This window comes from Pinus tabuliformis, chromosome 2_1, assembly GCF_031772625.1.
Source record: "Pinus tabuliformis cultivar Carrire ecotype Pingquan chromosome 2_1, CPIR1, whole genome shotgun sequence".
Lineage (NCBI taxonomy): Eukaryota > Viridiplantae > Streptophyta > Pinopsida > Pinales > Pinaceae > Pinus > Pinus tabuliformis.
The window spans coordinates 84183219-84255307 of NC_142299.1; the positions used below are offsets into that span (position 1 = coordinate 84183219).

The 72089-nt window shown below is 42.4% G+C and overlaps 1 protein-coding gene across 1 annotated transcript; it reads right to left on the minus strand.

Moving 5' to 3' along the window:
* Positions 1–8892: 8892 nt before the first annotated feature.
* LOC149198886 (uncharacterized) lies at positions 8893–44348 on the minus strand. Its single transcript, XM_089400396.1, has 2 exons — positions 43485–44348; positions 8893–8973 (listed from the first exon to the last, which is right to left on the minus strand). The coding sequence occupies exons 1-2, from the start codon at positions 44346–44348 to the stop codon at positions 8893–8895; spliced, it is 945 nt and encodes a 314-aa protein (XP_089256522.1).
* Positions 44349–72089: the final 27741 nt, after the last annotated feature.

Below are 72089 nucleotides of genomic sequence, written 5' to 3' on the forward strand. Positions count from 1 at the left end.
TCTATTCAATTGTATTGGAAAAACAAATTACATAAATTACAACATTCCCAAAGGAGATGTGGGCCATAGAGTTAACTAGCCGCACAAAGCCTTGGGCATCGAGCCAAAGGCTCAAAATCTAGGCCAAGGGCCCAAAAACATAACTACGAGACCTTCAAAATACAATCAATCATCAAGACCGTTCGATCCGCCTTCAGAGATTTGACGGACGAGGCTCCATATCGGAACGAAAACATGCAAACTCTTTAATTCTTGAATCGGACCTGATGAGGAAATAGAGACCGCAATAAAAGGATTTCGGGTCCACCTGGGGGGATAACCCTCGAGCATGTAGTCCGCCCGAAATCCACCAATCCCAACCTTGAAGCGAAACAAGCACGTAAGATAACACCCCACCTAGACTTGAAGTCGAATAGAGCCATAGTTTAAGTTAAGTTCGGGTCCAACAGGCATGGTAACCTCCTTGCAAGTTGCCATGCGAAATCCCTAGGATTGCTGCAAATCTGCCTAACTGCTAGCACGTTAACCCATCACCCGACAAAGCTAATTCTTCTTTAGAGAATTTAGTTTTCATGAAAAGACTCGACTTTTAAAGAATTTAGTTTTCTTTAGAGAATTTAGTTTTCATGAAAAGACTCATCTTTTAAATTGACCATCGCATAATAACTATGGGAGGAATTAGTTTTACTTTAAATTGTAGTTGCTTGTAGAAATAGAATTTGATTTCATTTATGAATATCTTTTGTATATTTTATCAACAGTTCATATTTATTTTTGAGCCAGTTACTTTATGTTTCGATATCTTTTATTTTTCTGTACATTATCTATTATAGTTTGACTTATGTATTATAGTACTAATTTTCTGATTCTATAATAAAATGTTTGTATTATATTTATAGCTTTAATTCTAATTTATAATTAAATATATAATTTAGAATTACATATCATATCATAGTTTATTTAAGGTGAAAATTACAACCCTTTTCCTTCAATATTCATATCAAGTTTAGGCTATTTGATTTTCACCATTTCCTTTTATAGTTAAACTCATCATTAGGTTGTAGTTTTATTTTAACCATAATTTTTTTTTTTGCTGAAGCAAGAGTCGTACCTTCTATTTCATTAAAACATAAAATATGTTACATAAAATACAAAGTCCACAAGGAATTGTGGGCCAAGGAAAATCTAATCCCTAAAAACCCCCATCCTTACAAACATAACCTCAAAACCCTCAAAAAACCGAAAATGAAAAGGCCGCGCAATCAGTGGATTGTGCGAAAATCCTTGATTCCCACCACAAAAAAGAACAACTAGACTTGCTTCTCTAATCACAACCATTCATTTTCCTTGCCTGATCCAACAGTAGAGGAAGATATCGCAGTACAAAGACACTTGGCACTTAACACCCAGGACCCACCAACATGCATGATCGATCCTGACCATAGATTTGCCTTGCAAAATCCGACGGCTGAGGATCATATCGCACGGGTCTAAAGCCCCGAACATTAGTGCACGATGAAGGCAATTTTCAGTCCTTCCTCTGTGCCATGTGTAGGTTGATGAGTGGAATCGCTGCCAATTCAGAAATACCGCTTCCTACTTGAGAGGCCTGCGATAAACCAAATACCACCAAGGGAGCGGTTTTGCTTCCAGAGAGAGAAAATCAGGGGTATTACGGCCACTAAGAAAGCTAGGATTCCATCCCCAATTACTATCTCTACTACGCCTATACATGAATCCGTGAGATTTGCTACTCCTTCCCTCTAGTCAACCATCCACTAAACTGAGACAGCCGCACAGCATCCACCAGTAGTCTCCGAGTTTGTGTTTACCAGGGTTGCTGAGGCCGATAGTGGCCTGCATCCCACCCAAAACCAAACTGTGAAAAAAATAGCCAATCATAAAGAAACCAAATCATCTAGAACTCGCCTCCATGGCTCTTTATCGAAACACCTCCCTGTATTCATTTGCTTAGTCGTGAAAATATACCTTTAATCTATTCTGAGGCATCTCTTGCCAACCCATCGAGACCCTACTTTCGGTACAGATCACTCCTTTATTGGCTAGAATATCCGCCAGTTTATTGGCCGTTCTTCGTACATGGGTAAAACTTACTGTGCAAAGGCCTTGGAGGTGACTTTGAATTCTTTGGAAAACCTGGATCAGCCTCCAGTGTTTTGAGACTTTTTCCGGCACCGTGCCACAGCTAATTCTCTTGACCGAGTTAATGATTAACTCTGAATCAGCTTCGACAATCACATTTTGGCAGTTATCCTGCTTTAGAAAATCTAAACATTTCTCCAGAGCCATTAATTCCACCATGTTATTAGTGGCTTTTCCTAAACGACAGTGGAAGATGAAAATAATTTTTCCATCTTCATCCCCTAATGCCCCTCCAAAGCTAGTTGTTTTCAGGTTTCCTTTTGAAGCCCCATCAATGTTGTATCCCAGAAAACCCTAAGGTGGAGGATTCCAGAAATCCTTCTCAATATCCATTCTAATTACCTTCCTATCCAGGCCTTGAGGAATAAGCCCCTACATACCCAACAGATTGAGAATCTGCATTTCAGCTTCTGAGGGTGGGTTCTTAGGGGGGTTTCGCACAGTAGTGCTTACCGTCTGCTTAAGTTATTTTAAGATCTGCTCAAACAGGTGTTGGGAGGGATTCTTTTCATTTTTTAAGATTCTCTTGTTCCTTTCTTTCTAGACATTCCATATAATGAAGCTTGGCGTAAGAGCCCAAGCTGAGCCCAAAAAGTCATGATTAGAAAAGTTTATTCTCTAATTGTTTAGGGTATTGATAATACTTCCTTTGTCCCTGTCGGACAGTTGGAAAATTATGGCGAATGTATCCCACAACCTGGAGGTGAAAATGCAACTATTGAGAAGATGTTCCATTGTCTCCTCTTGGGCTTCACAGAGCTGGCATCTAGAAGGCCTCAAAACACCCCTCTTCCTAATGTTATCCCAGGTCAAAATTTTCTTATGATAAACTAGCCACATGAAGAGTTTAATCTTCATCCAATCTTGATGCCTCCATAGGTGCTACCACATCCTATCCGGAACATAGGAATCTAGCTCAAGGAGAATGTGTTTTGCCTCCTTAAGATTAAAGGTGCCCTCATTATTGTTGCCCCATCTAAGCTGGTCCTGCCCCCCTATAACTAAAATCTTCCTTTGTTCAAACATTTTCCTAAGTGCCTCTACTTTTGCTTTCAAGGGGTTGTCATCCCTATAATCAAAGTTCCTCCAGGTTCTCCATTTTCCTACATTATTAGTATGGTCCCAAAAATCTTTTACTTTAGACAACCCTTGGGTGTCTGTCTCATTCTTGAGGTCCAAAAGATCCTCTTTTAACAATATAGGTTCTTGTTGCCATTTATCCTCCCAAGATAAATCTATATCTCCCTCTCTGACTTCCCAGAAGCTGTTTTTTTGTACTAAGTCTCTATTCTCCCAGGCCTTATTCCATATGTATGAGCCCTTTGTCCTTCCAGACATCCTTATGTGATCATTATTTTTCCAAGAGCTGGCATACTTTTCTTTCCAGATACTAGCCCACTGCGCCCTTGGATATTTCACCCAACGCCACCATAGTTTAGCCCCTAAAACGTTGCTAAGAATCTCTGGATAATCAAATCCAAGACCCCCATTGTTTTTGGGTTTACAGATTTTTTCCCAAGATACTAAGGCCCATTTCTTTTTTTCCTCCCCCTTACCCCAAAGAAAGTCTCTTTGGATGGTTTTGAATTGATGCAATACTCCTTTTGGTGTTGGGAGTGCTGAAAGCATGAAAACTGGGATTGATTGAAGAATGGCCTTTGTTAGCACCAATCTAGCAGCCAAGTTTAAAGATCTGATAGTCCATTTCCTAATTTTATCCTGCATCTTATTAATCACTAGCTCCCATATGCTCTTGTGCAGAGGTTTAGCAGTGAGAGGAACTCCCAAATATTTAGAAGGGACAACATCCATTTGAAAGCCCGGAATTCTAGAGATATTCCTCTGAATAGCAATATTGGTGTTAAAGAAAAAAAAATTAGATTTGAAGAGATTAACTTCCATACCTATAGCCATGGCGAAGTCAAATAGGATTTGTTTATATGCTAGAGCTTCTCTGACCGTGGGGATTCCCTACAGCATGGTATCATCAACAAATTGTTGATGCGTCAAGGCCTGTCCATTCTCAGATAATTGTAGGCCATTAATCTTACCAACTTCTTTAGCATGCTTGATAGACCGACCAAGTCCTTCCATCATGAGGATGAAGAGAAAGGGAGACAGTGGGTCTCCTTTCCTGAGGCCTCTTGAAGGAATAAAAGTCTTGGAAGGAGAACCATTAACCAATATTGAAAAGTTGGAGGAAGTTACCAAGGCCATGACCCATCTGACCAAGTTATGGTCAAACCCAAAGGCAATAAGAACTTTCTTGATGTAGGTCCAATTCAACTTATCATAAGCTTTGGCCAAATCCAATTGCATGATCATTACAACCTTCCTATTGCTAGTCAAAGAGTGCACCACCTCATGTGCTTGAATGATGTTATTGAGAATTTGTCTTCCTTCCACATACCCAGATTGCTCCATAGAGACTAGTGTAGGAAGAAGAGTCTTGAGTCTATTGGCCACAACCTTGGATATAATCTTGTAAACCACATTGCATAAAGCTATGGGTCTAAACCTGTTAGGAGTTTGAGCATTGTCCTATTTAGGGATTAGGGAGATGAAGGAGGTTTTGAGCACCTTCAAAATAGTTCTATTCATCCTGGAATCTTCAACAACATTCAGAATGTCCTGTTTAACAATATTCCAACAAGCTTTAAAGAAATCCACATTGAAACCATCAGGGCCTGGCGCTTTGCCATTCTGCATTTCTTTGAGGACCTCACTAACCTCCTCTTTAGTCACTAGCCTACTAAGGTTGAAATTATCCTCTCTAGACACTAGTCTAGGTATATGTCTTGTTAGGTCCCTGACAAAATTCTCTCTATCTGAAATGGTTTCCTTTGCTATACCATGAAAATGTTGAACTAACACAGCCTCTATATCTTTAGGGTAGTTCATTAGATTTCCTTCCTCGTTCTTGATCGATGAGATACTATTGTGAGCTCTATTCGCCATGGTGGATCTATGGAAAAATCTAGTGTTTCGCTCTCCTTCTTTTAGCCATTGAACTCTAGATTTTTGTCTCCAAAATATTTCTTCCTGTTTACACAAATTCTCCCAATCTTGATGATGTTTTTCTACTTGATCACTTCTGACTTTGTCAAATCCATTTGTGATAAGGGCTTGATTGAGTTCCTGCATTTTATCTTCAATAGATTTTTTTGCTACGAAAATATTGCCAAATTCATTCTTGTTCCATTCTTTGAGCCTGGGCTTGATGTGCTTGAGTCTTTTGTGTAGAAGGAACATTCTAGTACCCTGAATCTGCAAATATTCTGACCACCAATTTTCAATTTTACTGATGAAATCTGGGTGGGTGAGCCAGATATTCTCAAATCTGAAAGGTCTATTTCTGGGGGTACCAATACCCTGAACCTCCAGTTGAACCAGCCAGTGATCTGAGCCTCCAAAGGGTAGCACTCTAGATATCATTTCCCTATCAATGAGCATAATGTCGTCTGAGATGATGAATCTGTCTAACTTTGAGGTTACATGAGACTCTCCTCCTCTTTTATTGTTCCAAGTAAAAATACCATTGCTCGTATCAGTGTCAAATAGCTTCATATTATCTATAAAAGTTTGAAATGCTAAAGAGTCTTTTCTTAGAGTTCTGGTTCCCCCTTTTTTTCTGAAAGTGATATGATCATGTTGAAGTACCCCCCCATAATCCAAGGTATTCCTGCATGTCTATCTCTGAGATCCATAAGAGAATTTAGAAACCTGAGTTTATCATCCATTATTTGAGGGCCATAAACATTCGTGGCCAGATAGGTATCCTTATCACCCACAGGCTGAATAACCACTGATAAATAATTCCTAGATGCCTCAGCATCTATTATGCCAATCTTTTGGGGGTTCCAAAGAGTGAGTATGCCTCCTGCTGTATTCTATGCTTTGACTTCTAGAAACTCAAATCGATTGAGCCATTTTCTATGTACTTTTTTTATCTTTTGAATGGAACATTCAGTTTCCTAGATAAATATCATATCCGAAGCTGCTTCTTTCATTCTATTGCTAAGTAGTCTTTGTTTTCTTTTACTTCCTAGACCCCTGATATTCCAAGATATAAACTTCATTATTAAAGATTTGTAAAGGAGTAGCTAGTTACATCTTTCATCTTACCTGAGTCTATCATTAGCTTTCCACATTCCATAAATAGCTCATTCTACTTTTTCCTGCCTATTCTTTTACCTGGGTTTCTAGGTGCTAATCCTGGTGTGGTTTTCATAGTTTTCACACCATCATTACCCTGCCTTTCAATGTTATTTTTCCTCTCCAACCCATTAGCCTGAGTTTTCCATATGAACAGCTGTTGTAATTTATTGAACTCTTCTTGGGGTAACGAATCTACCCCTCCCATGGTTCCCTGTTTCAAGAACCCTTCCAGATCTAGGTGTTCTCTATCAAGAATCTCCTGTAGCTCGTGGTCCTCCATTTCCATCTCACTCTAGGTCATATCCTGGTCCATCTCCAGTTCTACTTCACTCATCATAATCTCTTTCTGTTTATTACTCGCCTGTATTTGTTCATGGTCTTCTTCTTTCTCTTTCTCCCATGGATTTCCTCCCATTTCTTGATCTGCTTTTAATATCACTTCATCTTCTTCAAGTACTTGGAACCTGTTCTGACTGGCCTTTTTCCCTTCATTTTAATGTTTCTTTGGCCCGTTTTTTCCCCCTTTTCCCCTATGTGCCACTTTATGAAAGTTTTCAGTGTCTTTCATTGTATTAGCTTTACTTTTGTCCTCTATTTTACTGAGAGGGCAATCTCTAAATAGGTGCCCATGCTCATGGAATTTTCAGCATCTGAATGGAATATGCTAATAATCTACGGTTTTCACCCATTCTTCATCAATAACTTCTAATATTACCTCATCCAGAAGAGCTCTAGAGAGATCCATCTCCACACATATTCTTGCAAAGGAAGTATATTTTCCACCTCTGGTGGCCTCAGAAGCTTTGACAAAATGTCCTAATTTATTTCCAATGGCAGCTAATGATTCAGTTTGTTAATAATCAAGAGGTAGAGAGTAGAGTCTTACCCAGACCAGGACCGAAGTAAAAGTCTCACACTCCGGGACAAAATTCATAATCCATGGCCGCATATAGAGGCCTGTTGCTGCATAGAAGTAGGGCCCTCCTTCAAACACTCTGTCTTTATCTTCAATATTTGTGAAGACCACATTAAAGAATCCCATTGACCCAAGGTGTAGGTCTATATTTCCTTTTGGTTTCTAGTGGTATTTAATCCATGTCTGCAAAGCTTTTTCAGTGGGCCATAATCCCATGAATTTACAAATGATTGCATATGTCAGCATGTGGTCCCTGTGCGCCTGCAGAGCAGGATCATTTAATACTACTCTGGGTGTGATCTCAACTTTGGTTTTACATGGTCCCTTTTGAACTTTGTCTTTTGTTCCCTGTTCCTTGTCTTCTTCCTCCTTATCTTTTGTACTGTTATTCTCCCTAGTTTTGGTGAAGTCTGGCTCCTCTTCAATGTTCCTTTTCCTTTCTTCTAAAGGACCTCTGTCATTCTCTATTGATTTCTTCCCTCTGCTGGCCACAACCTACTTCTAGGAGGGAGTGGAGCTCCCTTCTTTGTGTCCTTCCATGGAGATCAATCTCTGTAAAAATCTAGGAAACCCTAGCCCGAAATCATCTAGCCTTCGAGTATTGAAATTGTTTGGTCATAGTTCTTTAGAATTTTAAACATAAGTTATTATAGATTAGTTTTATATTAGTATAAGATAACTATAGTTTAGATTAGGATTATTTTTCCTCGGATTCACTTTTTTATAAAAAGAAAGGATCCAAGGCCAATGGAGCCTATAAACCCGTCAAGGGTGGCCACACCAAATAGCTTGGGCTATTGTAGAGCCTTGGTCTAAGCTATTCCTCCCTTGTTAACTAAGGCACACAATTCTCACGTCAATAGGTTTCCCAAGGCAAGATGGGTGATGCTAGGAGAGGATGTCATCGAGAGGAAGATGACACCTAAGAGGCTATGGTGCCCTATTCTCCGATCGGTGGCAGTTGTGGCAGCCATGGCGCCACCCATTTTGGAGACAGGGCAAGGGGTGATAGGAGGGACTCCAGTAGATTCTATTGGGAGGGATGAGCCTCAGGCTTAGATGTTTACTTGATGTACTAGGGGAAGCACCTATTATGAGTATGCTCCCCTCATTTTTGGTATATGATTCATCCTTTTGGCAATTTCTAGTTGATGTACATAAAACTATATTTGTTTTATGATATATATAAGATATACCATTTTTTTTGGCTCTTATGATGTGTCTTTATGTATGATGTGTGTATACATGTGATGTATTTTCATTTTATTGATGTGATGGTTCATTTTTATGTGCTTTATATGTCTTGATGATGACTTGTATGTAATACTTCCCAATTTAGGATTTGATTAGTGATGTGGTCAACAACATGATTTTGACTTCTTGGTATATGTGAAAATGTGATATGATCAAAACACATGCTAAATTTCGTGCATGTAGGTATTTCCAAAAAAGGAAAGGGTCACGAATGTTGAAGGTTATGTTCAACTGCGATACGACAAGATGGGAATCAAGGAAGACATGCAGATGATTGATCCTTACCGGGAAGAATTATCCAAAAGGCCTATGACGACATCATATTCTACTTGATTGTTAGTGGATAACCCAATACAGATTATATTCTGATGGAGAATCACATAATCAAGAGATTATATCACCTAGGCTACCGTGGCAATATTTTGTGACCATCGAGAAGCACCGTAAGAAAATCTCTGGTGGTAAGCTATCAAATGATCCATCTGCAACACAAGATAAGAGTATAGTTTAGATTAAATTGATGATGTGGTGATCATAACAATAAATCAGGGTACATATCTACAACATAAGGCTAAACATATGGTTATGAATAGAATTTTTTGAGATAGAGCTCATTGACGGGGTCTTTGAGACAAGTCCTATCAGTCTTTACTAACATTTAGGTGACTTTCAAAAGGAAATGTTTAACATTGTATGGTACTTTCCACAAGGTTTCAAATTTTCTAGGTCCCAAAACTCCCTTGGCGATGTCATACCGAAGTACTAGATCCCTCTCGTTAAATGAGAAAGGGGTGACATGGTGATTATAAGGGGGATTTGGTACGATTTTTATGGGCTTTGTTGTACTAGAGGGATTCTTGTCGACTTTCATCAACATGTTCCAATTGGACGATCCTTTGATCTAATGGTGAAATGTCTAGGAAAAAATTGATGGCCATGTATATGGTAGGGATTACACACTCGATAGGGAATATGCTTTCGACTATTAAACTAGGTGAAAAGGAGTGAATCATGTGGATGCCTTAAATGAGGTACGGTAAGCCCACAAGGCTGGGAAAAGCATGTGATGCCAATTTTCTTTGTGCTTGTTCACATATCCTGTAAAATTGTCTTAGAGACCTTTTTTATATTTTATACATTTTTATCACTCCAAAAATGTTCACCTAGCCTTTTCTTACTAGGTTGTGTTAGCACTCTGTAAATTCCCTAGGCTGAAGAAGGAATTATAGAGGTAACCACAATCCACTTCTAGGTCAGAATCTAGCCCTTTTGACCTGGAGAGGGCTCTCTCACTTAGGTTATACAACAAATATGGTTTTATGCTAGGTAATAAGCTCAAAAAGGTTTGATTTTTAAAAAAAAAATTGATGGGAAAAGTGGCAGATCCATTGGGCATGGAGTCATCACAAATATAAATTTGTCGAGTGAGATGATGTAAAAGAGAGGGTTCCTTCACAGGGGTAAGCTAGACAACTTTGGTGGTGGGTTTATATCAAATTTTTGAAGGAGGTGAATTTAGAAAAGGTGAAAAACTAACACATTAGAGCATCAAATCATGGAGGAATTCTAAAGTGTTGCTTTAGCTGAAAACATTGATAACTTAGAAAACTAAAACAGAGCATTCATTAAAGATGAATTTTGAATTAATCATTTGGTTTTCCAAGCAAGAATATGTACATAAAAAAGATGTAGACACATAAATAACTTACAAGGCTAAAAGAGCACAAAACCACCAAATTTCTAACTCATGAATCCCTACAATTTTCTCCTCTGTATTTCATTCATTCACTGGAAACAACCTTCAAACATACATTGCACAAAGTATTATCCTCTAATCCTAAACAAAAACCTGCTTACAATTATTTTTGATATATTTATACATCATCAAAGATTCGATCTCCTATCCTAGGTGGTCGAATTCATTGACCAAAACCAACTTTCAACTAAATACATTAAAAAAATAGTGCATATACTGAAAAATAGGAACAATTTTCCTAATAACCAATACAAGGCTTAAACATCATTAATTTTAATTATTGTCCAATAATCATTATACACACCCCCTAAGATAATTTTTCCACTTATTTACATAATCTAAACCACTACTAGAGATCAAAAATTCGAAATTTGAACTGAGAAGAGTTGACTGTCCAGATTCGTAATGTATTAGGCAGACTCACAGTGCATTGAGGTGGCTTCCATTCTTTGTATGGTTGTGGCCCCTATCTATCAAAAATAAGAAAATGGGTATGCTCCAAATATCTCTATGATGGTGTTGGTCCTCCTGAACCATATTCAAAATTCCTGTAGACACCCCTTTGACCTGTACTCCATTTTTGCAGCGCGCTGATCTGTTTTTGCAGCACCTCCATGTTGGCATTATGATTCAAGTGTTGTCCTTGATGGCAACTCACTCAGAGGATGGTACAAGTGCTCAGAGGTTGGTACAAGTGATGGCATCTTAATCAGAAGACAGATCTCAGTACAGCATGCCAAGGAAGCTCATACACGCCGTTTCGTTAAGCCCAAGTCGCGTGTACACGCTAGTTCGATTCATAAAAAGCGCGTGTATGTGGAAAGGTTCCTTTGGTCCATGGTGGTTAGTCCTTGGAAGTTGTGCCTATGATTTCGGACCATTGTGTCTCGACGGGCGTGTCGATCCCTAGTTTTGAAGTTGATGGTATTGTGTTACTATGGTTTTGGCTCTTGGTATTGAGCTAGGCCTAAGACTATATAAGGAGAAGAAGATCATTAGGCAATATCATCTTTTCGACAAGGGCTTGAATATCTAAGAGTGAAAGAGATCTGATTTGCAGGTGCTGGGTTGCTTGATCTAAGCCAAGGAGAGATCACATTGGTTGATGGAAGACTAGATCTAAGGATTGATCGGGATCTAATGGTTTGAAATGCACTATCATGATATGGTTGATTATGCTTATTTCTAGATCTGCATATTGTCGCAATGCTATGTTCTGGGTCTAACTAATGTCTGGTACAGCTGCAAATTGAGAAAGTTTATTTTTAGATCTGTACGCAGGTTGGCTTCGGTAAAAGAGCGTGTATACGCGGGTTTGGCTCCTTGAAGTAGCGTATATCTTTTGAAGCTTGTTTTTGGGTTTACAGTGGGGTCTGACAGTTATTGCAGAGTTCTGTAGTCTGCTCTGTGTTCTGATAACTGGTGATTGACAGGGTTCAGTGGTTCAGTGATTCAGAGTTTGGTTGTTTTATGCTTCAATGATCTGTTGTGGAAATTGAATGAATTGTGGTCTTCAGATTGTAATGTTGTGCTTCAGGATTATTCAAGTCTGAAAATGTATGAAAGGTGATACCTGAAGAAAAGAAGATTGTAGGTCAGCACCTACGTACTAGTATCCTGGCTAGTACAAGAACAAAGGGGGTTGGAGCTCCCTTCCAAGGAAGTTTGGAGAACGAGAGAAGGTTGTAGCCTTCTGCAGGTTGTAGCCTGCGTACTGGTATAAGGCTGCACCAGTACAAAAGATTGTAAACTGAAGTTTCTTAAAGAAAGATAGAGATAACTTGCAGCAGGTGGTTTTCACCCACATTGGGTTTCCACCTTATATCTTGGTGTTCATGTGTGTGACTTTTGATACGTTCTGTTATACTGCATCTGCTTACTGTTAATGTGCTGAATAATGTCCTGATGAACTTAACTGAAGAATAAGCTAACTAAGTTATGAGTTTTCTGCTTATACGCTGTTTTATTTAGTCACAGTAGCGTGTACACGCTGTTTTACTTAACTGAAGTAGCGTATATGTTTCTGAGCATTGAAAAGGTTTGATTGATCTGATAATACTGATTCACCCCCCCTCTCAGTATTATTTCCAACAATTGGTATCAGAGCGGGTCCTTCAGGGAAGCTTGATCGCTTGAAGGTAGATCATTCATCATGAGCAACTACGAGAAAGAAGCATCAATCAGGCCACCGGTTTTTGATGGAACAAATTTCAATTATTGGAAGGTAAGAGTTACTGCATATCTTCAATCTCTTGGTACAGAAGTTTGGAACATTGTAGAAACAGGCTATGCTTTTCCTTCAGTTACTCCTACAGATCCAGCTGAGAAAAAGACATATGAAACAAATGCAAAAGCAGTCAGTACTCTATTAGGAAGTATATCCCAAACAGAATTCATGAAGGTCATGCACTTCAAATCAGCAAAAGAGATATGGGACAAAATGATCACTAGCTATGAAGGAGATGAACAGGTAAAGGAAGCTAAACTTCAAACTCTCAGGATTCAATATGAGACTCTCAAGATGTATAATGATGAAAGTGTGGCAAATTATTTTCTTCGGGTAGACGAGATTGTTAATTGTATGAAAAATTTGGGTGAAGAAATAAAAGAGACTATAGTAGTTTCAAAGATTCTAAGATCATTATCCCCCAAGTTTGAATCTAAAGTATCTGCAATAGAAGAAAAGGAAAATCTCAAAGTTCTCACTATGTCTCAGTTACATGGAATTCTAACTGCTTATGAAATGAGAAAGGGAGGTCCATCAGACAGAAGGGAAGCTGCTTTTAAGGCATCAAGAAAAGAAGATTACTATGAGGCAAGCCATGTTCCAGAAGAAGAGGAAGAAGAATCAAATTTTGTTAGAAATCTTCAAAGGGGTGCTGGAAGGTTCAGAGGTAAGCTACCTTTCAAATGCTTTGCTTGTGGAAGAGTAGGTCATTATGCTGCAAAATGTCCTAATAAAGATAAAGGAAAAGAACCTGCTAGATGGAATAAGAAACAAAGTGCAAATAAGAAAAGCTACTACACCCATGAAGATAGTGATGGCTTATCAAACAGTGATGAAGATGAACAAGGTAATAAATATAAGCTATTAATGGCATTTGAAGATGATGATTATGAGGATGCTGTAGATGTGGATAATCTCTATAATGAAATTACTAGACTCAAGAGATGCATAGAAGAAAAGAGTGTGATCATTGATACTTTGCAATTTCAAATTGATGAAAAGGAAAAACATCTTGAAAAACTAGAAGGTGAAATTGTTGGTCTCAGAAAAGAAATTGAGAAAACAAAAGCTATTAATCTTAAGTTTGTCAAAGGATCTGAAACTTTGGATGAGATTATCAATGTGCAGCGGTCTCCTCTAAACAAGACAGGTTTGGGCTATAATGGAGAAACCTCTAAAGCATCCACCTCAAAGAATTATCTTGATGCAGCAAGAAGAAATGAGCAGAAGAACAATGAAGATAATCAGGTAAAGCAGGGACGAATTACAAACAGAAACTATCAGGGACAATCCTTCTTAAGGGTGAACAAAAGCTACAACCAACCACAGGTAAAATCTTCTCAGTTTGGCACAAGAATAGATGAAAATAGAAATTACAATCAGTTGGCTGGTAGATTCAATAACCGCAGAAGCTTCTTCAATGGACAATGCTTTTCTTGCCATAACTTTGGTCACAAAGCAGCTCAATGTGTTGCATATAAAACAATCATGACTAGGGAAGCTCAAAAACAAAGAAGTATGACAGGGATTACAAAGAGGACCTATAACAACTTTTCGGTTCTTGAAAATGAAGTTGAATGTTCTATTTGCAATAATTTTGGTCATAAAGAATCTGAATGCAGGAGCAGGTTTCAGGAGAAAAAGGAACAAGCCACGAGCACCAAAAAATGGAGAATAAAAGAACCTCAAACAGAAAGATGTGGGATAGCGTTTTATGCAGAAGGACAGGAAAATCTATGGTACATTGACAGTGGATGTTCGAAACATATGACAGGTGATAAAGAAAAACTTGAATCTTATTCTACTTTAGAAAAGGGAAAGAAAGTTTCTTTTGGAAATGATACTCCTGCAACTATAAAAGGAAAAGGTATTGCTCCTTTGAAAGAAAAGGTCAAGGCTGGAAATGTTTTGTATGTTGATGGATTGAAGCATAATCTTCTAAGTGTCAGTCAGATGTGTGATCAAAAAACCGAGGTTATTTTCAGATCGAATGGATGTCTTGTTCGTGATCTTGATACAGGTAAAACAGTTCTCAAAGGCAAAAGAACTCCAAATAATCTGTACATATTTGAAGAAGGACAACAACAATGCTATCTTAGCAAGGATGAAGAGCACTGGCTATGGCATCGAAGGTTGGGACATCTAAGCTTCTCACAAATAAGAAAAGCATGCAAATATCAGGCAGTTCGCGATCTTCCAGATATCAAAATTCCAGACAACACCATATGCAAATCTTGTCAGTTTGGAAAGCAAACCAGAACTAACTTTCCAGAAAAGGAAGGATCAGCTAGCTTGCCTCTTGAGCTAGTCCATACAGATGTATGTGGTCCATTTAGGAAAAGGACACCTCGAGGAGAAGAATATCTGATATTATTCATTGATGATTTCTCAAGGTTTGTTTGGTTAGGGCTTATGAAGCACAAAGATGAAGCATTCGAAAAATTCAAATCCTTCAAAGCATTGGCTGAAAATGAATCAGGACACAAAATTAAGTGCCTCAGATCTGACAGAGGTGGGGAGTTCACATCAAATGAATTTTTCGATTTCTGCGATGAACATGGGATAAGAAGAGAATTCTCTACAGCTAGAACTCCTCAGCAAAATGGGGTTGTGGAAAGAATGAACAGAACTATCCAACAAATGGCTCGTGCTATGCTCGATGAATCAGGTACTCCTGCAACCTTCTGGGGTGAAGCTGCACATGCTGCTGTTATCATTCTTAACAAAACAAATGTCCGAGTAAACAGCACTCAAACACCTCATGAGCTTTGGAGTGGTAAAACTCCTTCCGTGAAGCATTTCAAAATCTTTGGGAGCAAATGTTATATTAAGAATACTGATGAGCAACTTGGCAAACTTGAACCTAGAGCAGATGAGGGCATTCTTCTTGGTTATTCTCCACATAGCAAAGCATACAAGTGCTACAATAAAAGACTTGGCAGAATTGTTGACAGTATTGATATAGTGGTTGATGAGAAGGGATATATTCCTAGGCAAGTTCATCATGAAGACATTGAAGAAGATGAAGGTTACTCTCAAAGGCGAAATGATGAAGAAGAAGAACCTCAAGAAGAAGAAGAATCTCAAGAAGAACCAGAGGAGCAGACAAGAATAGAAGAGAAGACTCCATCCAGATATGTCCAAAAGAATCATCCAGAAACTCAGATTGTGGGGCAGAAAGAAGCAGGAGTACAAACAAGAAGGACACTTGCAGAAGCTTCAAGCTACTTGGCTCTACTCTCCTCCATTGAACCACAAAATGTGAAAGAAGCATGCAAAGATGAATGTTGGGTCAAAGCAATGGATGAAGAACTTGAGCAAATCGAAAGGAACAACACTTGGGAATTAGTTCCTAGACCAAAAGATAAGAATGTAATAGGAACAAAATGGGTCTTCAAGAATAAGTTAAATGAAAATGGAGAAGTAATTAGAAACAAGGCCAGACTTGTTTGTAAAGGGTATGCACAGCAAGAAGGAATAGATTTTGAAGAGACCTTTGCTCCTGTGGCAAGACTAGAGGCCATCCGAATGTTCCTTGCTCTCTCAAGCTTTCAAAACTTCAAGGTATTTCAAATGGACGTGAAATCAGCCTTCCTAAATGGAGACTTAGAAGAAGAAGTATATATTGAGCAGCCAGATGGGTTCATTCTTGGAAATGATCCAAACCTTGTATGCAGATTGAAAAAGGCACTCTATGGGCTCAAACAAGCTCCAAGGGCTTGGTACTATCGGTTGGACAAATATCTTCACCAACAAGGCTTTTCAAAAGGATCAGCAGATAGCAATCTCTATATAAAAGTTGAAAATAACAAATTGCTAATCCTTGTTGTTTATGTAGATGATATTATTTTTGGCAGCAATGAAGAGACCATGAGTCAAAACTTTGCCTTGGTTATGCAGAAAGAATTCGAAATGTCACTTCTTGGAGAATTGACATATTTTCTTGGATTGCAAATCCAACAAAATGAAGGAGGTATCTTCTTGTCTCAAACCAAATACCTCAAGCAGATCTTGAAGAAGTATGGCATGGAAGAGTCAAAACCAGTATGTACACCCATGGTTACAGGATGCAGCCTCAGTGCAAATGATGAATCAGCAGCAGTTCACCAACCCACTTATAGATCCATGATTGGGAGTTTGCTTTATTTGACAGGTACTCGACCAGATATTACACATGCAGTAGGAATGGTTGGAAGATTTCAAGCCAACCCAAAGGAAACTCATCTTCAGGCAGTCAAAAGAATCTTCAAATATCTTCAAGGGACCCAAAACTATGGCTTATGGTATCCTAGAAATACTGATCTCACTCTTCATGCTTACACAGATGCAGATTGGGCTGGAAGTGTGGATGATAGGAAAAGCACAAGTGGAGGTGCTTTCTTCATGGGTTCCAGATTAGTATCTTGGTTCAGCAAGAAACAAAGTTCGATTGCCTTATCTACAGCTGAAGCAGAATATGTGGCTGCAGCATCTTGTTGCACACAACTTCTTTGGATGATGCAGACCTTGCAGGACTTTCAAATCACTTGCACTCCACCTGTCTCTATCTTATGTGATAATACAAGTGCAATCAGCATTTCAAAGAATCCTGTCATGCACTCAAAGACCAAGCACATACCAATCAAGTACCATTTTCTTCGGGAACAAGTGCTTGAGCAGAAGGTCAAGTTGGAGTATGTTCCTTCTAAGGAGCAAGTTGCTGATATTCTCACAAAACCACTGCCCAGGGAAACTTTTGAATATCTCAGACAAAAGCTGGGAGTAGTTGATGCTTCATCCTGTTGTTGAAGATTGTTTGTTCTACAGAAAAGTTGGTATACGCAGGTTACGGAAGGGATATGAGCGTATACACGCGGATTTATGTTGGGTAAGTCGCGTGTATGCTGGACGCTTGTTGCAGAAAGAATATCCGCGTACATACGCTGTTTTATACAGGATAAAACGCGTATATGAAGTTCTGAACAGCAAGGGAAAACTCTGAAGTTCTGAAAAGCAATAGGAATGTCAGAATTCTTCAGGCACAGTTTCAGGGAGTGCAACAGGCACAGGTTCAGGGGGAGCAGCTCAAAAGTCTCATAAAGCATTGTTGGCATTCAGATGTTTTGGTTGTTGGTTTCAGGAGAAGGAGCTCAGAAAGAAATTCTGGTTGCTGATCTAACAAGATGTTTATCAGATGTTGCTGGTGTCTTTCCTAAGTCTTGGTCTAGATCTGTTGTCTCTATGTCATGTATCTCTCTTGTCATATCTCTTTTATGGTGTCAAGGTCATGTAACGGCCTATGTTGGTTTCCCCACTATGCCTGGGATGAATGCTGTAATATAATTGGTTGTTTCTGATATGTCCCCTCTTGGTAGGGAGTATGGATGTATGTATTGAGTCTTTTGGTGATAGGAAGGTCCCTTATGGTGTATAAATCTTGGCTCTTGTTGAAGAACATCTTTTTCAAATCTGGCCTACTGTCAGGGGGAGCACGAGTCAGCACAGCCAAGCAGAGGTATCAGCATGTCCTCAGGGGGAGCACAGCCCTTTGCTCTTGATGTCAAAGGGGGAGAGTGACTTGGTGTGGTGGTTGCCATCAAGTCCAAAGGGGGAGATTGTTGGCATTATGATTCAAGTGTTGTCCTTGATGGCAACTCACTCAGAGGATGGTACAAGTGCTCAGAGGTTGGTACAAGTGATGGCATCTTAATCAGAAGACAGATCTCAGTACAGCATGCAAAGGAAGCTCATACACGCCGTTTCGTTAAGCCCAAGTCGCGTGTACACGCTAGTTCGATTCATAAAAAGCGCGTGTATGTGGAAAGGTTCCTTTGGTCCATGGTGGTTAGTCCTTGGAAGTTGTGCCTATGATTTCGGACCATTGTGTCTCGACGGGCGTGTCGATCCCTAGTTTTGAAGTTGATGGTATTGTGTTACTATGGTTTTGGCTCTTGGTATTGAGCTAGGCCTAAGACTATATAAGGAGAAGAAGATCATTAGGCAATATCATCTTTTCGACAAGGGCTTGAATATCTAAGAGTGAAAGAGATCTGATTTGCAGGTGCTGGGTTGCTTGATCTAAGCCAAGGAGAGATCACATTGGTTGATGGAAGACTAGATCTAAGGATTGATCGGGATCTAATGGTTTGAAATGCACTATCATGATATGGTTGATTATGCTTATTTCTAGATCTGCATATTGTCGCAATGCTATGTTCTGGGTCTAACTAATGTCTGGTACAGCTGCAAATTGAGAAAGTTTATTTTTAGATCTGTACGCAGGTTGGCTTCGGTAAAAGAGCGTGTATACGCGGGTTTGGCTCCTTGAAGTAGCGTATATCTTTTCAAGCTTGTTTTTGGGTTTACAGTGGGGTCTGACAGTTATTGCAGAGTTCTGTAGTCTGCTCTGTGTTCTGATAACTGGTGATTGACAGGGTTCAGTGGTTCAGTGATTCAGAGTTTGGTTGTTTTATGCTTCAATGATCTGTTGTGGAAATTGAATGAATTGTGGTCTTCAGATTGTAATGTTGTGCTTCAGGATTATTCAAGTCTGAAAATGTATGAAAGGTGATACCTGAAGAAAAGAAGATTGTAGGTCAGCACCTACGTACTAGTATCCTGGCTAGTACAAGAACAAAGGGGGTTGGAGCTCCTGTTACACGGTAATTTATCACTGCCTTCCTGTCAGTCACCCTGTTGTGTCCAGAAGTCACAATCACTAAATGTTTGCTCCCTGAACTGGCTAAAAACCCATTTTTCCAAAGTTTTGTGCATCAGCGCGTCTGTTCCTAAAATAACCGCGATGACCAGCGCCCCACAGTCTATTTCGTGCGCTGCCATCGCGGAAGAACATCACTTTTCCGCGATGACGCACAGCGCGGCTTTCACGTGTCCTTCCGCGCTGACATGGCTTGTTCAGTTGTTGTCATGTGCTGACAGCGCGGCAGTCTCCATATAATCTGCGCTGATCCAGTTTGGGCGAATTTGTTCAAACAACCAGCTTTCCAGATCTCTCCAGGCTTGGTTGTTAGCTTTGTGAATGTCGACTCCCTTCTATGGCATGTCTGTTCGACCTTTTGCAACTACTCCCCTTGAAGATAAGCTCATCCTTCCACCTTTTTAGGAGACTCCTTCTCCTATATAAACTTCCACCATTACCATGAGCAGCTAGTTAGAAAATAGCTAGACTCAGCTTGGATTATACAAGAGCTTGTAGTGCTCAGATTGCTGCTATAGGTGTGGTGTGTTAGGAGTGGAAGTGATTGATTGCTTTGGGAAGTTTGTTTGTGACATTTGTGTGAGAGAGAGAGACTAGTTTGTCTTGGGAGAACTATCCTCAAAGGTGAATGCTTGAGATACATGCTGACTGATCCCTCCTGAGAAGTTTATCGACGTCAGAACATTTGGTTGTACTCTTCTCTATTCTGATTAATAATAGATGACTGCTATTATTGTTCCATTCTCGTTTGTTTATGCAATGGATAAATGTGAATTATGTCTTTTCTGACTGGCATATAGTTACTTTTACTAGATTTCACGCTTGCGTTTGCTTTCCCTTCGTGTGTGCAGGTGTCCGTTCGCGGGGATCGCGGAAGACTATGACCAGCTGAAGCGAAGGAGCAAGGGGAACATCCCCTCGACAAACGACAGCGCAGGAATCCAAGTAGGTGCTCTTTACTTCTTGTCTAATTGTAACTAGGAACATGCGTGGCAGCATTGTGTGATTGTTGCTAGACCCCTGTTGGGCTAGTAGGGATCGCCTCTATCCGTAGAGGGGATTTACCTTCTCAACAATTTGGCGACTCCACTGGGGATCAGCCTTTTTGTTTTTGAGTCCACTTTTGTGTTTGGCTTTGATTGATCTCTTTGTGGGTTTTTGGGATTGTCTTTTGTGGCTTATGAACTTTCTGGGTGTTTCTGGAAAGCGCCTTTATTATTAAAAAGCTCCTGCCTTTGGATTGGGAAGTTTTTGTTTTGGCTTTCCTTGTTTTTTACTCCCAGCGCGTTTTATTTCGGAACAGTCGCGCTGACATCGCGGCCCTGTTCTTTTGGTTTTCTCTTCATCGCGCCTATACGTCTAACAGTCGCGCTGACCTCGTTTTCAAGGGCAGCGCGCTTTATTCGTGTTCTTCCGCGCTGACATCGCACCCCCTCTTCTTTGCGATTTCGGTCATCGCGTCTGTGTGTCTTATATCCGCGCTGACCTCGTTTGTCCTAGGGCAGCGCGCTTTTTCCCTGACTTTCCGCGCTGACGTCGCAAAGTTGCTGAAGGCCTCCCCCTGTCAGCGCAAAGTTGCTGAAGGCTACCCGCGCTGAGCCTGAAAAACTTTTTTTTGTCCAATTTGACCTCCTGAACCTCTTGCTGTGACTTTCCCTGCTTCTCCCCACTTGTCTGATGACTTGTTTTTCACTCTCTGAACTTTGAACTGTTTGATTACGAAGCTCAACTCCATAGGGTTTCGTTTTGCTTGGTTTTAAGTTTGCAAACAACTTCCCTTCTAGCTGCTTGGTTCACGTTTTCGTCCTGACTTTCGCGATTACTGGATTGTGTTTGAGTCTCAAATTGACTGGTTGCAACTCTGGTCCATCGGATGTTTGCTTTTCTCTATTTGATTTCACGCTCTGAACCCTAGGACATCTAGCGGCCGTGTGTGTGTCAAGCCTCCCGCAAGGATCCCTGTTTGCTTGATTGACCAGCTCGTTCTAGACTCGCTTTTCGCATTTTTTCAGTGATTGTTAGAGTGTATTGGTTTGTGCTTCCAAGTGATCTTTTCCGCTTCCTCCTTGCTTGCAATCCTTGCTTGTTTTGCAGAGCTTAGATCACATAGCTCGTGCATTGCCTTGTTTCCTTTTGATTTCGAGACTTTGGTTGAGTGTTTTGGGAACTTCGTGTGCTCTCATTAAGTAGTTTACTTGGTGTTCAAGTTCCTCCAAATTCCTTTAGGTGTGTTATGTCACTAAAAGAAAATGAATTAGTAGCTTATTTTAAAATTCGAGAAGGAAAAGAACATTTCATTGATTTCCATTTTCAAAAGAAAAGTTTCCTTTCCTCGCTTTAGTTGCATTTAGCTACTTGTTTGTTTGTTTTCGTTTTGTTTAAAAAATTCTTTGCCCTCTCATAGCTAGAATTCATCGAATGAAACGAAATTCTTTTGCATATAGATTGCATCTAAGTAATTGTGAGCGAACATACGATAGAGCTTGAAATCGAAACTTAATCTCAAGATCAACTATAAAATGAACCAAATGAATCTAAAAACGCATTGGAACTAAACGCAAATATTTAGAGGTCTAGGTTAGAGACGTGTTCCGGCGTCTTAAAACATAGTCACTGTTGTTTCACATTGGGTTGGGTGATTCCTCCTTCTGTGACTCGATAGTGGTCTAATACGGACTGCGCTCCCACGTACCGTCGAGTATATAGGGAGACCCCACTAGGCTTTTATCCTTTATCCATAGGAAGCCGAGTCGGCCGCCCTACAATTCGCAATGCAGTGAACACAGCATTCACGAAGATTGACCACCCGTACCCTAAAAAGTATTCTGTGGTTTTGCGAAGAGTTTGGCACACCCTCTACCTAGAGTTCCAGAGCAGTCACTTTTGATCCTTTTCGGACTCCCTAAACGAAAAGGTGCCTGTGAGCGTCTTGTCACTTCGTGCTCATTAAACATTCGAAGGAGACTGGAGTCATCTTTGTCCTTTTCTCGACTCCTGAAATATGAAAAGGTCAAGTTTGGTCCTTGCGTCTTAAAAAATTAATTTGGCCACGATAACATCTCCTTTTTAGGTCTTGTGTGCGATAGTTTTGAGTAGGCTTTTATCGATAGTTTCCTTTAAGAGTTCTAAGGGGTCTGGTCATCCTGGCTGACCCATCACCTCCCGGTACAAGTGACTTAGGTTCTCAATCCTCTGTTGCTCCCGAGGTACCAGTTGAAGGCGGTACTCTTCCCATTGTTCCGAGTATCCAGCCTATTAACGTACGGTCCCCAGGCAACCCAGATTACTTGGAGGATTGGAATCCCGTCTGGGAAGAAGATTGGGATACCCCCCAAACCCCCCGTACCCCTTTAGGTATGTCATCTCCAATGGAGGGGGCAGCTTCCAGCACGGGTGAGACACCCGCAGTCACAGACATCGAGACACCCGCGGTCACAGACATTGAGACCCCGATCCCGTCTTCATCTCCCCTCCCTCCACGATATCAATCGCTAAGGGATAGGTATGATGCTAGAACAACTTCTACCACCATATGGGATCCTTCTCTCGCGGCCTCGATTGGCCCTTTTGTTTCACAGCCTCTTTTCCCACCCCTCACCTCAGAACTCAACCCGATCGTCACCTCAGTTCCCGCTCAACCTACTGTTTGTGTAGCACGTTCGACTCCGGTCGTCAGTGCTGCGCCGATTCCCTCGTCTGAAGTTCCTCAAGCTGGTTCTTTTGTTGGAGGCATTCCAGGATCAGGACCGTATGATGCTTATGGGGAACCTATAACAGACCCAGATTACGATGGTCCTGTTTTCTTCTTTGATGCAAATGGTGAGTTCCTTGAGGAAATCTCAGGTCTCCCTCGTCACCCCTTCGAAGAGAACGAAGAATCTTTGAATGTCAGGTATGACCACACTACTAAGTACTTTGGAAACCGAGACCCTCCTCGGCAGCCCATAGGACCACCCAATCAGGACCCGTCATTCTACGTGCAGCCCCCTCAAGGGCAACCATTATATGGCCTGCCTGACCCAGGACAATCTGGGCACCCACAAGGTCAACCTTACCAGGAACAACCTATGGACATGGGAGGTCCGCCATACCCATATCGGAATCAACCTACTGGGCAGCCAGAGCAACCGTCTTTTCAAGACCAGCTTGGTTTCCAGCCAGGGTACCCCTCTGGACCAACTGGCTCAGTTTACAATCCCTCCAATCAACCAGCCGTCCAGCAAGGGTATCCTTATGGCCAGGGTGGACAACCCTATATTCAACAGGGCCCACCTACCCCTCGAAACGCAAACCCTTCTGGGCAAGGGGGGCAACCCTCTGCCCAGCCTATATACCAAAGAGGGCAGCCTGCCGTACAGCAAGCCCAACCCTCTTCCCAACCCGGTTACAGTGGGGGACAAACGGGCCAACCGTCTATACAGCCAAATCAACCCGGGGCCTACCCTCACCGTCAACCTGGACAAGCTGGCCAGCCTCAGCGTCAACCAGCTATCCAACCCATTCGACCACCCGTTCCGCGAAGACAACCCTTGGTGGCACATGGGCCAACTGGCGTTCAGCAAGGCTATCCTGCTGGCCAACCAGGCCCATCTCGAATCCGGCCAAGTCAACCTTCGGGACGTGTAGTCCAACCTCAACCGGTTCAAGGACAATACTCTGGGCCTCAGACTCAAACAGGTTATCAACCTCCATATCAAACGCAGCCTGCCTACCAGGCTCCGTATGCGACCCAGCAGTCACATGGCTACCAGCAACCCCAGGGGCAAAATCAGTATACTCCTTACCAAAATTATCAGCGACCACAGGTCACTCCCTATCAAAATTATCAATATGGTCAACCTGGCGGGCAAGCTGCTAATTCATGGGGAGCTGGGGGGCAAACACAGGGACAGTCGTCCGCACACGGACAAAACTCCTACGGACAAACTCCCTATGTGCCAGGTCCTTTCGGACCAGGTCCATCGGGACAAAATTCCTATGCGGCCGGTCCTTTCGGGCCAGGTCCGTCTGGACAAAGTTCGTGGGGGCAACCCCAATCTGGGTGGAACCCTAATATCGCCTCGAACCCTCAGCCACAGATGTCCTTCAACCCGCAGCTACCATTTTTGGCTACGTTGGAACTACCCGATGTGTCCAAGTTAACAAATGATCCTATTTTGCATAACTCATGGTGGCCACCGGTTCCGACCAAAATACCAGGTGACTGTCCAAAGTTCGACGGCAAAGCCGGAGAGGATCCTCAAGCCCACGTAATGACCTATCACCTTTGGTGTTCATCTAACTCATGGCTTGATGATTCTATCTGACTGCGCCTCTTCCAGAGGACCCTCACTGGTTCAGCCGCAAAATGGTACATCGAACTTCATCGCGGTATGTTTTCAGACTTTAACTCGTTGGCTATGGCCTTTCTTACTCATTTTCAGTTACCCATTCGGTACGAGACTGGGACCCATTTGCTCACGTCTCTAAAACAGGATACGGCAACGCACATCTCTGATCATATACATGAATGGAGAAGGCGCCGTCGTTTGATTAAATTTTGGATTCCCGATCAACTCCTGACCGACTGGTTTACCACGTCCTTTGTTCCTAAAATTGCCAAAGATATTGCAATGGGGGCGTGTGTAACTGAAGAGCAAGCGATTGCGCGAGCTCAATACCTTGACTTAGTATATTCTCAGTCAGGTACTTTGTATGACTATTTGCCAGATGCCCCGAGGCACGGACAAACCAAAGCTCCACCGAAACCGTCTGTGGATGGAGTTATTGGCTCCGTGAATTCACCAAGTAAGAAATCAACCGCAAACTCTGGGAAGCAGAAACAAAACGCCTCTAACGAGAATGCTTCTCAGAGCCCATCTATTCCTGGGAATACCTCCGAGGTAAATGCCGTTCAGTCCACCGCGGCAGACAAATCCTCGAAAGGCAAAAAGAAAGGAAAGGCCAAAGAAAAATCCGGACAACCTAAGCAAAATTCTCCTAAACCTCCCACCGAGGACGGAGCCAAGCGGAAGCCTAAGTATCCCTGCCTCATTTGCGAGGAGGATCACTACACCAAGGACTGCCCTAGGCGGTCCGAGGTTAGTCGGCTTTTAAAAGGTGCTTCAGGGTCCCCCGCCGTGCTTAAAGAGCCTTTCCCATCCCAGCAGACGCATCAGGTGGCAGACCCTTCTCAATCCTCTTCCTCGTTCGGTTCTCAAGTATTCATGGCAGGAACCATCCCCGTCCACGTCACGACTCGAACGAAAGAATATCCATCTTCAGCCGGGAAGGAGCCGGAGGTCCCCTCCAGCGCTCCCGCGTCTAGTTCTGGCCCTCTTCACATTGAACGGCCCAGCACCGAGACGATCCCCCGACCCCCTCCCAAAGGTGTACTCAGGAAGTCATCTTATAACCCCAATGCTCGTGCCGCACAGCATTATAGCATTGTCGAGGACTTAGCTCAGGCTCCGTCTGCTATGTCCGCGTTAGAAGTCCTCCAGAGCTGCCCCTCCCAGAGGAAGTCCCTGCTATCAGCAATTGGTGGCATCGACCCGGCAGATTCGGATCTCATTTCTTTCGATCTCGAAGGTTTCACGCAGAGATTACCTCATCAGGTGGCCTTCCTTATACAAGTTCTCATCAAAGGCAAGACGATTCACCGTACTGTCATTGATGAAGGAGCCTCAACCTGCATCATGTCGGTTGCTTGTTGGAAGGCTCTTGGTTCGCCTGCTCTGAGCCAGTCTCCCACCACCCTAGAGGCGTTCGATGGAAGAGAATCTCGTCCACTTGGTATCCTCCCGCGTTTACCTATCTCTTTAGAAGGGAAAACTGTAGAAGTCGAGGTTGAAGTCGTTGACGCTAATCTCACTTACAACCTCCTTCTAGGACGAAGCTGGACTTATGCCATGCAGGCCGTGGCTTCCTCTTTATTCCGTGTCGTTCGCTTTCCCCATCAAGGAAAAATCGTCACGGTGGACCAGCTGTCCTTTTTTGCTTCCTCTTCTGAAGGGAATGTACCATTCGTGGAGCATACCTTCAAATCGCTCGAGAGTGTGGGTGCCGGATTATTTAAAGATCCCTCCTTGATGGGAGTCTTTCCCCTCCCACCTCCAAATCTCGCCTCCGTTAACATGATCAGGACGCATTCTGATCCATGGGTTCTCCCTCCCGTGAATCAAGAAGACTCATGGGGCGAGATGATGCCGTTGAGCCCAGCCGAGCTCAACTACATCGAAATAGTTGCTGCATCGGCTTCAACCTCCGGACCTGCTTTTCCAAGCAGCGTTCCCGATTCACCTCAAACCTTCCCCTGGTTGGGAGAGAAGGCCACCTCGGACCCCCTGAAAGAATCATTCCCATCCGACGAGGCTATTATCGAGACTATGTCTCCCGAAGAGCTCCCTTGGTTTGATCACCACCATCGCTCTTCGTTCCTCCCTCCTTATTCGGAAATGGCCACGTGTCTCGGAAAGTTTGCTTCATGTCTCCCACATATCCCTCTCCAAACACCTATCCAGTTATATCAAGTGTCCTCGGAAGGGAACATGGGTAACATTACACAAACTTTGGCTATCGACATCTCTGTCAAAACAGGAGTTGTCGAAAATATTCATATTGGAGTCACATGTACTCCCGAGGAAATTCAAATCTACACAGATCTATTTCGTGAATTTCGTGATGTTTTCGCATGGTCTTACGAAGAAATGCCCGGCATTGACCCCAGTATCGTGGAGCACGAAATCCCTACCTATCCTGGGGCTAAGCCTGTTCGTCAGCGTTTACGCCCGGTGCACCCTCGAAAGGCTGCAGCCATCAAGGCCGAAGTTGAAAAGCTTTTTCGAGCTGGTTTCATTTATGCCATTCCCCTCACGGAATGGGTATCTAATATAGTTCCTGTCAATAAAAAACAGGGCACTATTCGGGTTTGTGTTGACTATCGCGATATCAATCGCGCCTGTCCAAAAGATAACTTTCCTACGCCCTTTATTGATCAGCTTATCGATGATTGCGCAGGAAGCGAAATTTATTCGTTCATGGACGGCTTTTCTGGTTACAACCAGATCAACATAGCCCCCGCAGACCAGCACAAGACCGCTTTCATTTGTCCTTGGGGCACCTTCGCTTACAAGAAGCTACCTTTCGGTCTTAAAAATGCCGGTGCCACTTTCCAGCGTGCGATGTCGTATGCTTTTCATGATATCCGAAACATCGTACAACCTTACCTGGATGATCTACCCGCTCATTCAGCTAAACGTCAAGACCATCCATCTCATTTACGCGAAATCTTCCTTCGCTGTCGACACTACCGTATTCGACTCAATCCGCATAAGTGTGTCTTCTGCGTGGAATCTGGCCGACTACTCGGGTTTATCGTCTCCCGAGAAGGCATCCGCTTGGATCCCCTTAAAGTCGAGGCCATTGTGAATCTTCCTCCCCCTGCCACTCTACAGCAATTACAAAGCTTGCAGGGAAAAGCCAATTTTCTCAGACGATTCATCCCAAATTATGCCGAGGTGGCCAAGGGTTTCACGCGATTACTAAAGCGAGACACGCCCTTTCATTGGGACGCTATCGCTCAGCAATCTTTTGAGCATCTTAAAGACCTTCTGGTCTCAGCTCCGCTCCTAAGACCTCCAAATTACCACCGTGACTACACCCTTTATCTGGCCGCCGCCGATACCACCATCGGCATGGTTTTAGTGCAAGATGATGACGATGGCTCAGAGCACGTTGTATACTATCTTAGTCGCAACCTCCTTGATACGGAGACTCGCTATGCATATGTCGAAAAGTTGGCATTGGCTGCTGTATGTGCCGTCCAACGTTTCCGTCATTACATCCTGTTGCGCACAACGACCGTGATCTCTGACTGCAACCCCATGACCTATATTTTATCACGTCAGTTGCTGGGGGGCAAATACTCGAAGTGGATCGTAATCCTCCAAGAGTTCGACTTGGAATTTACTGCCGCCAAGTCCAAGAAATCCCTGGTCTTTGCTGAACTGCTCTGTTCCTTACCATCTCAATCTGCACCATCTCATTTAGAGGAGCGAATTCCGGATGAAACACTCTTTCTCATCAGCACTCTCGACCCATGGTACGGAGACATCATTGTATATTTACAAACGTCTTCGTTTCGCCCTAATACATCAAAAGAAGCCCGACGACGGATCCGTCATCAGGCTCAACCGTATCGCATTTTGGGCGACACCCTGTACCGCCTCGGCGTCGATTCCCTTCTTCGCCGATGCTTAACTCTCGAGGAAGCTGAGCGAGTCATGAATGACTGCCACTCCGGCGCTTGTGGTGGCCACATGTCCGGATACGCTACCGCTCAAAAGATCCTCCGCGCTGGTTATTTTTGGCCCTCTATATTCAAGGATTGTATCCTTGCTGTACGCGCATGCCATGAATGCCAGGTTTACCACCGGAAGATGCGTGCACCTGTTGCACCACTGCACCCTGTGGTAACCGTAGGTCCATTTGCCAAATGGGGCATCGATTATACGTCCTGTAACCCTCGTTCGGCCGGGGGGCATGGGTACATTATCGTTGCCGTGGATTATTTCACCAAGTGGGCCGAAGCAATGCCTACATTAAACGAAGACGGTCACACAGCGGCGCAGTTTCTATTCAATCATATCATCACTCGCTTCGGAGTCCCTCAGGCTATCGTTACAGATCATGGAAAGCATTTCCGAAATCATATGATGACAGAGTTAACAAACCAGTTAGGCTTGCGTCAAGATAGTTCGTCACCCTACTATCCTCAATCTAACGGTCAAGTTGAAGCTGTGAACAAAGTTTTGATCACCATGCTTCAACGCACCGTCAATACGCACAAGTCGAACTGGCATCTAATGCTTTTCCCAGCCTTGTGGGCCTACCGGACTTCTGTGAAGGATGCCACCGGTTTCACCCCGTTTCAACTGGTCTATGGACTGGAGGCTACCCTTCCCGTCGAATGTGAAATTCCTTCATTAAAATTAGCTGTCGAGTTGCTTCCCAACACCACTTCGGTGGAGGAACGACTTCTTTACCTAGAACGGTTAGACGAGACTCGTCGTTTGGCCTCTCTGGCTATTGAAGCGCAGAAGAAGAGAGTCAAGGCTCACTTCGATCAGAATATTCATCCTCGTTCCTTTGTTGAGGGAGATTTAGTACTGCTCTACGATCAAGCTAAGGATAAGCTGGGGGCAGGAAAACTCGAATCCATGTGGTTAGGCCCCTACATCGTGAAACGTGTTTTACAAAAGGGCGCATATGAGTTGATTGATTATGAAGGGAATCCTCTTGACAAGCCCCGAAATGGGCTCTATCTGAAGAAGTACTATGCATAACTGCTCACAGTCACTTTGTATATACGTGTGTTTTGAGTTTTTATTGCATGAGTTTCTTTTGCTTTGGTGTGAAGGCGTGTTTTTGCCCCTTATTATGCTTTCTCTTTCCTGCGCAGATGTCTCGTACTCCTTATGTTGGTTTCGCTGATGGTGCCTGCCGTAGTACTCGTAATTTGTCTTCGGCAGCGTGGGTGATCTACGATCCTCACGGGGAGTTGATAAGCCTGCAGGGTGTGTGCCTAGGTCATACCACTAACAACGTTGCCGAGTACAGTGCTGTAATAGAATTACTCGCCGAAGCAGTTGACCTCGGCATCCGAGAGCTAGTGGTAAACCTGGACTCCCAGTTGGTGGTCCATCAACTAAACAGGCAATATTCCGTCAGAGACCAGCGCATATTAAGGTTATACCTACGTGTGAGATTGTTAGAACGGAGTTTTGATTTCATTACTTATCAGCATATTCCAAGACGATTAAATACGTTGACTGATGCATTGGCAAATCGTGTATTAGACAGACATTTGCGAAACAGATAAACATCATACAAAGAAGGAAAGAACACCATAGTAAGACCATAAGCATATGTAAATAAGTCATTCCAAGCATAGTTTGCACGTGTGCATTAAACATATAAAATCCATGAGTCGAGTGTCATGCAAATCCATACATAAGATCACAAATTGTACTGAACAAACCCATAACACAAGATAATACATCATCACATGTAACAACGACTCATCCAAAAACCGGTATGTATATATATATATATCGTGTGGCGCACCGAGGCGCTCAAAAATAGAAGTACGTGTCCCAAAATCTCAGTACATCCGAGTCATAATGTCTCAAAATAAACAGTGGAAATAAAACCTAGGTGACTAATCGGCTGGGTGGTGCTCTCTGTAGTACACAGCCGCTCGTGCTACCCGCCTCAGAAGGCGGTGCACTCTGGGTTCCACACCCACTGTGTGGATCTGATGCTCCACAGGGACCTCCTCAACCCCCTGGAAATCCGGTACCCCCTCCAGCAACCCCTCAAGGTTGCGAGCCACAACCTCTGGCGTGTTGGCCTCTGGAGGGGCTAAGGCCAAAGCTCCGGCTCCTGGGCCCTCTCTCCGTGCCGTGACAGCCAGGCCAATCGGTCTAGTAGGCCCTACATCTGCGTGACAAGACATTTATTAGGACATGTACATAATAAAAAAAAAATATACAAAACTCAAAAAGACAAAAAGTGTCATACCTGCATCATCCCACTGTTCACCCGGAGGCAGCACCAAGTCAGGATCATTGCGGAAATCCATCCCTGCATATGGCCAATCCTGTACGAAGATCTCCTGTTGGTCCAACCAGTCTCTGAAATATACCCCCCAGCTATGTGGTCGGCCGCCACCCCCACGTGGCATAATCCGAGCCCATCGAGTGGCCCTCGTCTCTCGAGGATCTCTGGGGGCATCTACAGCCATAGACTGCAGCCGCATGGCTGGTACTCGCTCCAGAATAAGCGGGACCAGGATCGATCCATACCCGAACTGCTTCGTCTCTCCGCGACGGCAGTTGCTCAACTGCCTTTTCATATTGTTGCACACTGCAGTGCACCAGTCGAACACGGTAGGCTCGAGACACTCGAGGGCTAGTAGGAGATGAGTCTTGGATGCCTCATGGTTCGCCATGCTGCCCGCTGCCCGGGTCACCATGAACAGGATGGTGCGCAACACTATGTCTCTCACTGTGGGGATCGAGCACTTCCCACTCCGCGTCTTTACTGCCCCTGGGCAAACCTCAGCCATTAAGTCATCCAGGGTACCACCGCTAGGTCGTTGCCCCTCTAAGATGGGCCTCCCACCTCGGCGCGACAGCCCAGTCAAGAAGAAGATGTCCATATGATCGAACTCGATGTCGTGACCGCGGATGGTGAATTTTTGGTCCACCGGGTTCCATGCCCTGATCAGCAGCTCCAGCAAATCATGTTGGGCCCTCAGACGCGGCGTCAGGAAGAATTTCATGAATCCACACGCCCGCATGGCGTTGCAACAATTTACGTCTCCCCAAGCAGCCACATCCTCCACATCGTGAACTCTCTCTTGCCATTGAAAAGCCATGATGTCCTGCATGAACAATAAAACCGATCAGAAGTGCTTCCAGGTAAAAATTCACGTTCATTTTCAAAAAAACAAAATTTTTCCGCGCCAGCGCGATTGTTTTAGAAACAGCCGCGCTGACAATGGCAGCTCTTTGTTAAAAATGCGAGGTCAGCGCGGAAGAACACACCTTTTCCGCGCTGACCCGAAGTTGGTTACATTGCCTATTTTTCGATCAGCGCGACCCCGTGGGCAATTTCCGCGCTGACCGAGGGCGCACCCATGCAAATAAAAAATGCCCAATTGGGCCTATTCGACCGTTAAAAAACTCCTAAAATGAACCAGAATGCAGGGCAAAGGAGTGGGAACCTACCTGGAAGAAGCAGATCTGAAAATGGTCTCCGGATGGGCTGGAAATCGCTCCGTCAACTTTTTGGTTTCTCCACGTTCTTCGCACTCCAAATAGTGAAATGGTAAAAATGACTTATTACCCCCCCCTATTTATAGTAAAAACTCCTAAATTACCATATTTTTTGGGTTTTTACCATTTTAGCCATAAAGCTAGCCTTGGTTCTGTTTTCATGCATGTTTCAATATGTTTTTTACGTATATCGAATGGATTTATGCGGGTAGTGCCCTTGTGCAGGTACAGGTATCGCAGCTTGGTCATGACAGTCCACGATTCATGTGATTCCCAAAGTGTCGTCTCTAAGCTCTTCTCCGACGTTAAACAAGAGAAGATGGCCGAGCTCCCTTTCAGCTCGTTAAAGGGAACGAAAGGCGGTCGTTTTTAAGCTCTTTTTCCGACCGTTCAACCAAAAAGATCGCCGGGTGCTTGTCGTTTCGCACTCGATATTGGCTCTAAAACGACGTGTCTTCGACCACTTTTTTACTTTTTCCGGTCGGCGACACTATTTATGAAAAGTACTCCTCGGTTGTAATGACCGGGTGGTTCTTTCGAGCACAGTTTTATACTTTTTCGGGCTCGAGAGACACAACTGTACGAAAAAGGACCCCCCTGGAGCCTCCTTTTCCGCGTTCTTTTCAGACTCTCGAAACAAGAAAAGAAGCCGAGTTTTTCCTTTGTCAGGCTCGTTAAACACTCAATGACATCGGATATTGTCAACATGACACACATCAGGCATATGTTACCCCCGTCAAGCTTGTCGTCCAAAAATAATCGGGGTACCTTCCTGCAAAGGTGGGGAAAATGGAACTTTGATTACAGTCGTCTCGGCAGTACGTCGCTCTTGAACACGGCACTCCGCTGTTTCGTGTCTGGGTGGGGTCATCTCATCTCGTTTTCACTAACCTCCATGGGTTTGGGACATCCTATTTGACCTCTCATCTGTTTATTGCCATCATCATCTTACCCACTGCTCATTTGATGTCAAGTACTGCCAAATCCGTTATAGTGCCGTTATGTGTTCAAGAGAAGTTGTCCTCTGCCACAAAGCAACCTCGTTCGCTATCTCATCACAAATTATTATACCTCTGTCTCGTGTCACTGATGTGGGAAACATTATGGCCCACCTTCGATCAAGGCCACTTCTCGTCGACTTCAACTCATTATCCGAGAAAGTGACTTAGAGACTCCTTCCAGGTGCCTTGGAGCCTGCATGCCTCAATGGCAGGTTCCTCGTGTTCGACGCAAGGTTTACATCATTGACCTACGATCGAATGATTCCGTGGGTGTTCGACACCAACTCATTGATTCACACGCTACGGATTGTACCTATAGTACCTTGAGGGCCATTGTCATTATTGGTGGTACCTCTCGCGTCTGTTAACGGTTCTCATCATTGACCGGTAATCAGGCGATGTTCATACATGTTCGACTCCAACCCCTGTATTCACATGTGTGGACCTGTACTCTGTTCGGGTCGAGATGGAGCGCAAGACCCTGGATCCTTGCTCACTGTGGTCCAGGCTGCGATTTTGTGGATAATCATTACATGACTCATCGATGGATGGCTGCGCCCATACCTGAGTCTTCATGGATGGCTGCGACCATACCTTGTCTTTATTATGGTCTCTTTAGCTGGGTGGCTGCATCCATACCATAGACCAGTCTTGCATGTCTTTTGGATGGCTGCGCCCATACCTAGACTGCGTGTACATGATTGTCAGAGATTTTTCGGTACTTCCTGGTGGTGTTCCAGTTCGGCGTGTGTTGTAAAGCATTTCACCCCTCCCACTCTCTCGGTCTTCATGCTTTAGGGGGCATCTGTTACACGGTAATTTATCACTGCCTTCCTGTCAGTCACCCTGCTGTGTCCAGAAGTCACAATCACTAAATGTTTGCTCCCTGAACTGGCTAAAAACCCATTTTTCCAAAGTTTTGTGCATCAGCGCGTCTGTTCCTAAAATAACCGCGATGACCAGCGCCCCACAGTCTATTTCGTGCGCTGCCATCGCGGAAGAACATCACTTTTCCGCGATGACGCACAGCGCGGCTTTCACGTGTCCTTCCGCGCTGACATGGCTTGTTCAGTTGTTGTCATGTGCTGACAGCGCGGCAGTCTCCATATAATCCGCGCTGATCCAGTTTGGGCGAATTTGTTCAAACAACCAGCTTTCCAGATCTCTCCAGGCTTGGTTGTTAGCTTTGTGAATGTCGACTCCCTTCTATGGCATGTCTGTTCGACCTTTTGCAACTACTCCCCTTGAAGATAAGCTCATCCTTCCACCTTTTTAGGAGACTCCTTCTCCTATATAAACTTCCACCATTACCATGAGCAGCTAGTTAGAAAATAGCTAGACTCAGCTTGGATTATACAAGAGCTTGTAGTGCTCAGATTGCTGCTATAGGTGTGGTGTGTTAGGAGTGGAAGTGATTGATTGCTTTGGGAAGTTTGTTTGTGACATTTGTGTGAGAGAGAGAGACTAGTTTGTCTTGGGAGAACTATCCTCAAAGGTGAATGCTTGAGATACATGCTGACTGATCCCTCCTGAGAAGTTTATCGACGTCAGAACATTTGGTTGTACTCTTCTCTATTCTGATTAATAATAGATGACTGCTATTATTGTTCCATTCTCGTTTGTTTATGCAATGGATAAATGTGAATTATGTCTTTTCTGACTGGCATATAGTTACTTTTACTAGATTTCACGCTTGCGTTTGCTTTCCCTTCGTGTGTGCAGGTGTCCGTTCGCGGGGATCGCGGAAGACTATGACCAGCTGAAGCGAAGGAGCAAGGGGAACATCCCCTCGACAAACGACAGCGCAGGAATCCAAGTAGGTGCTCTTTACTTCTTGTCTAATTGTAACTAGGAACATGCGTGGCAGCATTGTGTGATTGTTGCTAGACCCCTGTTGGGCTAGTAGGGATCGCCTCTATCCGTAGAGGGGATTTACCTTCTCAACAGCTCCCTTCCAAGGAAGTTTGGAGAACGAGAGAAGGTTGTAGCCTTCTGCAGGTTGTAGCCTGCGTACTGGTATAAGGCTGCACCAGTACAAAAGATTGTAAACTGAAGTTTCTTAAAGAAAGATAGAGATAACTTGCAGCAGGTGGTTTTCACCCACATTGGGTTTCCACCTTATATCTTGGTGTTCATGTGTGTGACTTTTGATACGTTCTGTTATACTGCATCTGCTTACTGTTAATGTGCTGAATAATGTCCTGATGAACTTAACTAAAGAATAAGCTAACTAAGTTATGAGTTTTCTGCTTATACGCTGTTTTATTTAGTCACAGTAGCGTGTACACGCTGTTTTACTTAACTGAAGTAGCGTATATGTTTCTGAGCATTGAAAAGGTTTGATTGATCTGATAATACTGATTCACCCCCCCTCTCAGTATTATTTCCAACACTCCAAAACTAAAACACATGGTGACTTTCCCTTAATAGGAAATGTTGGAAACACCAAAATGAGTGTTGGAATATGTAGAAAACTCCCTTATGACAGCAACAACCTTTCAACTTCACTATCCCATACTTGTCAAAAAGTTTATATGGAAAGCACAATAAGCCCTTCACTGTGGTTTTGTTACTGTTATCAAAATTTTACTTTTTTAATCTCCTAGCCAAAAACAAGGTTTCAAAGGTGGGTTGAGGTTCCCTACTGGAGATCCACCTTAGTACTAGCCTTTGTACATAAGTCCAACTTACCTCTCTTCCTCTTCCTTCAAGCTTCTTTGACTTCATTGAGACTTCTTTTCACCAACTTGAGTCTTCTTTTGAGGACTAATTTTTGTACATATAAATTATTTACTTGGCTATGCAGAGGCAAGTTCCACTTCAGTTTATACTTAGCTTTATCAAGTACTAGTAAAACAACCTCTACTTCTCTAAACAAGGCCCACTTGTCCCTATGATATTTCTCTACAAGTTGATCCAATTGATATTGTATCCCTTCAAGTTGTTCTAGTAGCTTCTCAAATTCCTCTTGTTCATCACAAACCATAGGCTGAACTATCTACTTTTCCTACATATGTATCTTAGCAGAAAACCTAGTCCTAGGTCATCTAGAATGCTCAACTAGCTCCTTTAGCTACTGGACATCAATGACCATTTGACCTTTTCCTTTGGAATTATGTGCCAATGTCTCCTTTGGTGAATCTCCTCTTATGGGCTAGATAGTCTCTTGAGACACTTTATGCTTAAGCTCCCTATTCTCCTTCTGCAAGTAATCTATTGTCACATGGGCCTATCCAACTGATTTTGTAACTCCCCAATTTTTTGGTCCTTCTCATCAATTTCCACTTCTCTTTGTGTGCTCTCGGATTCCATGACTTGAATTGGTGATGATGGAGGAGCCATAGGTACTCTGTTAGGTGCAACTCTAGTTCTCAGCACCCTTACCACCCTTTCTACCTCAAGGGATGTCACCTTCTCTACCTCAGGGGAAAATTGTAGCTTCTTAGCACTTTTCTTACCAACTAGTTTTCTTTTAGTCAAAGGTTTCATGAATGAGCTTACTGCTGCAAGTGAAGCTTCTTTTTTTTTTTTAACAAAGTTGGTTGCTATATTAAGGTCTGAAATAAGATAGGGGAGTCAGATCTCCAGAGATACAATAAATGCCGGTGGCAGCCTGGGTCAGTAGAGTTACAAAATGAGGCTCTCTCTATGACCCTTTTTCTACTTGTTATGATTCTAAAACTGCCTAGGCTGCTATAGATTCTTACATACTGAGATAACCAAAATTTACATTTAAAGACCATTTTAGTCGATTTCGATATGGCTGATTTGTCTTGCAGTAGACTCCTCCGGATTTGGGTCCACTTCAAGTTGTTTGGCACTTGAGGAGCTAGGTGCCTCTTTGTTTCGTTTGTCCATCACGAATTGCAGAATTGAGATTGATTCTTCTGTGTGGCTGCAACGATTTGATAAATGAGGAAACTGTTCATGCAATGAAGATACCCTGTGCAAAAACAGATCTATTTCAGCCCTGTATTTCTCATTCAGAATGCGGTTCTGGTCTTCAAGCCTTGTCTCTAGGTTCCTTTGTTGGTTCTCCAGAATGCGCTACTGGGCTCTGACTTCTTCGAGTTCTGCTTGCAAGTCTTCACAGTGCAGACAGTATTCACTTTGGTCCATTGGGATTGATATGGGAATGAGAATACAGGTAGAGGAGAGAAGAATGCTTATAGCGCAGTAATCAAACATGGTGAGGGGGATAGAAAAGATAGCGGGGATTAAGATTAGAAGGAACCTGAATACACAACAAGCGGAAGAAAAATACAGAGATACAAACTTTTGGGCGCTTGGGATGTTAAGCACAATAGAGGTCCAGTTCAGCTGAGAGGAACACCTGCTCGCGACGCTCCAGAGATCCAAAACCAAGCAAGCGCAGAGATTGATATAGGTGCAGTGATAGATCTTTCTGCAAGAACCTAGAGACAAGAGAAGCTTACAGCGGGAAAGAGTAGGAGTCACGAGACAGAAGAAGATAGTGCGAGAGAAGGGGAAGAGGGTGTTAATTATAGAGGAGGGCTAGGAAGAAAATAGGTAGGAGAAGATACGACTAGTCATGGGAAGCTGGAGGAGGGACTGCTGGCAGATCTGAGAAAGATCCGGGAGTATCTGAAATATAGATCTGGGGCCGGCGGGCATGATTAGATTAACCCAGTTGTTGTTTCTTCTACGGTCTTCGTATCCTTGTATTATCCCTATACTGATGACAGTCCAGTTGCCAGCCCAATAAAAAGGACAGATATCAGGCCTGACACTGGATTTAACCTTGATGTTGGAGATTTCCATTGAGATCATGGCAGGTATTGAATCGATTCCCTCGAGTTGCATCTGAAGGTGCCAGCGGGTCTTCCACACACGTTGTTGGCATGTTCATCCACCTTTTTGTTAATATTTTGAAGAATATGGAAATATTTGATGTCTTCCATCATATGATGAAGTATATTGTTTCATCTATTTATTTGTTGGAGCAGAATGTTGGGGGAGTTTTGCTGCTGCGCCATTAATCGGATTACGATTGAGGAGTCCCTAAATACCTGTGCTTTCCTTATTCCAATTTTTCCCAACTGTGTTAGACCTTGGAACAGAGCCAGAGCTTCAGCTCTGTTGTTCGAGACCTCCCCAAGACTCCACTCGTAATGAAGGATGCATTCCCCTTTGGGGTTTGTGATCAGTCCCCCTGCTCCAGCTATCCCAGGGTTCGATTTGGATGCCCCGTCAAAAAACAAGGAGTAGCAGTTACTCTTTTGAATCCAATTGGCAAAGTCCTGCTCTTTTAGTCTGATTTTCCATGATCTAATTTCTTCTTTGTTCTGAACTTCTGTCTTGTTGCCTTCTGATACTTTGCGCTGCCTGTCCAAGATGTAACTAATTATGTCTCACTCCTCAACACTGTACTGTGTAGCATCGATTTTACCTGTGGTGTTGTTTGAGATAGTTTCCAAGGAAAGAGTTTTAGCTTTGCTGCATGTAGTTCGAATATTTGTACTCTTATCTTGAATTTTTTTTTGTTCCTGGCAAGCCAGATTCGCCACAACAAGGTGTGAGGAAGAGCGTTCCATACTCTCTTCACCAAGTGACTTCTTTTTTCTTTCCATGGACAAATTTTCCTCCACTTGTATATTGTCTCAGCTATGGTGTTCTGAGGGTCCCAGTTTATAGCTCCAATGAAAGACATCTTTCTCCAGCAATCGGCAGAAAATGGGCATTCTATGAATAAATGATACATCGTCTATTCAGCTTTGTAGCAGTTGGGACATCTGGAGGGTCCATTGATACCCCTTCTTTTTAAATTTTCTGCTGTTAAAATTTTTCCTTTCAGCAGAAGCCATATGAAGAATTTTATTTTTGGAAGAGATTCTGTTCACCAAACTATTTTCCAATGTGGCCATATATTAAATTGAAAGGTGTTGCTGCATATTTGTTGATGGCCTGCTTTGACTGTATATTCTGTCCCAGAAGAGTCCCAACAAAAACCGTCTGCTTCATTTTCTTTAATAGGGGCTTTGTTGTGAAGGAAGGCCTTTAGGCAACTGAGACTGGGCTCTAATGCATTTGGAATTTCAGGGAAGGTCCAGCCTATCCAGGCACGGGAATGAGGATCCCAGCTGGAGATTTGGGCTAGTTTATAAATACCTTTCTCGTTAAGAAACTTGATGATTGGATTGGCTTCTTTGTGCGTACTCAGAGGTTGATGTCCCAATATTTTGTCAACCCCAAAGTTTATGCTATCTCCTCCCCCTGGGACTTTCGAAATGTTCTGGATCATCATAGGAAGAGACTGTTTACATAACCTCCAGATTTTGGTAGAATCTCTATTGGGAATATTGGAATCAAGAAGCTGCTGCCTGGGAAAGCTTAGATATTTGATCTCCAACACTCTTTTCCACCACATTGGGGGCCCTGTTATTATCCTCCAAACAATTTTCACACCAAAAGCCAAATTCAAGAATTTTGGTGCTCTAATGCCAAGTCCTCCTCTTTCTTGAGTTTGTATAACCTGCTTCCAGTTGACTAAATTGAACTTGCTTTTGTTGCTCTTTCCCCCTTGCCATAGGAATTGGTGAAGGGAAACTTCCAATTTATGATGAAAGATGGTAGGTGCCTGATATAAAGGAAACGATAAAGAGGTAAGGAGGTGATACCTGACTTAAGAAGGATGAGTCTACCCGCAGGATTGAGCCAAATTGTTCCCCATTGCTGCACTTTCCTCTTTACTTTGTCTATGATCCTGTTCCAAGTTTCAGCTTTCAAAGGTCCCAAACTGACTGGCATGCCCAAGTATGAAAAATGGGTCCAATCAATTTTGCAGGGAACCCCGAAAATTTTGGCAATTCTGTGAATAGTTTGATTTGTCATATTCCATCCATAGATACAACTTTTGAGCTGATTTACCAATCCTCCCGAGTACTCCATAAATTGATCTAGTAATTTCTTGAACCTTTTTGCAATTGTGGTGGAGGCGCCTCCTATTAACAGGGTATCATCAACGAACTGAGAGTGGTTAATATTTTTAACTCCAATCCCATAATTGATACCAGTTATGAGTCCAACTCTCCTGTTGTGATCCAGAGCTTGACTGAAGGATTCTGCCATGAGAATGAAGAGATAGGGAGAAAGAGGACATCCCTGTCTAAGACCCCGGGAGGATTGGAAAGCTTCACCTGATCTACCATTGATCAAGGGGGAGATCAAGGGACCGGATATGCATGCTGCAATAAGATTAATGAAGGAAGTTTCGAAGCCCATCTTTGTAAGCACAACAAATAAGAAGGAATGCCTTACTCCATCGAAGGCATTCGCCAGATCAAGCTTTAAGACAAATCCTTTTTCTTTTCTGGATAGACTTGAATGAATGGCTTCTTGGACCAGAAGGATGGAGTCAGTGATATGTCTGTTCGGCAAAAAGCCTCCTTGATTTTCAGATATCAAGGTGGGTAGAAGGGGTTTTAATGTTGTGGCTAAGATTTTGGTTGGGATTTTGTATGAAGAATTGCAAAGGGATATGGGTCTGAATCTAGAGAAAGAAGAAGGTCGGTTTTCTTTGGGGATGAGGGCTAAGAAGGTAGAGTTGGTGAATCCTCCAATCTTCCTTTTTCTTTGAACCCATTGAATCATCTTTGACAGGTCTTTTTTTATCACATTCTAGTATTCCCTATAGAAACAAATGGGAAAACCGTCAGGCCCTGGTGCTTTATCAGGGTGCAGAGACCAGATTTCTCTTTTAATTTCTTCTTCTTCAATTTCTTTGTTGATGTTGTCATTCATTTCCTTTGTAACTCCTTTGGGCATGTGCTGGAGCAAGTTGGCATAGTCTTCTATTCCTTTATCCTCGGTTAGCAGGTCCTTGTAGTGTTTAGAAGCTGCCTTCTTTATGTTAGCCTCCTACTGCAGCAGGTTAATCATCTTTCATGATCGATAGTTTTACATGCCAAATATGTCGTGCTATGCATGCTGCAATGCTCCATATTTGCTACAGATGGCCAAAAAGTATCCATAAGAGTAGGCTGGTCTAAGGGCCACTGCTGTGTTCCAATTTTGATTAGGCAATCCATTTTTGGTTTGAGGCAGTTTTTTCAGTTGGAGGTACTCAGGCTGGAGTTCACTAACATCTCTCTTTTTCTCATCACCCTTATTATATAACTCCCTAACAATTTTCCCTTCCCCTATTAACAACATGTATATAAATCCCCCTATGTAAATATCCCATCCCTGGCACTATAGCCATAATTCTACTAAGTCAGGGAAATCACAGTCCATCTGGGACTGTTTTTAGCCCATCCGTGTCATTGAGGAACTAGTTTGACATCTGGTCAGCTAGTAACCTCTCCCTTAACCCCAAAAACCCCCAAAAAACCCATGATTTCACCCTTCCCCTTGTAAAATTTCACCCCACCGCTGTAAAAAACCCCGTAAACCCATTTTCCCTAAGTCCTTACCCATCCGCCGCGCATATTAAAATTGGAATATTCTTGCGAATATTCCCGCCCGTTAACCCCCTATCCCGTCGCGTCCGCCGCCAGCCGTCCGATCCACAGCCCCACAGATCTACGGCTGGCAGGCATCCTTATCCCCGACACGCCCGGCCTTTAACGTCCAGGAGTCTGGCGGTTTCACCGCCGTACTCCCACCACGCGTCAAGCGCCGGGCTGTGGCGGAGCCCCTCCCTCCGAAACCGCCATCCCCCATAAGCAGTGCGCCACATACCGCTTACCGCCCTGCTCGGTGATGTCACCAGCCCACGTCACCCCCTGCACAGTCAACAGCCCACGTCACCCCCTTGTACAGTCACCCGATGAGTCACCCGCCTGCGTGGCCTCCTGCGACGTCACTGCCACGTGTCCCGCCACCGTACCTGCCACGTCATCGATCGTACGTGATGACGTCATGCTGACGTCATCCCGCCACTTCGCCATGCTGACGTCATCAGCCTTTTTTGGACGCAGAGGCGCGAAAATCGCACTTCGGAGCCCCGGAATCGAATTCTGAGGCAGTTTTTGATGAGCGATTTGCGCAAATCGCTCATCGCAGGATTTTTTGGGCCAAAATGGAGAATCTTTAGGGAATCTTCGCTCCATGCAGCCCCAGGAAGCCCGAAAAGGCGCAGAAATGATCCGTTTTCCTCACAGAGCATACCAAAATGATCACAAGACAATTCCAGATGATACAGAGGCCGAAAAACGGCCATTTACTGGTGATTAGACACGCAGCACAGCAGATCAGCAGCCTAGATTTTGTCAGAGAGTATCAGTGGAAGAAAGGACGCCAGAAAGAATCAGTCATGATTTTTTAGGGGCTCGAGGCACCTAAACATTGATGAAGCTGCCAGAAAATCAAATCGATAAGCTAAAGCCCATCCCTGCACTCAAATCACAGCTAAAACTTAAATGCAGGCAGGCTTCGAGGAACAGGAACCCATGCACATTTATTTCAGAAGACACGACACCAAGCCACCAAGGACTACATCATTCACCCATTTCTGATACGGTGACCCTCAGTGCCGCTCTAGAGATTTTTTGCATTTAATTCCAGATAGAGTTAGGTCAATAAATGGTGTTTTATGACCTGATTAGGTCAAGATGTAATAAAAGTAGTAGATAGAAAACTTTGCCCTATATATACCACCCTCTGTATAGTTTTAAGGGTTGGTCAATTGAGAATTTCATTAGAGACTCGCATTGTACATCTGAGTTCTTCCATAATCAAAGATTGCTCAAAAGCTCGGAGAACGAACTGTCTATTGTTGATGAATTTTTTGAAGAGTTGAAGATGGAATTCCTGCGCTGCGGCCTGAAGCAATAAGTGTCTCTTATCTCTGTTTATGTGTTTACCATTATCTAAATAGCAGGAAGAAAGAATAGCCTAGAATAAGTTTAAACACTCTCTATGCTCAATTTCTACTATTTCTCTGTGTTTTCATCTCAATGAATTGGTTATGAATATGAATTCCTCCCGGCTCATATTTACCCCAATTTACCTGTGTTTGCCAATTACCTAGGGATTCTTAACTGCCCCTAGGTAGCGCTCTGTCATCTCCTCTGTTAAGTCGATTGAGAGATTCTTAACTGCCTCTCATTGCTTCACACCTCTTCTGTCCATAAAACCTGAAAGTTGTTTCGACCTCGGCTATCTGGCTCCATCTTCCCTCACTGTGATTAAAGAAATATAACAGCATTTCTCCTCCTTGACTCCACGCCCAATGGTTCGAGAAACTTAGAGTATACACTGCCTCTCCACCTGAAGGATCAATTTTCCCGCCAAAACAAAACAAAGAACCCCCTAAACCCAAGACCTAGCCTAAGATCCTTTCAAACAAAGTTAAATCTAAAAGAGAGAGCCCTCTCTTATTGCAGGTTGGCTAGAACCTACAGTCCAAAGTTGGTTTGTGTTACCTCGGCCGTATCCCTTTCTTAACCTTCAGGGACAACCTGAGTGATAACACTTTATAGCCTCTTGAGTACTATATCGATTTCCTTCACTATCGAGGATTGTATTTACATTATTTATGAGATTCCGAGTTGTGGCCTGCTTGTGAAAGTAAGCAGTGTTTTTATCTCCCTCTTGGAGCCATAATTGTCTGGATTTTATGCACCATTTGATTTCTTCTTCCCTATTTATTCTGCTCAGCTGTTCGTATAATTCACTTTCTTGCTCTTTGCTTTGGTGTGTTAATCCATGTTCTTCAATTCTTGCCTGCACATCTTCTAGTTCATTTTTAACTCTCTTTCTGTTCTCCTCTGGTTCTTGGTAACTCTCTTTGGCCCAGTCTTTTAAAGCCTTCTTGGTTCTTTTTAATTTCATTTCCCAAATGAAACTTGGCGAGCCTTCCACATGTTGGATCCACGTTTCCTTAACAATTTCTCTGGCCGCAGGTATCTGGTTCCAAAGAGGACTGAATTTGAACGAAATGGGTCCAAGAGGACAGTGGCTTTCCAGAGTTAAGGTGATAGGATAGTGATCAGAAGCAGATGTGCTGAGAACATTAGAGTATCCTACAGAAAAATTTGAGAGGAGCGATATATTAACTAAAAATCTGTCTAATCTTTCCATTATATTGCTGCTGCCAATTCTGCGATTGCTCCAGGTATATCTGTGATTTTTTGGAATGATATCCACTAAATCGTCGTCCTGGATGATGGCCTCTAGGTGATCTCTAAATGGATCTGTAGTAAAAGTGCCTCCCCTTTTTTCATTTGCATGCAATATTAGGTTAAGATCACCTGCAACTATAATATTTGGACTGCTTTCCCCATCAATGCTATTTGGCGTGCGGAGAGGTGCTCGCTTCTCTTGGTCTTTACCACTTATCTCTTTCTCTTCATGTCCATGGATAAAGGATTCTATTGGAGTTTGCGTTCCCATTGCTATGTCCTTTTGTGCATTCTCATCCCTATGTTGTTTAGCGGTTTTTCTGCCAGGGCCTATTTTTTTGAACGAGTCACTGGATGGTCCATGTTCTTTAGAAGAACTTCTCGTAATCCTTGAAGAGAGGGGCTCAAGGGAGGGTTGAGAAGAGATGGTCTAAGGTTGAAGAGAAAGAGGGGGCTCAGAAGAGGGGATATCAGGGGCGGAGTCATCTATGGAAAGGATCAAAAAAGGATTGGAAGAGGAGGGGAGGGGATGATCGGGGGGCAGGGTTTCAGAGGGATTGGAGGACGGGGAGAAGGGGCACTGGACAGATGGACCAGGATTGCCAGAATCCTTGGATGGCTTAAGAGGGGGAGCTGATTTCTTTTTTCTTACAGGTTCCCATTGTCCATCTTGTTCTTTAGTCTCTATATTTACAGTTTTAGTACATCTATTAGCGAAATTCTCGTACTCGTGACATACCTTGCATTTGAACGGTATCTGCTCGTAGTCCAGCTGCTGAATATGACTCCAGTTGTCCACTTTTAACTTTATTGCTTCCGGTATTCATCGACCAAGGTCCACTTCAACACATATCCTAGCACAGGCTTGCATGTTGTCCTTGGGCTCGCTACGGTCGATGTATTTTCCGACAGCATTCCCTATGGCTCGCACCGACTCATCTCCCCAGCAATGGAGAGGTAAGTGAGGGAGACGGACCCAAACTGGCACAGCATTGGGAATATCCAGTTCTGGATCGAAGTCTGGGGTCCATCTGTTGAGGTAAAGACCCTTGGAATCCATGAAATATGGTCCGTTTCTAAATATCAGATCCTTGTCTGCTTTGGTTTCGAAATGGAATGTGTAATACCCTCTTCCACAAAAACTGATCGAAATCTTCCCTGAGATCTTGTCCGACCAATTTCGTTCGACCCATTTCTGAACTATTCTTAGCGAAGGCCAGAGGCCTGTGAACTGACCTATAAGACCTTTTTTGCAAGAGAAATCGCTGCCATGCGAGGAAGGGTTGGAGGCAGCAGAACTTCCTGAAGAATGTCAAGCTTTTTAACAAATTTTGAAATTGCTGGCTTGGGTTGCTGGGGAGGGAGAGATTTAACCAGATCCGAGAAAGCTCTTTGTGGATCAAGGTCCTCTTGAGGCTGATCCGAGGGGGCCATGGCAGGGCCAAGGCCCAGATCGCGTTGATGCGCAGCAGGGATCGTCCTAGGGCCGACGCGCTACCAGCAGAGCACAAACGCAACAATTTTTTTTGCAAGTGAAGCTTCTTTAATCACAACTGAGGGAGTGTATTTCTTGGTCCTTTGATTGTTTCAAGATTGAGTTGCCATCTTGAAGAAACCAAGAACTCCTATGAATTCCCTTTCTTCTCAAGCTCCTTCGTTACCAACAATTTAGTTAATGAGATATGGAACAAACTTGCCTCAACTTGACATCCTTTAGTTTGAACCCTGTTAGCCATTTTATAGAAAATCCTAAATAGACAATAGGAAAGAACCAAAGGATTCTTGCTAGTAAAGTGAAATAGGAGCCTAATGTGATATTGATACACCATATTGAATCCCCCCTCACATGTGAAGTACCTTTGGATGACCTCCAACATTTTGTCATGATGATCTTGTAAATAGCTCTTGGGAACATATGAACCATACCCTTTCATATGTTTTGGCTTGAAGAATCCTTTGAAAGAAACCAAATCAAACCCCATCCCTTGAACAATTCCTCTCCACTCAAAGGTATCTCAGTAGCATCAGCTATTGATTGAGATGAGACAAGAAGATTCATGCTTCGCACTTTTTCTTGTACACCATCAAAATCCCTAGTAAATTCCTTTGTCAATTGCAAATGTTATCCTTGAATTCTCTCACAGAATCTCATGCACCCTTCTTGTTCAAAGTCCATCTTAATGGCTGGATTTGAATTAGTGGTTGTGATGTCATGTGGTTCAAAATGCACAATGTCTCCCCCTTTGTGGTTATTGTCTTCTAATGTTGTCATCATTTCACTTTTGCAGCAATGGATAGTTTGAGTTTATGAACAAATTACTTGAGAAATAATAGAGGTGTTATGGATTTTAAATCTTATGACAATATCTTTAAAACACAATCCAACAACTTTACCAAGAAACACAACACCATACTTCCTCAGGAAAACCCTATATGACCCAAAATTTCGTAGTTGTTGGAAAAAGAGAAAACTAGGGACAGTCGCAACGCAAAAACTAGAAACTCAACACTAGAACATTCGAACTCTAAACACCTTTGAGCATAATTTTTTTAATGGAAAAAATATTAGTTAAAGTCTTTAAACTAAGGAAATTATTTTCACACAGAGGCTCTCATAGTGAAAAGGCAAATTGGAAACAAGAAATAAGGAAAATGCCTCTCTGTGGATTCACAGCATGTTGGGATGAAAGTGCAGCACTGAGATGGAAAAAATGTAGCGAAATGTAGAAAAGCAATGACAATAATTTTGTTCCTTTTACAAGCTCTAGACTATTTGTGCTAGATTTTAAATGCGATCTTTGATTCTTATCATGACTAAAAGTCAAAAGGAAAACCAAATTTGCTCTTGTGAGAGTATTTGGATGGTTGAGCTACAAGAAAGTTAACCCTATGTGGATTTTGTTGGCATTATGATTCTGGTATGGCTCTATGATACAGGTGTTATACTTGATGGCAACTCACTCAAGTGGAAAAACTCTATTCAGGCTCTCAAAATGATGGAAATTAAGAGGTTCGCAGGTGAATGGTTCAAAAGGTGCGGACCCGCAGGTTCGCTGTTCAGGAAGTGCGGTCATACCTGCAGGTTGTCCGTTCAGAAGGTGCGATCCCCCAGTTCACTCTCTTCAAGGCAGAGAAGCGCGCTCTTGTGGGGTTTCTTATGTTTGGCCCGTGGTATTTAGCCCGTCGTTCATGATCCTATGGTTTTGGCCTGTGGTATAGGATCTAATTTAGCCCCGGTTTGGATCCCTTGTATTGGTTTTTGATGGTTTTGTCCCATGGTGTGAGTAAGGGCTTGACTATAAATAGGGAAGGAGATCACTTGGCTAAAGTATCTTTGCAATTGAATATCTTAAGATCTGAAATATTGGGTTATCAATGTTAAAAGCTTGATCTAAATCAAAGTAAATTTGAAGGTGAATCTATTAAGTTGTGATCTCTCGGGCACATGATCCGATCTGTGCATCTGACTGTCAGTGGCACATTGGAGGGCTGTTAATTCGGTTCAGATCAAAGGTACGCAGGAGATTCACAGTGCAGATGCAGAGGTTTGAAGATCAGTGAAAGGTGCAGTGCAGTGGTACGCGGCCCGATGAAAGGCACAGTGCGATCGAAGGTGCAGTGCGAAGATACAGTAGAGGTACGTGACACAACATAAGGCACGGGGCGGAGGCACGTGGCGCGACAGAAGAAGAAGTGCAGAGTTACGTTAGAGGTACGCGGCATGACAGAAGCAGAAGGTGCAGAGGTACATAGAAGTACGCGGCGCGATAGAAGGAGCAGGTGTGTTGGCACAGTAAAGGTACGCAGCAAGATAGAAGGCGAGTTGCGGAGAGACGCAATGAAATCGAAGGAACTCTGCGTGGATACGCAGGAAAACAAAAGGCAGGGTGCAGAGTCACGTGGTCCAGATAAAAAAAAAGCTGCGGATCTGTCTTAAAACATTTGTTGGTTATCTTTATCTATTGCTGCAGTGTTCTGTGTTTATATTTCTGGTACTATCTTTCTGTTTACAACATTCTGAGAAGTTGGGTGACTCTTGATTGATTGTATAAGGAGTTTGGGTGATTTGCATGTACTTGATGATTATTTGATCTTCTTGGATCCAGTTTGAAAATTTATGAAAAGTGGTCCTTGAAAGAAAAGAAGTAAGGGGGTTGTAGCTCCCTTCGAGGAGAGACTGGAAAACGAGAGAGAGTTGTAGCTCTCTGTAGGTTGCAGCCTGCGTACTGGTAAAGGACTGAACCAGTACAAAATCATTGTAAAAGGAGTTTCTAATTGAAAGAAGATAGAGACATATTGCAACAGATGGTTTTCACCCACATTGGGTTTCCACCTTATATCTGGTGTTCTTTGGTGTGACTATCTGTTTTTCTTATTCATGCTCATTATTTTATGGTACTGACATACAAAGTAATGATCAATATCTGAAGAATAATTCAAAGTATAAATAAGGAAGATATATTGAAAAGAATTTGATAATACTGATTCACCCCCCCCCCCCCCCTCTCAGTATTATTTCCAACAATTGGTATCAGAGCAGGTCCTTCTGAAGGAGCTTGATCGCTTGAAGGAAGATCTATCATCATGAGCAACTACGAGAGGGAAGCATCAATTAGGCCACCGATTTTTGATGGGACAAACTTCGTATATTGGAAGGTAAGAGTTACTGCCTATCTTCAATCTTTGGGTACAGAAGTCTGGGACATCATAGAAACAGGGTATACTTTTCCATCAGCTACTCCTACAGACCCAGCTGAGAAGAAGAAATATGAAACAAATGCAAAGGCGGTCAATACTCTTCTAGGATGTCTATCTCAATCAGAATTTGTGAAAGTTATGCAGTATAAATCCGCAAAAGAAATATGGGACAAGATTGTTCTGAGCTATGAAGGAGATGATCAGGTGAAACGTGCAAAACTTCAAACCCTCAGGATTCAGTATGAAAATCTCAAGATGTATAATGATGAAAGTGTGGCTAACTATTTTCTTCGTGTGGATGAGATTGTTAATTGTATGAAAAATTTGGGTGAAGAAATAAAAGAGGATGTTGTGGTTGAAAAAGTTCTAAGATCTTTGTCACCTAGGTTTGAATCTAAAGTTTCTGCTATAGAAGAAAAAGAGAATCTACAACATCTTAAAATGTCACAACTGCATGGAATTCTAACTGCTTATGAAATGAGGAAAGGAGGTCCATCTGACAGGAGAGAAGCTGCCTTCAAGGCTTCAGGCAAAGGAGAGTACTATGAATCAGGACATGGGTCAGAAGAAGAAGAAGAATCAAATTTTGTCAGAAATCTTCAACGGGGTGCTGGACGGTTCAGAGGTAAGTTGCCCTTCAAATGCTTTGCTTGTGGAAGAGTAGGTCACTATGCTACCAAATGTCCTCATAAGGATAAGATCGACAAGGGAAAGGAACCTATTAGATGGAACAAGAAACAGAATGCAAATAAGAAGAGCTACTACACTCATGAAGACAGTGATGGTCTATCAAATAGTGATGAAGATGAACGAGGTAATGACTATAAACTTTTAATGGCCTTTGAAGATGATGATTACATGGATGCTATAGATGTGGATAGCTTTTATGAAGAAATTTCTAGACTCAAGACATGTATAGAAGAAAAGAATGTGATCATTGATACTCTACAATTTCAAATTGATGAAAAAGAAAAATTTCTTGAAAAGTTAGAAGGTGAAATTGTTGGCCTTAGAAAAGAAATTGAGAAAACAAAGGCTATTAATCTTAAGTTTGTCAAAGGATCTGAAACTCTGGATGAGATCATCAATGTACAGCGTTCTCCGCTAAACAAGACAGGTCTGGGGTATAATGGAGAAACATCTCAAGCATCCACCTCAAAGAGTTATCTTGATGCAGCAAGAAGGAATGAGAAAAAGCACAATGGAGATCACCAGGTAAAGCAAGGACGAATTACATCAAGAACAAATAAAGACTATCAGGTAAACCATGGGCAATCCGTCTTAAGGGTGAACAAAAGCTACAACCAGCCACAGGTAAAATCTTCTCAATTTGCTTCAAGAATGGATGACAATAGAAATTACAATCATTTGGCCGGTAGATTTGATAACCGCAGAAGTTTCTTCAATGGACAATGTTTCTCTTGCCATAACTTTGGTCACAAAGCAGCTCAATGTGTTGCATATAAAACAATCATGACTAGGGAAGCTCAAAAACAAAGAAGTATGACTGGGATTACAAAAAGGACCTATAACAACTTTTCGGCTCTTGAAAATGAAGTTGAATGTTCTATTTGCAATAACTTTGGTCATGAAGATTCTGAATGCAGGAGCAGGTTTCAGCAGACAAAGGAACAAGCCACAAGCACCAGAACATGGAGAATAAAGGAACCACAAACAAAAAGATGTGGGATAGCATTTTATGCAGAGGGACAGGAAAATCTATGGTACATCGACAGTGGATGTTCGAAGCATATGACAGGGGATAAAGAAAAACTTGAATCATATTCTACTTTAGAAAAGGGAAAGAAAGTTTCTTTTGGAAATGATACTCCTGAAGCTATAAAAGGAAAAGGCACTGCTCAGTTGAAGGAAAAGGTCAAAGCTGGAAATGTTTTGTATGTTGATGGATTGAAGCATAATCTTCTGAGTGTCAGCCAGATGTGTGATCAAGGAACCGAGGTAATATTTAGATCAAATGAATGTCGTGTTCGTGATCTTGATACAGGTGAAACAGTGATCAAAGTAGAAGAACTCCAAATAATCTATACATATTTGAAGAAGGACAACAACAATGCTATTTGAGCAAGGATGATGAGCACTGGTTATGGCACTGGAGATTGGGGCATCTAAGCTTTTCACAAATAAGGAAAGCATGCAAATATCAGGCAGTTCGTGGTCTTCCAGATATCAAAATTCTAGACAACACCATATGCAAATCATGTCAGTTTGGTAAGCAAACCAAAACCAACTTCCCTGAGAAGGAAGGATCAGCCAGCAGGCCTCTTGAACTAGTCCATACAGATGTATGTGGTCCTTTCAGGACAAGGTCACCTCAAGGAGAAGAATACTTGATATTATTCATTGACGATTTCTCCAGGTTTGTTTGGTTAGGACTTTTGAAGCACAAAGACGAAGCATTCGAAAAATTCAAATCCTTCAAAGCCTTGGTTGAAAATGAATCAGGTTACAAAATTAAGTGCCTCAGGTCCGACAGAGGTGGGGAGTTTACCTCAAATGAATTTTTTGATTTCTGTGAAGAACATTGGATAAGAAGAGAATTCTCTACAGCTAGAACTCCACAGGCAAAATGGAATGGTGGAAAGGATGAACAGAACAATCCAAAAAATGGCTTGTGCTATGCTTGATGAGTCTGGAACTCCCGCAACTTTCTGGGGTGAAGCTACATATGCTGCGGTTGTTATTCTCAACAAAACAAATGTCCGAGTGAACAGCACTCAAACTCCTCATGAGCTCTGGTATGGTGAGACTCCTTCGGTAAAGCATTTCAAAAATTTTGGGAGCAAATGCTATATTAAGAACACTGATGAGCAACTTGGCAAACTTGAACCTAGAGCAGATGAAGGCATTCTTCTTTTTTATTCTCCACACAGCAAAGCATATAAGTGCTACAATAAAAGACTTGGAAGAATTGTTGACAGCATTGATGTAGTGGTTGATGAAAAAGGATAGATTCCTAGGCAAGTAAATCATGAAAATATTGAAGAAGATGAAGACTACCCTCAAAGACAGAATGATGAAGAAGAAGAACCTCAAGAAGCACCAGAGGAACAAATAAGGATAGAAGAGAAGACTCCATCCAGGTATGTTCAGAAGAATCATCCAGAATCTCAGATTTTGGGGCAGAAAGAAGCAGGTGTACAAACAAGAAGAACAATTGCAGAAGCTTCAAGCTATTTGGCATTACTCTCCTCCACTGAACCACAAAATGTAAAAGAGGCATGCAAAGATGAATGTTGGGTCAAAGAAATGGATGAAGAACTTGAGCAGATCGAAAAGAACAACACTTGGGAGTTGGTTCCTAGACCAAAGGATAAGAATGTTATAGGGACAAAATGGGTCTTCAAAAGTAAGTTGAATGAAAATGGGGATGTAATTAGAAACAAGGCCAGAATTGTTTGTAAAGGGTATGCGCAGCAAGAAGGAATGGATTTTGAAGAAACTTTTGCTCCTATTGCAAGACTTGAGGTCATCCGGATGTTCCTTGCTCTCTCAAGCTTTCAAAAGTTCAAAGTATTTCAAATGGACGTGAAATCAACCTTTCTGAATGGAGACTTAGAAGAAGAAGTATACATTGAGCAACCAGATGGTTTCATTCTTGGAAATGATCCAAATCTTGTATGCAGATTGAAAAAGGCTCTTTATGGTCTTAAACAAGCTCCAAGCGCTTGGTACTATCATTTGGACAAATATCTTCATCAACAAGGTTTTTCAAAAGGATCAGCAGATAGCAATCTTTATATAAAAATTGAAAATGACAAATTGCTAATACTTGTTGTGTATGTAGATGATATTATCTTTGGCAGCAATGAAGAAGCTATGAGTCAAAGCTTTGCCTTGGTGATGCAGAAAGAATTCGAAATGTCCTTGCTTGGAGAACTGACATATTTTCTTGGATTGCAAATCCAACAAAATGAAGGAGGGATCTTCTTGTCTCAAACCAAGTATCTCAAGCAGATTTTGAAGAAATATGGCATGGAAGATGCAAAACCAGTATGTACACCCATGGTCACAGGATGTAGCCTCAGTGCAAATGATGAATCAGCAGCAGTGCATCAACCAACCTACAGATCTATGATTGGAAGTCTACTTTATTTGACAGGTACCCGACCAGACATCATGCATGCAGTGGGAATAGTTGGAAGATTTCAGGAAAATCCAAAGGAAACTCATCTTTAGGTAGTAAAGAGAATTTTTAAATATCTTCAAGGGACTCAAAACTATGGCTTATGGTATCCTAGAGATACAGATCTCACACTTCATGCTTATACAGATGCAGATTGGGCCGGAAGCGTGAATGACAGGAAGAGCACAAGTGGTGGTGCATTCTTTATGGGTTCCAGATTAGTATCTTGGTTCAGCAAGAAACAGAGTTCGATTTCTTTGTCTATAGCTGAAGCGGAATATGTGGCTGTTGCATCTTGCTGCACTCAACTTCTTTGGATGATGCAGACCTTGCAGGATTTTCAAATCACTTGTACACCTCCTATCTCCATCTTATGTGATAATACAAGTGCAATCAGCATTTCAAAGAACCCAGTCATGCATTCAAAGACCAAGCACATACCAATCAAGTATCACTTTCTCCGGGAACAAGTGCTTGAACAAAAGGTCAAGTTGGAGTATGTTCCTTCTAAGGAACAAGTTGCTGATATACTCACCAAACCATTTCCCAGGGAGACCTTTGAATACCTCAGGAAAAAGCTGGGGGTTGTTGATGCATCATCTTGTTGTTGACTCTCTTCTGATTGTTGGTTGTACGCAAGGTTCATCTGGGGTATATGTGTACATTTGCTGGGTTGCGGATTGGTCGAAGATCGAATGGCACGGGTTCAGGGGGAGCATATAATGCATTGTTGGCATTATGGAGGAAGTACAGAAGGAGATCATGGATGCTGGTCTGAATATTGCTGCAATATGTCTCTATCTCTTTCATGGTCATTTATGGTGTTTGGTGGATTATGGTTCTTCTTTGCAGATCTGGTTTATAGTCAGGGGGAGCATGTTCTTAGGGGGAGCATAACCCTTTGCCCTTGATGTCAAAGGGGGAGAATGATGTTGAGGATCTTGAGGTTGCCATCAAGTCCAAAGGGGGAGATTGTTGGCATTATGATTCTGGTATGGCTCTATGATACAGGTGTTGTACTTGATGGCAACTCACTCAAGTGGAAAAACTTTGTTCAGGCTCTCAAAATGATGGAAATTAAGAGGTTAGCAGGTGAATGGTTCAAAAGGTGCGGACCCGCAGGTTCGCTGTTCAGGAAGTGCGGTCATACCCGCAGGTTATCCGCTCAGAAGGTGTGGTCCCCCAGTTCACTCTCTTCAAGGCAGAGAAGCGCGCTCTCGTGGGGTTTCTTATGTTTGGCCCGTGGTATTTAGCCCGTTTTTCATGATCCTATGGTTTTGGCCTGTGTTATAGGTTCTAATTTAGCCTCGGTTTGGATCCCTTGTATTGGTTTTTGATGGTTTTGTCCCATGGTGTGAATAAGGGCTTGACTATAAATAGGGAAGGAGATCACTTGGCTAAAGTATCTTTGCAATTGAATATCTTAAGATCTGAAATATTGGGTTATCAATGTTAAAAGCTTGATCTAAATCAAAGTAAATTTGAAGGTGAATCTATTAAGTCGTGATCTCTCGGGCGCATGATCAGATCTGTGCATCTGACTGTCAGTGGCACATTGGAGGGTTGTTAATTCGGTTCAAATCAAAGGTACGCAGGTGATTCACAGTGCAGATGCGGAGGTTCGCAGATCAGTGAAAGGTGCAGTGCGGTGGTACACGGGCCAACGAAAGGCACAGTGCGGAGGCCCGTAGTGCAATCGAAGGTGCAGTGCAGAGATATAGTAGAGGTACGCGACACAACAGAAGGCGTGGTGCGGAGGCACGTGACACGACAGAAGAAGAAGTGCGGAGTTACGTTAGAGGTACGCGGCGCAACAGAAGCAAAAGGTGCGGAGGTACATAGAAGTACGCGGCGCGATAGAAGGAGCAGGTACGTTGGCATAGTAAAGGTACGCAACAAGACAGAAGGCGAGTTGCGGAGAGACGCAGTGAAGCCAAAGGAGCTCTACGTGGATATGCAGGAAAACAGAAGGCGGGGTGCGGAGTCATGCAGTCCAGATAAAAAAAAAACTGTGGATCTGTCTTAAAACATTTTTTGGTTATCTTTATCTATTGCTGTAGTGTTCTGGGTTTATATTTCTGGTACTATCTTTCTGTTTACAGCATTCTGAGAAGTTGGGTGACTCTTGATTGATTGTATAAGGAGTTTGGGTGATTTGCATGTACTTGATGATTATTTGATCTTCTTGGATCCAGTTTGAAAATTTATGAAAAGTGGTCCTTGAAAGAAAAGAAGTAAGGGGGTTGTAGCTCCCTTCCAGGAGAGACTGGAAAACGAGAGAGAGTTGTAGCTCTCTGCAGATTGCAGCCTGTGTACTGGTAAAGGACTGCACCAGTACAAAATCATTGTAAAAGGAGTTTCTAATTGAAATAAGATAGAGACATATTGCAGTAGGTGGTTTTCACCCACATTGGGTTTCCACCTTATATCTGGTGTTCTTTGGTGTGACTATCTGTTTTTTTTGTTCATGCTCATTATTTTATGGTACTGACATACAGAGTAATGATCAATATCTGAAGAATAATTCAAAGTATAAATAAGGAAGATATATTGAAAAGAATTTGATAATACTGATTCACCGCCCCCCCCCCCCCTCTCAGTATTATTTCCAACAGATTTGCAATGCCCCTGTCTCCCTTTCGCAGTGAAAGAACGATCCTCTTGAGTTTTATCGTGCCAACAAGGAAAAGTTGAGCATTGAGATATAATAATGAAATTTCAAACGAACAATTTGAATGGCTTGGAGTGAGAGTGATAATGCTAATTATGATTTAGGGAGAAACATCATGAATGCACAACGTTTTTCCTGGATTCACATCGCATTGGGAATTTAAACAATTATCCTCTGACCATTATCCTTTGTTGGTCTTACATGCTATCCTTTTGAAATGACATCCTAACCAATGTAAGGACACCTCCAAAAATTTGGCCACGATCATTGCATGATTTCTTTGATGAAAACGCGATTACCAAACTAAGATGGCATACTAACTCTGATTTAAGATGGGACTAAAACACTCACACTAACTACAGACTTGTGACATGATTTTTGTACCTTTTTACAAGTGACCAAAAACCTTTCATGATTTCCCTTTGTAAGGAAAAATATCACTTTAGACATGGGCCTTTTAATCAAAATGAAAAGCCCTCTCTAATACCCAATCTAGACCCATACCATTTAAACAATAATAATTAGTTGATTCATGACTAATATTTACAATTTTGGCCTTCGATACATAGCAATACTAACAAGACTAAGATTCCTACACATAGGACACTAACAGGTTGATTGAAATACACCATATAGGATGAATTTACCATGGTAAAACCCACTTTCACCATAAGAAATAATTTAGTAAACCATTTTTCTTAAATTATTTCTCATTAAAATCCAAAAATCCCATGACAATAATTAAATAAATCATTATTTATTTAATGTTCTCTCGAAATAATTATTAAATAATTATTTGATAATTATTTCTTGTCAATTTTGACTTAATCACCTTGGAATAATTAAATAAATAATTACTTATTTATTATTCCGTATTTATTCCCTATTTCCCTTTTGAGATAATTGTTAAATAATTATTTAATAGTTATTTCAAATTCATATTTTTCTTAATTCTCACAAAGTGATTAATAAATTATTTTTATTTGTTAATTATTTCAACCACTTTCTAAATACAGATGTTTGTCCATTTTGAATATCTTTTCCCTCTCGGAAAATATAATAAAATATCCACAAGGGCTAGATTTTGATTTAGTCGATAATACTTTATTATTTCTAATTCTCAATCTATTCCAATAATTTTTTTATAAATTGAGGGTTTTCTCTCCATTCTTCACCCTAACCATTTGTATCCTCCCCATTATTGTCTCATAGAATTTGAGTTCAAACATCTTTCCTGTCCATTGCATACCACATGTTGAGAGGGAGAAGCACATTGTTGAAGAACAAGGTCAAGAAGGACCCATCCTAGGGAGGGGGATCTATAGACAGCTGGTGGGAAGAAGATGAGAAGGAAAATTTTATAAATTAGATCAAAGAAGACTTGGACAGACATGGGGTAGATTTGAAGGTGTCACAGTTGAAGGATAATGTCATTCCGAGAGGGTTGGTACCACTTGAAGAACTTTTTGATCAAAATGATGTAGATAAAAGGCCAAAGTTGATGCCTACTAAGATAGGAGTAGAGGAATGTAACATAGGTACAAAAGACAAGCCCAAAATGGTCAATTTGTCCAAAACTTTAAGCCCAGAAATGAAGCAGAAATATTTGGATCTTTTGAGAAAATTCTTTGATGTTTTTGCATGGGGGTACAAAGATTTGAAGGTTTATGATAAAAGTATCATCCAACATACAATTCCAATCAAAGAGGATCAAAAGCCATTTAAGCAGAAGTTGTGGAGGACAAATCCTGTTTTGTTGCCTTTGATCGAAAAAGAGGTAAGAAAGTTATTTGATGTTGGAATTATATTACCTCTCATATTTTCTAAGTGGTTGTCTAACTTAGTTCCAATTAGAAAGAAAACAGGAGAAATCAGTCGATTTTAGAAATTTGAACAAGGTATCTCTTAAGGATAATTATCCATTGCCCAAGATGGATCATATTCTTCAAAAAGTGGTGGGTTAAAGGAGGATGTCACTGTTGAATGGTTTTTCAGGATACAACCAAATTGTTGTGCTTTCGGAAGATCAGGACAAGACTTCATTTACCATGCTGTGGGGTACCTTCAAGTATGCCAAAATGCCTTTCGGTTTGATGAATGCAAGAGCCACATTTCAACGAGCTATGGATATAGCTTTTGCGGATGAGAAGGAAATATTTTTGGTAATATATATTGATGACATCATTGTGTATTCATAGTGTGATGAGGATCATTTGCAGCACCTAAGGGTTGTTTTTTAAAAATGCAGAAAATATGGCATCTCCCTAAATCAGTTTGGGTTGGAAGAAGGTAAGCTGTTAGGACATATCATTTCTAAAGATGGCATTAGAATAGATCCTAGCAGAATTGAAGCAATTCAGAAAATGGACATGCCAAGAAACAAGAAGGAAATTCAGTCTTTTATTGGGAGAATAAACTTACGTAGGCTCATCCCCAACTTAGCATAGATTTTAAGAGAAATTACAAACATGTTAAAAACCAACAGCGAGGTTAAGTGGACTGAGGAATAAAGAAATATTTCAATGAGGTAAAATTTGCCTTGTCATGTGCTCCTGTTCTTATTAGTCCATATTACACTCAAGATTTCATTATTTTTTCATTTGCTTCGAAGTATAGTATAAAAATTGTCCTAATGCAAAAGAACCAACAAGGTATAGAGTAGCCAATTACATTCTTCAATAGGAGTCTTAGAGATGTTGCCCTTAAATATAAAATTATGGAAAAGCATGCCTTTTCCTTGGTGAAAGACTTAAAGGATTTCTGGGTGTACATTTTGCATTCACATATCATTGCCTATGTACCAAGCTTTGTTGTAAAGAACATACTCACTCAAAATGATCTGGAAGGTAGGAGAGGCAAGTGGATTTCTTCGATACTTGAATATGATGTGGAAATTAAACCCATGAAGTTAATTAAAGGGCAAGGACTAGCGAAGATGATGGCAGAATCAAATCTGCATGCACTTGAGATTAATTTCTTGGTTGATCTATCGGAAGAGGATGATTTAAGGTCATTTCAACAAGTATCAGAAAAAAATGTTTTTTCTCCATGGTATGCAAACATTTTGTATGTGTTGCAACATTTGCAAACCCCTCCAGGTTTTGCTAATACTAAAGCTTAATTCCTTAAATTGAAAGCTGTCAATTTTTATGTCATGGATCACTTAAATTTGTATTGGAAATATCTCGGTGCTATGTTGCGAAATTCTTTACTTGAAGATCAAGCACAAAAAAATATAGAGGAGTTTCACAAAGGTGAATGTGGAAGACACTTGTTTTGGAAGACCACTGTAACATGATCTTAAGGGATGGTTTTTGTTGGCCATAGCTGCTCACTAATGCATATAAAAAGGTTTCCATCTATCATGAATGTCAATTTTTTGAAGGGAAGAAACTGCTACCACTACCCCTAAAACCTATTGTAGTTGAGTCACCTTTTCAGCTGTGGGGACTTAATTTTATAGGTGAAATCCACCTAGTCTTATCTGGACAACATAAGTGGATCTTGACAACAATCGATTATTTCACCAAGTGGATTGAACTCATCCCAACTAGGTAGGCTATAGAAGCAGTTATCATTCAATTTTTGGAAAGAAATATCTTGTCTAGATTTGGCTACCCTCGGAAAATCATTACAGACAATGTTGCTACTTTCAAATCAAGGAAGATGGTTTATTTCTATCATAAGTATAACATTACCCTTGGTCACTCAATAGCATATTACCCCCAGGTTAATGGTTTGGCCAAGTCTTCCAACAAAATTTTGGTCAACATCATCAAAAATTTGCTACAAGAAAACAAAAGGAATTGACATAAGAAGTTAGTGAATGCATTGTGGGTTGACCGAGTAAGCACTAAGAAATCAATAGGCATGTCCCCTTTCCAGTTAGTTTATGGAAAATATATGTTGTCTTTCCTTCTTCATTAGGAGTTCCAGTGATGAAATTGTTGTGGGAGGTTGAAGTGGAACCCAATGATGTACAAAGGAGGATCAATCAAATGATCCAATTGCAACAAACTAGGGAAGAAGTTTTCAGAAATACTTAGGTGATACAAGACCGGATTAAGAAGATTTATGACAGGAGGACTAAGGCAGCTAATTTCTAGATTTAATACTTAGGGTTAAAATGGGATGTTAGGAATGAGGAGAAAGGAAATCACGGGAAGTTTTAGAATTTGTAGAAGGGGCCCTTCAAAATTGTCGCTTTCCACAAAAACAATGCCGACTTGCTCAAAGGTCTGACAAATGAAATACTTGGAGGAGGGCCTGTAAATGGCGGGATGTTGAAACATTTTCTCACTTGAAACTCAACTGATCCAACACTCCATTGTACATACCATTTTAACTTCAGTACTTTAAGTGTGTGTGATTATGATTGAAACTTGAAGCCCGAGGAGAAGACCCTAAGGTTTAGGTGATCTATTGCATTATGTAAGTCAGTTAGCGAGTTAGTTAATTTTGAGTTAGTCAATTACTTTTCAGTCTTTAGTTTTTTAGTCCATTTTCCCAATGGTTAGGCTACTAAGTTGTGGCATTCTTGGCACCTCACTAGGAGGCTTCCATCCCCACTGGAGCCAATGTTAGGGTCTTAGGGCCTAGGCATCAATTGTCTTTGCCTTTTTTCTTTTCATTTTGGGGTTCACAATTTAGCCTATGAACCACTGTTGTCATAGTCTAAAACATCATTATCTAATGTCACTCATTATCTAAGGTCACTGTTATAATTCCATGTTATAGAGGGTACTTAAACACAAGACAAGATTTGACAGTCTCAGTATATGAGAAGGTCATCATGTCATTTTCTTATATAAAGTCATTTAGGGTCCAAGGGTTATGTATCACTAGTTAGAACCATGAATAAAACAAGTCTGGTTCATTTATTAATGTTTTGTTGAGTATGTTGTTAGTATTGTTCATCATGCCCTATTCCACCATTCACAACTCATGATCCCTTTTATTTACCCCTTGTTGGGCATGGAATCCCCCCACAACAGGTTTTTGGGGCTCAAAGCCCAAGTTTTGGTCAAATATGGTGTAGAAATCGGCGAATTACGGGCACGAAGCGCGAAGTGTACAATTGAGTCATAGGGTTGTCCGCCCTAAGCATTGTATTGTAGATTAGTGTAAATTCAGCCTACCCATGGTCCGCGGAACATGGGATTGTATAAATAGAGTGAGGTTCTAAGTTGTAAAGACAGTCAATGTTGGGAAAAGTAGCGAAGGAATGGTTCAAGCTTAGAGTAGAAGTCTAAGTGTCTTGTGTTGTAGTAGTATGAAGAGGCTCTGTAGCTGAGTGCACAGAGGCCTAGTAGAGTCCGCAGCTATGTGTGTGGACCCCTGCAGCTAAGTGCAAAAGGCAGAGTTGAGTCTGTAATCGGGAAAAAAAGCTAATAAAGAGAAGTTGATTCCTAATTCTGTGTAATTTTTGTGCTTATCTTCTTTAGGTTTATGTTCATTTATGTATCACGCACACTGATATAAATGCTGGATATGCTGTAATAACCATAAATCTTGCACACATAACCTAAGTAATCGGTTAATAAGCAAGGAGCTTGGGTATTATACGGGTCGCACCCCAAGTAGGGTTGCGCGGAAGTCGCACCACAGGTGGTGAAGGGATCACAAATGCATATAGTGATAGGTCAGACCGCAGACCACCAAAAGCCCATCAGACATCCCAAGGGTGTAGAAACCTAGTTCTAGCACCGTCCCATACTACTTCGAGTGAGACCTCAGTCCGCGCTCCACGGACTGCTGCAGAAAGGGCCAGTAGCACCGGGATTTGCTTGGCTAAATCAGCTCTGAACCTGGGTGAGGCCCCACTAAGCCAACAAGTGGTTCTATTTCTAGGACCGGGATCTGCATAAAGCTTGTCTAATGTCGTGGCACTGGAACCCTACAAAGAAAGAAATTGAAGAGTGGTTGTACAAGAAGATTCATGAGTTCGCGGCGCAGGAAAAAAGAAATCCACGAGTATCTAAGGAGCAATGGTTGGATCGCTACTGGTACACTGAAATACACGAAATTTTCTTTGAATATTTTCCATCTGAGCTGTACGAGTGGATCACAAAGTTAGCAGACAACCAGGGAAGGTGTAGGCTTGGCAAACCAATAGTGTGGACTTTGGAACTAGTGTGTAGACTAGAAGCCTTAGAAGATAAGATAGCGCAAGCTATGGACCACTGGCTCGACCGGATAATAGGAGGATTTATCACTGAGTTCATGGTAGACATGACCTTCAGCTATAGCAAGGCAGAGCGACGTTTTCTCAAGGGGCCGCGAGGTAAGTACATTAAATCTTTGAACACTTTGATTAATATGCTATTATGTGAAAAGTTGGTTATGGGAATAAATTAATGTTTGGGGCTACACGGAGTGGAAAGATCTATAGAAGCGGAAGCAGTGAAGAATTAGAAAGCAGTCCCTTAATTTCACCCTTGTGGGAGAGCGAGGATGAGATCACGAAGGTTTCTCCGAGAAGCACGGTCAGTTTGATAAGGTAGCGAATTCCGCGCTTACCACCTCCACCCACACCACCACCCGCTTCACCCCCCTCACCTCCATCGCCACCCACTCCACCTCCACTACCTCCACAGTTCAGTATGGCAACTGCGATCAAACTGGTGGTGTTCAGAGGAGCAGGAAATGAAGACTCGGACCAATTCTGGTTCGTGGTAAGAGCAGTATGGGAAGCACAGGGCGCCGAAGATGATAATATTAAAAAAGCTACGCTGGTGAGCACGCTGCAGGATCATGCATTAACATGGTATATCAAGCATTCCAATGACCACCCAAAAACAGTAATTGCAGAGATCGAGACCGCGTTGAACAGGGAGTTTAGCAGGCCAAAGTTAGAGACACAATTAATAATTGGGTTTAAAGAGATCGTGATGCTTCTGGGCAAGACCCTCTAGGATTTGGACAAAAGGTTGAAGAGTACGATCCGTGAAGCCAATATGACGTTAATGGATGCACAACATCATGCATGGTTTGTGGCCTCACTTATGCCACACTTAAGGACGGCACTGTCACAGCAAAAAATTTCTACCCAGGCCGAAGCGTTGGAGATGGCAATGAGGTTGCATGAGACCCCTATACAAGAACCTAGATTAGGAGTCCAACAGATCCACGCATAGCTACAGAATCTATGTTTAGAAATGCAGAGTTTGAAACGGGATAGGGCACCTCAGGCAAAGGCGAGCGAGGAAGTATGGTGCATAAAATGCAAAGGCCAGGGCCATGACAAAGATCATTGTCCAGTGTTCGTGAACTACTTAGCAGGAGGAGGGCCAATGCCATTAAGATCAGAGGCACAGGTGGGGCCGAGCGTGGCATCTATATTATGGTGTACGATATGCCAGATAGGAGGAAAACATAACATAGATAATTGTCATTTGTTACAGAAGTATAAGTAGACGTCCCAGTAGTTGTTTTGTAACTTCTGCAGGTTGGTAGGCCATGACGAACGCACTTGTCAAAGCTATGAACTAATGATGGATCGAACTCCTGCCCACAAGGTGCAGGCCGAAACACGAGCCCTCGACCTAATTGCAGGGATGGTGCAAGCTAGGTTCCAAGGGCACAGTTGAGGTTGAGGTGGAATGAGACCAAGAAGGGGTCGTAGACAAATAATCTGTTACAATTGCAGAGGGCTATGGAATTATTCCCACGATTGTACAAACCCATATAGGATATCATGTTGGTATTGTAGTCAATTTGATCATGAGGCAGAAGATTATCCTTCGCCAATAGCAAAGATGTGCGAAAAGGGGGTACTCCAGCCCCCTCCAACCCAGAATTTACAGATGATGAGGTCTAAACCATGCGATGAAGACCCAAATGTAACCATGATGCTCAGGAGTGGTGTGAAAATGGGAGATGATAAAGGGAAGTAGCCAGAAGAAATTGTGTGGGTTCGCAAGGCTCCTACAAAGGAACCCGAGTTTGATTTAGAACACATGAAGGAGACATTCATGCAAGCTAAGAGTAGCTTCACGGAGGCCTCCACTTTAGGTAGTAAGGATCAACTAGAACCAGGGATGGATCCTTCAATGCTCACTACCTCTCTAGAGACATGCATGGAACTGCTATGCGACAACAAGGTAGTCAAAGTGCTACAGGAACTTATCACTAGGTGCGCGGGGTCAGGAGAACCATGCGTGGTCTAATAACTAGGAAAGAATGCACTGCACACAGGAAGGGATATGAGGTTGACTGCGCAAATAGGCGAGTACGAAATGGATTAGGTAATCCTGTACCTGGATTTGGAAGTGAATGTACTACCAAAGCAAACATGGGAATGCATGGGCAGAACTGCATTATAGTGGTCCCCTATTCAGTTACGAATGGTGAACCAATAGAAGATTTTGCCCATGGGAAGATTGCAAGGGGTGACAGTCGATATTGAAGCCACGAGCGCACAGGCAGATTTTTAAGTGATAGAAATTTTCGATGACAACAATCCATATCCCACGCTACTAGGAATAGACGAGGCCACTGATATGAATGGAGTCATAAATCTGAATAAGTGCAAAATGATCTTTGAGAAAAGTCACTATGCGTAGTAGTACCACTGGATCCAGCCGAAGGAGCATGATATACTGAACTGGTGTGTGACAACGATAGTGATGACGATCTCGACTGTATCTACAAGATAACTACACAAGGAGAGGATTGGGTAAATCCAACGGTAGATGGAAGGATTTTGTGGGAGCGCGAAAGCTACTGCACTTCTGATTCTGACAAAGAGATAGAGCGATGGCAAAATCGGTTGCACGAAGTAACAACGTCAAATTGCAACATGATGATCAGATCATTGCATTGTGTAAAAACATAGGCAAGGGAGCTGCTGACATATGATGGATTTCCAGCGATGGATGAATTTCTGAGCAAGTTCGAAAGTGCATACCAGAGCAGTAGTGGTTCAATGCATTGAAGTGGGCACTACGCGCAACACCCGCACGATGGTGGGGTATGCATCAAGGAAGTTTTGAAGACTGGCACAGATATAGAAGGATGATGCACCTATGTTTTGGAAAACCCCAGCTTCAAATGAAAGCCAATCACATGGGGCGCAATGACTTGTGCACCCACCTTTCCCGATGGATACAGACATATGTTGTACAGTCCACACAAGTGCACACCAACCTCAGCCTAGAGAAGTGGAACAAACCACAGCAGCAGGAAAGGTGACACGTGTTACCAATTCTCCATGACGAAGCATTCCATAGGGTGCACGGAGTACTGAACAAGGTTTACCAAACGAAACAAACTGATTGGGATCTACGCGTACTAGCGGTTCGATGGGCTTATAGGACCATGTGCAAAAACCTAAGCATGAAGATGATTCCAAAAGTATGAACTAGAGCAGAACCCGAGATTTCTGAAGGGAATACCAAGAAGAATCCACACATACTAGCTCCTGTAATTACGATAGCGTGCGAAGACCAGGATAAAAAGAATCACGCAGCTACACGAGGACGACCATATAAGGATTCAGGAAACCATTCAACGAGGGAACTTTAGACTTCGTGAACTTGAAGAAGATCAGGTACGATTAAGAAATAAAATCACGTTGATGGATGCTGAGATCAAAAGACTCAAAAATGGCATCATGCAAGCATGTCTTGTCGATAAACCAAGGATGACAAGGCAAGATACGGATGGTCATACCACTGCATTGGAAGACTGTCACCGATAATTTATGATTCTGTTACCATGGCTGAGACCACACCTTACCAAACGTAGTAACAAGGGAAGCGCACCACATAAGATAAAGCGCGTTGCGAGGGAAATTGAGGAGTGTCCACGGACTAGACTGGCAGACGAATTGGAGTCTCGCACAGATGGTGAGACCACCTGACTAGTCGTAGGGAGCATAGTCTCAGCGCTCTAGATAGTTGAAAGAGAGTGCGAGACTCTAAATGAGTCTGTTTGGGAACTGCGCGGTGAGGGAGGTGCGCGCAGAATCAGCATGGTACAAGGTTTGCGCCCGTGCACGGGGGGCTGCGCTACCGCACGAGTCAACTGGGAAGTAACCATTTACATCACTATTCATGATGAGATGTCCAATTTAAGGCAAAAGGGAGTGGGCAGCGGGCAATTAAGACATGAATTAAGAGCTAGATTTGGGACGATCTACTGCCAAGGATGCATTAATGACTTAGAAATGGGGGGAACGGTCAAATTCAAATTCAAAAAATGCTATAAAAGTCCCAAGGCTAGCCACGAGACAACACTTGTTCATTTGATATTAGAGCTAATACGAAAAGCACAGAGTGTTGAGCACCAAGTAGGATTTGAGCCCCCAAGTTCGCAAACAACCACAGATAGTTCGAACAAGATGACAACTACCAGGAGAGGTGTGGGATTTGTAGAGAGTACCACCGAGGAAGCTGCGCATAGCCCTATGGTGCAGGTCGGGGATACGTTGAAAATTCTGAAATCGCCCCAGACACCGAGGCCCAAGACGGATACACAGGCAGTGGGACCAGTCTGCATGTCCCCGTGAAATCCGCGGTTTGGTAAAATTTCCATGGAAGACAAGGGCAAGGCTGTCAACCTTGAGACAGATGATGAGGAGGAGGACCTCCAGGCTTTCGTAGAGGAGATAGAGGTGGATGAAGAAATGGAAGAAGACATCCAGCCGGTGTGTGCTGCAGCAAAACTGCCCGAGTATGTCCCTCCGTGGAAAGGGAAAGCCAAATTACCCAAGGATTTGGATTTTGCTAAGAGCGCACTCCAAACCCCGCTCCTCCCAGATGGAATTTTATTTGAAGGCTCGGTTCTAGGCCACGTGCCCACGATGAAATTTGAATATTGGGACCTCGCAGACAACAAAACGTTCCCAGATTTGGAGACTAGCAACCTCATGAAACAGAGCAAGGAGGGGCCAGTTACAGTGCTAAAGCCACGGAAATGGTTGCGTGGCGTGGAGAAGGTCGAGCTACTCCACCTACTATGGATTACGCACTTTCACCGAGCGCCGATCATAATCTTTGTCATCAAGCAGCTGTTATACCTGGTGCACAATGGGTACTTGTGGTTGGAGGAGCCTATTCGCATCACGGTGGAGCTTATTCACAGGATCTATTGGCTTACCTATAAGGGAAGGAACCCCACGGAGATAGCTGGAAAAAGCGGAGATTTGGCGCTCGCAGAGTTGATGAAGAAGAAGTATAGATTGGAAAAGAAGCAGAGAGGCTATGTAATCAGTAGCATTCAAGACAAAGGGGTGCACGTAGCCACCCAAGTGCTGGCTGGGAAGGTGATGAGAAAATGCTACAGCAACGAGGTACCAGCGCCAGTCGTCGGGCTGGCAGAACAATGTGTGAAGGGGGTCCAATTCAACTGGGCCAAATTCCTCTGTGAAGAATTTCTAACCAATGGTAAGGAAGCTCAGGAGTAGGGAAAGACCTTCCACTACGCGTGGGTACTCTTGTCTGTTTTACTGGTGGCAGGGGAACTGCCTGAGGATAGTCAGTTCCCTCCTCTTGAACAGGACTTGCTAGAGGTGGAAAAATATGCATCTCTCTAGGCTACAAAGGACACCATGCGGATCCCCGAGACTAAGATCTTCTCGGTGCTCATGGAGGTGAACATCCGGATTTGGATTAACAGACGATAGCTCCTATCCCCCATAGTGTACAACAGTTTGCGGAGCTTTTCAGACGTCAAGGAAAATATGCACAATGTGTATATCAAGGCACGCAAGGATCTGGTGCAAACCTAGACCAATGTTCCTTTCATTGCAGCTAACGACGCTATCTTCTCCATGCTCAAATCATGGCCTGTCGAATGGCACACCCCAGATCTGGCAGAAAAGGATAGAACGATAGCACAAAAGGAGAAGGAGGCAACCAAGTTGTGTGTCACAGAGTTGTCCCAGCAGAGACGCAACGAACAAGTGGCCGAGGAGCTAAGTTATGCCCATGAAGCAGCAAAGGCAGCAGCAGAACAGGCTAAGGCCACCGAAAGAGCAATAGAAGCACAAGCGACAGGGGCCACCAGGACACAGGAGGAAAGAGGCCAGGACATGTCTATAGGACAAGAACTAGATACAACAGAAGGTGTCAACCCGAGCACAACGTCCACCCAACTAAAATGGTCACACGCTGCGAAGCAGACAAGTCCATGAAAGAAGGCCAAGGCTTCCAAACTGGACATCGATCCAATCACATTGACAAAGGGTGACCTCTATGACATTGGCGACACAGTTCGCAAGGTCACCCAGGAAGTGCTCCAAGAAGGGATGATGGAGCAATAGAATGTGTCGGGGGCCCTAAGGGCATAGCTGTAGGAACTTCAGGTGCAGCCTCCACAGGAAGGAGCAGTAGCCACCTACGGAGCCATAGGTACATCAGCAGCGGAGCAGCTGTTGTGCACAAAATTGGCCAACACCATAGTGCTTCCGGAAGGAGCACTAATAGTGGAAAGTGAGGAGAACAGAGCCGCAATGGACAGGATCAAGGGACTTGGCATAAAATTGGCTACCCTTCCGTGGGATATATTATATCAGTTGTAGGACGAGGCAAGAGTAGAACTCTGAGCGAGGGAAGGACGCGCAGTGCAGATACTCAGCGAATAGAGAATATATGGAAGTAAAATGACTATGAGTATGAGATAAAATGACTGTACATACAGGGTATATGAAAACAGAGTAGTTGTATGCATAAAATGTGTGGAAACAGAGTGTGCTCAAAGTATATGAAATGGAGTGGCTGTACACGTAAACTATGTGTGTTATAGCTCCAGATCTCACTCTTGATGTTTGTGATGCTGCACTCATGGCCTAGGGAAACCCCTCCTTCCAGACCTGCAACAAATATTCAAAAAACAGTGTTTTATTCCCTATACGCGACATTGCCCTGAGCTAAACGCGTGTATACGCAGGTCTGTGTATATCCAACCCACGTATATGTATTAAAACAATTTAAAAAATTAAAACTCCTTAATTTCAGGTAGAGATCGTGGGTTTTACCTACTGATCACCTGTTAGTTCCTGTGGCCCAACTGTTCCCAATGAATTCCCAACTAAACAACTACCTTGGGAGAATTATAAAAGGCTTCCATGGGAAGGCCTAAAGGGAGGAGAGAATAGAGAGAAAGATCACGCTGCTGAGATAATCCCTGTACCAGGTCTGAAGTCCCTTATGCTTCCAGCACTTCCCCCATTTGTAGGAAACCATTGTTTCTTTGTGTGGTGATGTCTATCTACCATTTGAGATATCATGGAGTAAGTCATGGAAGGAATTTGTTAAAGGCTTGAGACTGGATGAATCCAGAGGACGGTTCCGCGTGGAGCCTGCGAAAGGATGAATCAGGTGAAATTATTCCTTTCTGTACTTTAGTTATTTATAATAAAAGAAACACTTGTCTTGTTCCTGATATAAATCTTCTTCATGTTTATGATATCAATGTTATGATTCACATGTGAATAGTTGTTTTTAATTACATAACTAACTACCTTTCTATATGCAATGAAGATGATTTTTTTATGATGCTTTGTCCATATATTGCTGTACTTTCTAGAATTGGTGGTTTTGCAGGTTGAAGGACTCAAACGAACTCAAAGAGGGTCTTAACCCTAATTGGATATTCTCAAACGAAGGACCTAAGGTGCACCCCTTCTTCCTATAGTTTGTTTATATTAGCATCATGGCTGTGTGGAATGTGTGTTTCTTTGTTTAAATAACCCCCGATCTGCTAGGGTACCAACCCAAGACCCTAGGGGAAGATTTCCCTTAACAGAATTGGTGACTCCACTGGGGACAACACTGTTGTTGTTCCTAGTTTGGGTTTGTTCAAGCCAATCAGGGCTCAGCTGTCTATTTGCTTGCTGTCACTAAGTAGTTTGTTCCTGTAGGAACCTGCATTGAAAGTTTGATCAGTTTCTTCAGACTGTTTTTTTTGTTTTTCTTGAAGTCTATTATATACGCTGTTTTTCTTGTTTACAGAAGCATACATACGCATGTTTCCTTAAGTGAACCCACGTATACGCAGGTTTCCTTAGGCACAGTCGTGTATACACACATCTGTACATCAGTACAGTCGCGTATATCTTAAATTTTCAAGATTTTTCAAATCTTTTTGTTTCTGAAGGTCTGTCTGCTGGTCTGTTTCAATCCTGAACAGTTACTTTTCTGTGTCAATCTTTATTTTTACAGCAAGTGTCTGATTTCAAATTCTCTCTGATTGTGAGAAGTGTTGGTCTTGTTTTTGTTTTTGCAAGCGTCATCGTTTTTGTTTAAGCACGCAAGATTTCTTGTTAGGAATCTTGGCTGCTCTGATCCTTCAGGGCAGGAAGATTGATCTCAATCTTGGTGTTAAATCTTGTTTTGGTGACCTTTTTGTTTGCTTGACAAAACTACCTTTTTGTGACCATCTACTTTTCTTGTTTCTTGAAAGTTGTTGGTTGACACTTTCTTGAAAATTGTCTTTTTGATTTCTTGGTCTTTGTTGCCAAAGCTTTCATTGCTGCTTTTGATTGTTAAGAGCATCTTTGAACACATTTTTTTTGTTGAGTTTTCATCCCTTTTGTGTTGTCAACTTGTGAAAGTGTTTGTTGCCTATTCTTCAATCATAAAGTTTCAGTTTTGTTGAGATCACTTTTGAAAAGACGTTTTTGTTTCTTTTTTCTTTTGAAGAAAACTTCTTGAAAAACTTGGTTTTGCTTTCTTGAACTTTGTTTTGATTTTAGTTTCTTTTAGTGAATGAAATTGCATTGTTTGTTTGTCTTCAAAATTGCTTTTAGTGTAGAGACGAAAATGAGCATTTGCAACTCATATTCCATCTAAAAATTTCAAGTGGCAAATTAAAAACTGATAAACAAGTAACTTTCATTTCTTCTTTTAAAGAGTAGTTTTGAGTTTTGCATCAGCATGTATTTGTTGCATTAGGATAAATTTGCACGTCTTTTTAGGCATTCATATTTTTGTTAAATTTTGTGAGTGTGAAGTCTGAGTTAAAGAAAAGAAAAGAAAAATTTGTTGCTTTCTTTGAAGTTCCTCTGAACCCAAGTAGAAATTTCTTTCATTGAAAAACGAAAACAAGTGCATCTACATGTAGTTTGGTTTTTATTAATTTCTCTTGCATCAAAACACCACAAGTTTCATTTCCATAAATCCCTTGACTTAAATAAAAACCTATTTTAAAATAAAGCGCTAATTAAAAATCACTAAAACTTTTTTATTATCAAGTTAGATACACCAACAAGTTTTAGGATTTTAGGGCCTTGGATTAGGTGTGTGGAGAGAAAACTCTCCAAGGCCATTTAAACTGTCAAACATAGGAGTCTGAATAGTGAGTGAAAATCCAATAGAGCTAGGAAGACCAAGAAAGCTCCGGATCTGGGAGTTAAGTACGAGGGTTCGTGAAGATAAGGAAGAGAGATACCCCCTCTCCTACTTGTCGGATCCAACCTCATGACTATTCCGCCTGGCTTCTGATATGAGTTGGTAACCTTAGTTGCTACTCCTAGGGATCTACATAGGTGGCTGCGGAGGGGAATCTCATGGCACCTAAGGTCGACGTTGCATCACTCTCAACAGTACTACCGGAGGGCACCCTTGCGAAGCTTGGGGGCTTGCACTGGCGTAGGCCGTTGTTAGGAGGTCAGCGTAACTTCCTCTATTACCTTCGTTGGTAGGACTGGGCCATCATTATTCCAGACTATCTTCGGAAGGCCCCTTATTTCACTTTCTAGTATTTTGGTGTCCGGTCCTCATCACCCGGAGCGGAAATACTCGAAATTTGTTTGACTGGCTGACATATTTAGGGACTTTTTAGTGTGTGCTCTGTGCTCTTAATTGGCCTAGATTTCAATTTTTTGAGTCTTTAGCTAGATCTTAATAAAAAATTCAAAGTGGCTGACCGATCTCCTATACAGTCTCGAAGACTTCGTGGTCTTTCACCACCAAGTTTAGAGACTTCTCCTAGAAGGCACAGAGTTAATACTGCCGGTGGGTTTCAACCCGGGGCAACTGACGCGTCGGGGATTGATCTTCCTCGTAGGGACATTAGTGTTCAGAATAGGCCTGGTACTTCCACAGAACAAGAGAGGAACACTCCAGTTCTTTCTCGAGTTCTCTTTCAGACGGAAGATAGCATAGAGGTAGAAGAACTCTCAGAGTCGTTAGCGGCTCCGAATTCTCCCCTACCTTCTAGTCATCCAGAAGTATTACAATACATTGGATCTCCGACGCATAGACCGTCAAGTCCAGGTTATGTTACGCACTTACCATCGATGGCTACTACTGGAAGCATGGCTTCCACCACAAGTGCTACAACCATGCAGACTCCAACATCAGTTCAAGGGGGAGGAACTATTTCCATCCCCTCTGCATCTTTATTTAGGTCTTTTGCTAGCATGTCTTTAGTTGGGTCTCCCTCCATTCCTTCTACGAGTGGAAATTCCCAAGCCAATGCTTTTAGTACTGGATTCTTCCCTTTTGGCACCCAGTCACAGGGTATTCTGTCAGTTCCATTTAGTGCCGCCACAT

Bases quoted from the DNA above. Each gene is read 5' to 3' on its own strand.
- LOC149198886 (XM_089400396.1), bottom strand. From the start codon at position 44,348: ATGGGAACGCAAACTCCAATAGAATCCTTTATCCATGGACATGAAGAG. The intron at 8,974-43,484 runs GTAAATACAATC...CTTGTGTTGCAG, and splicing joins CTCGGAATCTCATAAATAAT to ATGGATCATTTGATAGCTTA.